This window comes from Coenobita brevimanus, chromosome 88 (genome assembly GCF_032717465.1).
Source record: "Coenobita brevimanus isolate Jiangsu-jjx chromosome 88, ASM3271746v2, whole genome shotgun sequence".
In the NCBI taxonomy this organism is placed as follows: Eukaryota; Metazoa; Arthropoda; class Malacostraca; order Decapoda; family Coenobitidae; genus Coenobita; species Coenobita brevimanus.
In genome coordinates, this window is record NC_137041.1 from 27396175 (window position 1) to 27468263 (window position 72089).

The following is a 72089-nucleotide window of genomic DNA, read 5'->3' on the forward strand; positions in this document are numbered from 1 at the left end:
TAAAAAATATGGATTTAACACAATAATATAAATGAAGCATAAACATTTCCACAGAGTAAAGTACCGTAAGAGGACACTGAAAAACAAGTAAAGAAATGATATTTGTAGAAAGCACGACCAGGAAACAGGAAAGGTAAAAACAATATGCATGAAATGCGAGACGGTGGAGAGGGAGACGAGAAAATGGGGTCCAGGTAAGAAAGGGAACTGGGATAGCAGTGACAACTCGGGAAGAGAGAGAGAGAGAGAGAGAGAGAGAGAGAGAGAGAGAGAGAGAGCACAAAACTTAAAAGAATATTGGGACTCGAAGTGTTTGGCACAAGCTAGCAAATCAATGATGAAAAAAAAAAAAAAAAAAAAAAAAGGAAAACCTACGAAGCTTTAAGGAGACACTGCACTGTATATTCTGTACTTACCATCAGTTTCACAATAAGTGCACAAAAGTATCTGCCAAAATTATAATTGTTAAAATACATCCAGCGTAGTTACAGCTAAAGCCCATTGATGCCTTCCATAATCGGAATAAAATAGTTCTGTCCTAGCTATACCGATATATACAAAACCTCTCTGAGCTGAAAGGGTTCATGTGAAAATGTCGTTCGTATATTATATACTACCTTAGCACAACACATCTCGACTCAGCCTCGTTACACCACAGTACCACATTCCATTCACTACCTATCCATACTACCACACATCACACACTGCCTCACCACACACTACATCGCAACACACCACCTCGCAACACATAACTTCGCTACACACTCCGTCACAACAATTACTATATCACAGAATTTACATTACTGTCTAGCCTCTGGGTACTAAATGTCCATGTACAGTAATTACTCACTTTGACCAGTGTATCGCAGTTGGCATGAAGTTGAAATGTTTTCGTTTGTATACCAGTATTTTGTGTATATACGCCATAGAGGGAACTATGGTGTGTGTCTATATCTATATCTATCTATCTATCTATATCTACATCTATCTGTATATATATACAGTAGAGAGAGAGAGAGAGTGTATAGAGAGAGAGAGAGAGAGAGAGAGAGAGAGCGACCGAGAGTATATATATATATATATATATATATATATATATATATATATATATATATATATATATATGAAATGCTTCTTCCCCTTCACTGATGTCTCTGTGACAAACATTCTTTCAAATCTAATTCTTTTCTTTTTGGTCCTTTAACTTCAATGTCACAATCATCTTCCATCTTTTAAAATCACTGTTTTGTCTTGTTATTCTATATTTCCTCTTTACCCTCCTTTGTTTCTCCACAAATTCCCCAGACTGTTACCTGTATTATGCAGCAACATATATCTTACTGCACTTCCTAACATAACCATAGAAAATTAAATGGCAGATGTAAAAACACAGCCTCACCTTTATTGCTTCTATATTTATCTGATATCAGATTATGAACGATTTTATATATGCCTATCGAAAGCTCCAAGATCAAAAGTTTTGCCGTGAACACGGCCTGCATCAGCCGATATTACATCGAGGAACTTATTGCATTGACACGGGATGAGGAGCGGGAACCAATCTGCAATGTACAGTCAAACCAGCGCGGGAGTCAAACATAGGTTCTTGCAACTGACAGTCCAGTGGGTCAGCCCATGAACTGCCATCTCCACTTATCGTCTATATTCTAGCCACAGATGTACAACAGTATAACGCCTAGTTCTCCCCAAGTCAGCATGAACTGTCTTATAATCTCTCGCAGTCTATATCATTTGCATGCTGTTATAAATAGGGGGATATTAAAGTATTATTGCTGTCATTTAATTAGTAGTCAGTACTGGACCGAAAAAAGAAAACACAGTTCGTAGGTGGATTGATTGTGAATGACGGGGTGGAACGATCAGTTTATCTGGGAATGATACATGCAAATATGGGTACAGTCTATGAAATTGAGCAGAGTGAGTGTGGAATTATTTAATGACTGAAACATCTGATAGATAATATCGAGAAATTACAAAGATAGGGAGTAAAATATGAGACGTGAGCAAATGAGAAATGCTAGGTAAAGAAATATTTCAATGGCGTCTAGAAGACAAAACGTAGGTCTAATGCAATAAACAAGAGCTACAATTCATATAAAATACGATATATTAGTGAATAACTGCGAAACTGTTTTGATGTACTTTGCTCAAGTCTGCAAGCAGAAATATTCTGAGAAAGCTGAAACCCTTTAAAATGATCCTTAAAGACGAGCTGCAGTACATATATTGTCTGTCGCTAGTGAAGAGCAGCCTAATGTCAGGATGCAGGAGGCAAGTGTATAACAGAGGAAAACAAGATATTAAAGTAGTGAGGAGAGCACACACACACACACACACACACACACACACACACACACACGGTGCATGAAAGTATAAGGGAAGGGAATAATGTTGCAAATTACTCTCGTGTGTCAAATGTTTATGTTGAATGGCTTGAAATTTAGACCAATGTACAAGTTTTAGTAACTACTGTCAAATTAAGGAAAGTAAATGAAAAAAAAAAAACAGTAAAAATTATGTGATCGTTGTGTGACAGAATATTCCGTAAGTATAGAGGAAAAAAAAAAAAGTAGTTTCACTGGTGTAGGAAGAGAATTAGACAGCAAAAATACAGGTGGACCAGACAAGAATATCGTGTCCACACAGAGGAAAAATACAAAAACATGAACACCGTCTAAGTCTGTGAAACCCATGTGGTGCTATTTAGTGAAAATAAAATAAATAAAAATTATGGAGCAGGAAGTAAAAAGTTCAGAAGAAATACATAACAAAATGAATAAAAAAGGGAAACAAGGAGCACTTAGAAAGGAATATCCGCACCAACCAGCTGTTCTATGGACTGAAAATTTGACTTTGCCCTGTGACCTTGCCCTTCGACAAATTACTCTAAAAACGCATATACATACTTTTGCCGAACCCTTAAACCTTCAACCAGTTTTGGTTTTAAGCAGATTGAAAACATTCATGTTACCGTAACCTTTGACATTTCCCTCTGACATTGACTTTTTACTGCCAATTCCCAAAATGAAATTTTTTTATCCTTGTTTTAACCTGAACCAAAGACGATAGGGTGATATTCAGACGCCAAATTTTAGCCAAATCAGATGCAGATAGTTTTAGTTATTTTCTCTGCACACGGACACACGGTTCAAACTATGACTTTGCCCTGTGACTTTGATCTTTCACTGTTTATTCTCGAAAATGAATCACTTCTTTCTTGACTGACCGATAATGATTCCATCATTTTTTTTTTCTATCAAATCAAAGCTATTTGAGCTGATCTTGCTCTGTGACGTTGACCCTAGACATTAACCTCTTACCTAGACTTTTTTTCTTGTATTATCCATGATCCATCAGCAAAGTTTGGACTTAACTGGATAAAAACTTTAAATTACCTTGTCCTCTGACCATGAACTTTGACCTTATGTTTTAAAAGACCAACACTAACCACTTTCATGATGTAGATTACCACTGTATTAGGTGGGTTAATCTCGGATTTAAAAACAAATAATCTTTGTTAACAGGCACACTCACGGGTCGAACTTTTACCTTTCTCTGTAACTGAATGTTCGCAAAACTGAATCTCTTCATTCTTACCTTACCCTCAGCCCTTACCCAAAGATAGGTAAAAACTGGATAGAAGTTGTTTAACTTGATTTTGCTAGGGCAACATTTGACCTAGGCATGTGATTTGACCTTTGATCTGGTGTAAAAAAAAATATGTTAAGTCAACGGTTGTCTCATAACACCTCTACCAAGTTTGCCTAATCGAGTTAAACCTGAGTCATTTTCTCTCCCTCCCCCCCACACATATACACATCGCTCTGACAGCGGCAAATGAGGTAGCCGATAATTATTTTACAACCGACATCATACGTAACTGTCTACAAACTTCCTCACTCCATTCTCTCTCTCTCTCTCTCTCTCTCTCTCTGTCGAAAGACGCATTTAATGAACACATTATACTTCACTGTGCCTTCTAAGTCCCGCGCTTAATTATTATTTTCCTTCTAACAAGGCAATAAGGTAAGCGTCTGTGTGTGTGTGTGTGTGTGTGTGTGTGTGTGTGTGTGTGTGTGTGTGTGTGTGTGTGTGTGTGTGTGTGTGTGTGTGTGTGTGTGTTTTACCAAGTATCTCCAATTCAAGTAGGCAAATTGTATTCAAACTTTGTGGGCAGTATCCCGGGATATCTGGCTTGCTGGTTAATAATTCTGACGAAGCTGTGATGATATGCCTCCGATTGCCCGAGGAGATTATTATTATTATTATTTTTATCATTATTATTATTATTATTATTATTATTATTATTATTATTATTATTATCCATCCATCCATCCATCATCCAATCCTACGTTGCCCCATGAGGAGCGTAGGAGCCCAGGGCTAGACAGTTGGCCCTGACATTTAAGATGAGAGTGACCAACCTCACTAACCCCTGAGTGGTATTACGTGAGCAATAAACACCAACCACCCCTTAGATATAAACCTTCACCGGCTCAATCCAATTGGAGCACAATAATTACCCACTAAACCACCAGGCGCCAAAATTTGGCTATATGGTTACCATCCAGCATAGTAGATAGTTTCCTGGTGTACAGGAAACCATTTGGCTTGTCACACAGTATACAGTCACCCATAGGCAGAAGAAAGAGGAAAGAATGAAGAAATAAAAGACAGAAGTGGGAGTGTAGAGTCACCAGTAGGCAGAAGGATGAGGAAAGAATGAAGGAAAGAAAGATAGAAGAAGATGGAAGGAAAGAAAGATGGAGGAGAGGACAAGGCACACACCCGAGAGCAGCACTACATTGAGTGAGTGGATGGTGAGCTCCCCCACCTACCACATTATTATAATTATTATTATTATTCTTTAGACAGGAATGCAATGACACTGTGAAACGCGGCAGACGAAATACTAAGATATAAAAAGGGAACTATAAAAAGGGAAAGTATCATGACCTAAAGAAGTACTTCTTAGAAATTGCTTGGGAAAAGGAGCTTAGAGGACAAGATTTAAATACTATATATGAAAAAATTCTGTGAACCTCATGAAATAGGAGTCCCGAAGTACATCCCACAACACAAAGAAGCAGAAAAGAAAATAAAGAAATGGTCCAATACAGAATGTAAAAAATCAAAAGAAAAAAAGAGATTTGTTGTGGAATAGATACAGAAGACACAATAGTGAAAGGGCATATATTAATTACAAACAGGCAAGAAACGATTATACAAGAATAAGGAGGAAAGCCCAAAAACAGTTTGAGGAGGATATCATAAATAAAAGTAGTGATCAACCAAAGCTATTTTACAGCTACATAAGAAGCAAAACCAAAGTAAAAGATAAAATACAATCCATTACGGACGATGGAATCACTTATACACAAGAGAAAGATATTTGTGAAGCACTAAATAAGAATTTCCAATCAGTTTTTATAGAGGAAAAAAAATTTGAGAGGGATTATGTGGAACATGCATGCCCACACATACTACCAGATATACAAACATCAGAAAAAGAAATACAGGAGGAGCTAAGTACATTAGACAAAGGAAAAGCAAATGGTCCTGATGAAATTTCATGTTGGGTGCTATGTGAATGTGCAAAGGAGTTAAGTAAACCATTGTTTTAAATTTTCAAGAAATCCTTGAGTCAAGGTAAACTACCTGATATTTGGAAGAAAGCAAACATTGTTCCCTTATTCAAGAAAAGGAATAGACAAAATCCACTTAACTACCGACCAATATCACTAACCAGTGTTGTAAGCAACGTATTAGAAAAGTTTAAAAGAAAAGCTTGGGTAAATCACCTAGAAGAACACAGTATGATAACAGAAAGACAATTTGGTTTCAGAAAAGGAAAATCATGTGTTACTAATCTGTTGAGCTGCTATGACAGAGTAACAGACACATTACAGGAAAGAGAAGGATGGATGGACAGTATCTATTTAGATTTCAAGAAAGCATTTGACACAGTACGACACCAAAAGACTTTTATGGAAACTGTACCATCAAGGAGGAATTCGAGGCAATCTGTATTGTTGGATGCAAGATTTTTTCATGAAAAGAAAAATGAGAACAATACTAAGGGGAAATTACTCATCATGGAAAAAAGTGACCAGAGGAGTACCACAGGGCTCAGTGCTGGCACCAATCATGTTTTTAGTGTATATAAATGATATAGACAGTAACACTGGAAATGAAAGCTATCTAAATATGTTTGCAGATGATGCAAAAATACAAAGGAGAATTACTAACACAGACTCTTGTAAAGAGCTACAAGAAGAATTAAATAAACTTCATGAATGGAGTAATACATGGCAAATGGAATTCAATGTGGACAAGTGTCATGTAATCAAGTTTGGTAAAAGTGGAAAAAGACGTGATTGGGATTATACATTAGGAAATAAAACCCTACACACATCAGAAAGAGGTGGAGGACCTAGGTGTGATTATCAATAACTGACTATCTCTGGCTGACCACATCAGTGAGAAGGTACGTAACATGTATACACTGTTTGCAAATATGAGAATAGCATTCACATACATAAATGAAGACATGCTAAGAAGGATAATAACATCATTTATCAGACCAACCCTGGAGTATGCATCAGTAGTCTGGAGTCCTCATCTCAAAAAACACATAGACAAGATTGAAAAAGTTCAAAGGGCCGCTACAAGATGGGTACCAAGCTTAAGGGATCTAAGCTACGAAGAAAGACTAAATAAACTGAATCTACCAACACTACAGGAGAGAAGGAAAAGGGGTGACATGATTATGCTATATAAATCCATATCAGGGAAGGAGAAAATAGACATAAATGATTACTTAACGTATGGGGAAGCATCAGCAAGAGGACACTGCAAAAAACTGCATAAAAAGAGAGGTGATCAAGACGTAAGGAAATTTAGTTTCCCAAATAGAGCAATTGATCAGTGGAATACACTACCGAATGAAATAGTGTGTGCCAAAACAATTCACAAATTTAAGGATATGTACGATAAATATGGTTTAAGACACGGGACAATACGAGCTTGACTCATTCCTGTAAAGATACAATTAGGTAAGAACAATTAGGTAAGAACACACACACACACACACACACACACACACACACACACACACACACACACACAAATACACACGTACGCGAGCGCGCGCTATTTTCTCCCATGTATCCCGTGTTAAGACATTTTTTATCGTCTGCCTGAAGGGAGGGTGAGGAGGAAAGAGGTGCTTTAAGCAGCGAAGTATGGAGGCATTATAAAATTTAAGCACATGAAGGGGAAACGAGAGGACAGAAAAAAATGAAGTAAAGAAAGAAAATGACATTAAGCTTAGCAGAAACAAAAAAAGGACAAATAGATGCACGTGTAAATGTCTCAAGAACTCTTGGAAGCAGGACTTGGGCTGTGCGTAAAAGAAACAAAATTGCACTTTCTCTCCCCCCGCTCACCCCTCCTGCTAGAGCTATTTTAGCTGAGTGTCGAGTAATAAGAAGTAAATGAAGACACAGTGTCCCCCTGGAGAAAGGAAAGACTTGGCATGCAGGGAGAAGGAGAGTTCGTTCTAAAAAGCAGATAGAACTTATATACAAAAAGTGGAAGACGACACGGTAAGAGTGATATATATATATATATATATATATATATATATATATATATATATATATATATATATATATATATATATATATATATATATATATTGTTACGGAATAGAGAAAGATAACGTACACTTTAAGTGAGAATGCTAAAAATCACAACTGTCCCGTAAAGTTCCAGGTTCAAAACAAAAGAGTTAGGTAAAATTACAAGTTAAAGTTTAATGCTCAAACTAACAACAAAACATTCAGGACTCATAAGGATAATGTAATGGCAAAAACAGGTTAAATATATGGTTAACTGCAATAGCCTCTATTAACACGAAATTAGCAAGAGTAAATTTATCTAAGTCAGCCCTGATAAAATGAGATACCAGATAATACTCAGTGAATGCCAGATAAATAATTACAGATACAAACTATTATCAAATATGACTGACATAAAGAACCCCACACGAATTACAAAAACTTCACTAGGCCTACAAATTAAACTTATGCTATACAGTACAAGAAAAAATGCAACAACAGTTATACTCAAATTACACACAGCTGCTAGATGGTTGGAGATTTCTTCAGCACTCACAATAATAATATCTGTACAGGGGAGGACAGAGATGTGAACAAAATGAGGAGCAGATCTAAGAGGCAATGATGCAGAGACTGAGCTCATTATATAGGGGCTGGCAGAGCTTGATACAACTTGTAAGAGGGACGCGCAAATGAAGCCATGGGGACAGAGAGCTGAAAATCCCGCAAAGTATAACAGAGAGAACGCCTTACTCTACTATAACGGTAGAAGGGGGGGACTGAGGCAGAACACGCTCGTGATCAAACATGCAGCAACTGTGCGTTAAAATTACACAAAGGATGATGAAATCATAGGCTATGTAACACCTCCCCACAAAGAAAAAGAAATTTACAAAGGAAATTTCTTATTACTCTAAAACAATCTGTCTAAAGTCTAGATAAGCAATCTGCAATAACATTTTCTTTCCCCTTGACATGTTGTATGTCTAATGAATACTCCTGAAGAAGTAGACTCCATCTTGTCAATCTCTGATTTTTATCTTTAAACTTACTAAGGAATTTCAGTGGGTTATGATCGGTATAAATGACTATGGGGTCAAAACCAGAACAAATAAAATGAAAAATGCTGTAAACCCAAAATCAAGGCCAAAAGCTCTTTCTCAATAGTTGAGTAGTTCTTTTGAGGTGGAGTGAACTTCTTACTGTAATAAGATACAGGATGTTCAATACCCTGATCATCCTCTTGCAGCAAAACAGCCCCAGCTCCTGTATCACTTGCATCAACAGCCATCTTAAAAGGCTTAGCAAAATTTGGAGTAGCGAGCACTGGCTGACTTAATAGAATAGCTTTAAGTTTGTTGAAAGAGGATTCACAGTTATCGGTCCAGACAAATTCAACTCCCTTTTTCAGTAGGTCTGTAAGTGGTGATACAAGAATAGAAAAGTTAAGAACAAATCTCCTGTAATAACCTACCATTCCCAAAAATCTTTGTAGCTCTTTCCTACTTTTAGGTCTGGGAAGATCACTTATAACCTGAACCTTAGCTCCTGGTGGTGCAACATGTCCATCACCAATTACATACCCAAGGTACTGAACTTTAGCTTGACCAAACTCACACTTTCATAAATTAGCTACAAGATTAGCATGAACTAAACGGTCAAGAAATTTACTGACATGGCATAGGTGATCTTTCCAGTTGTCACTGAAGATTAATACATCATCAGTATAAACAACACACCCTGCCAAACCCTCTGTTACAACATTCATGAGCTTCTGAAATGTGGCTGGTGCATTCTTCATACCATACGGCATTACAGAACATGCAAAAGCCTTTCCTAGTGTTACAAAACATGAGATCTCCCTAGCACGTTCAGTCATAGGTACTTGCCAGTATCACTTTAACAAATCAAACTTACTTATGTACCTAGCCTTTCCGATCTTGTCTATGCAATCTTCCACACGAGGGAGAGGGTAAGTGTCTGTTTTGGTTATCTGATTAACACGTCTGTAGTCGATGCAAAGCCTCTGTGACCCACCTGGCTTAGGGACTAGAGTGACAGGAGAACTCCACTCGCTCTGACAGGGCTCAATCATCTTGTGGTCCAACAGGTAGCCAAGCTCCTTCTGGATGAGAGGAACTTTCACTGGGTTCACACGGTAAGGAGGCAATTTAATTGGCTTTGCGTCTTCAACATCGACATCATGCATCAACACAGTGGTTCTTCCTGGAGTGGCACGGAACACTTGCGGGTACTCCTGCAGTAATGCCGAAAACTCCTGCCTTTCCTTGGGAGGTAGATGAGAAACCTTAGTCTGTAGATCATTCATGATATCAGGATTCTTCCCCAAACTATCACTCAGGCTCATACTGCATGGGAGAGCTTCACTTGCAGACTCGGGTGGAACAGCTACAGTGCAGACTGGATTATTTTCGTCCCGCCTGTGATATAACTTTAGCATGTTGATGTGACATAGTTGCTTGCTCTTTCTACGATCTGGTGTGGCGATGACATAGTTGACATCACTGAGTTTCTTCTCCACGAAATAAGGGCCACTAAACTTGGCTTGAAGAGGTTGCCCATGAACTGGTAGCAGAATCAAAACCTGATCTCCTGGCTGAAAGTGGCGTAACCTGGACTTCTTGTCATACCAAGTCTTCATCTTCTCCTGAGCAGCTCCTAAATTTTCTCTCGCCAGCTGTAAAGCAGTGGACAGCCGTTCTTTGAACTTCATCACATACTCCAGCAGGTTGACGTCATCTTCCTCCGACAGCCAGCATTCCTTGAGTAACTTAAGGGGTCCTCTTACTTCATGGCCAAACAGTAGTTCAAAAGGTGAGAAGCCCAGTGATTCATTTGGAGATTTTCTTGCGGCAAACACAACGAATGGAAGACCTTTATCCCAGTCTTTCTGATGTTCCAAACAGTATTTCTTGAGCATCGATTTGAGTGTTTGATGATATCTCTCCAACGCTCCTTGGGTCTGGGGATGGTAAGCTGAAGACGTGATCTGGGAGATGCCCAACTCTTTCAGAGACTGCTTGAAAACATTTGACATGAAATTACTTCCTCGGTCTGACTGTACCTCCTTAGGCAGACCAAACTTTGTGAAGATCCCCAGCATTTCCTTAACCACGTTCTTTGCTGAGATATTTCTAAGTGGAATGGCTTCAGGATAACGAGTAGCCATATCAATCATGGTCAACACATAAGAAAATCCTGAAGAAGTCTTAGGAAGAGGGCCCACAATATCCACCAACACACGGGTGAAAGGCGCCTCAAAAGGAGGAATGGGAACTAGAGGTGCAACCTTTTCGGTCTGATTACACTTCCCCACAACTTGACAGGTGTGACAAGACTTACAATACCAGGAAACATCCCTGAAGATACCTGGCCAGTAGAAGTGTTTCAAAATGCGTGACACAGTCTTCCTTACTCCAAGGTGTCCTGCCAAACTGGTATCATGAGCCACTCGAATGATATCCTGCCTACAAACACGAGGGATGACAACTTGATGTACAACCTCCCATTCACAGTCGGCTGATGCTGTTGGGGGTCTCCACTTCCTCATAAGTACTCCTGACTTTACATAATAACAAGTAGAAGCACCGGCTGACTCTTCTTCACTGTAAGCAGAGTTAGCTAGACCTTTCAACTCAGGGTCAGCAACCTGCAACTCAACCAACTCTTGACGAGACAAATTATCAACACTACGGGGTACTGCCTCATCTGATGAGTGGTCCAAATTAGTAAGAAAAGTGTCAGCTAGGATAACATCATCATCATCATTATCCTCTAAATCACCAGTAACTTTAGACTTAGCCCTAGTGACAGCACATGCAGGGAACACATCAGGGACATCGCAATCCCGGGTCACAGCCACTGGCTCACTAGACAACTGAGGAGCTGGACACACTTGACTTCCACCAATATCATTTCCAAGTAAGAAAGTTACACCTGGCATTGGGAGTGTCTCAACCAACCCAACCATAACGGACCCATTAACAAAACCAGACTCTAAATTCACTCTGCACAGAGGGACAGAGAAGTAATTATTCCCTACACCTTGTAAGATTACAGTTTCATCAGAGGAATTAACATTAGAGCCTAGAACACCGGTCAGTATAAGGGATTGGCAAGCACCTGTATCACGATATATTTTAACTGATTTCCTGTCATTACTGTCCAGAGGACTGACAAAACCATCAGACAGGAAATTAGCACATGAACTCTTGAGAGTGTTACCCACGTTACTGCTCAAAAGAGGAGCTCCATCATGAGAATTTAAGTTACCCCTCAAAGCAGGTTCAGTTAACTCAGTTAAAGAATTCTGGGAACTCTCAAGAGTGGACACTAGACCAATTGACTGAATATTTAAAGACTCCTTTTTGTTTACATCACGCTGTCTCCTGAAACATCTCTCCGTAGTATGACCAAGCTTACTACAATAAGTACATTTACTTTTCTGAAATCTAGAGGTGAAGCCGGTATTTACTTCCTGAGAAACATCATCTTTATTCTCTTTCCTGTTACCTGTACTCTGAGTAGAGGCAACGTACTTACTCACAGCTTTCCCTTTTTCTCTAGAATATCTCTTGTGAGTGAGAACATACTCATCAGCTAAAACTGCAGCATCAGACAAATTATCTATTCTTTTCTCATCAAGATATAGGCTTACATCTTTACTAATACACCTTTTGAAATCCTCCAGCAAAATCATCTGCTTAAATTTACCAAAATCAGAATCCACATTCTTAGAATTTAACCACTGCTCTAACAGATCTTCTTTGATTTTTGCATACTCAACATGGGATTGCTTATCTTGCTTATAAGTTGTCCTAAATTTTACTCTATAAGCTTCAGGAACAAGCTCATAGGCCTTAAGAATCAAGCTCTTAACTACATCATAATTATCAGACTGATCCTGAGGCAAAGATGCATAAGTTACTTGAGCTTTACCGGTGAGAACAGTTTGAAGGAGTACTGGCCAATACTCCTTAGGCCAATTAAAACCTGTAGCTACCCTCTCAAACAACTGAAAATACTTTGTTAAATCAGATTCATTAAAAGGAGGGACAAGTTTAACATTTTTAGCCACATCAAAACCATCAGAGCTAGATGATCCAGTTCCACCTTGTTTCATGCGATACTCATGGTCTGCCTGAATCCTAGCAATTTCAACTTGTGCCTCAGCCTCCTTAGCTTTTGCCTGAATTTCAGCTTCCTTCACACGAGACTCCGCCTCCTTAGCCTTAGCCTCCTGCAGGGCTAGCTGTAACTTAGCTAATTCAATCTGCGTTTGCTCATTTGGAGGAGTTACATTAAACAAGCTTTTATTAATCATGCCAACAATTTGATCTTTAGAATGATGAGAGTGAACTGTAATTCCCAATTGTTGAGCAACAAGCTTAAGTTCATTCTTTGTTCTGTTTTCTATATCACACACTGTTTGCACATTTGACAAAAAATCTTTGGCTCCATCAAGTGTAGAAATAGTAGCCATCATGAATATATCACAGTCACAAAATATCAAACAATATCCTTATGATAATATCCTGAATATCCTGATAAGAGGTCGCCAAATTTATGTTACGGAACAGAGAAAGATAACGTACACTTTAAGTGAGAATGCTAAAAATCACAACTGTCCCGTAAAGTTCCAGGTTCAAAACAAAAGAGTTAGGTAAAATTACAAGTTAAAGTTTAATGCTCAAACTAACAACAAAACATTCAGGACTCATAAGGATAATGTAATGGCAAAAACAGGTTAAATATATGGTTAACTGCAATAGCCTCTATTAACACGAAATTAGCAAGAGTAAATTTATCTAAGTCAGCCCTGATAAAATGAGATACCAGATAATACTCAGTGAATGCCAGATAAATAATTACAGATACAAACTATTATCAAAAATGACTGACATAAAGAACCCCACACGAATTACAAAAACTTCACTAGGCCTACAAATTAAACTTATGCTATACAGTACAAGAAAAAATGCAACAACAGTTATACTCAAATTACACACAGCTGCTAGATGGTTGGAGATTTCTTGAGCACTCACAATAATAATATCTGTACAGGGGAGGACAGAGATGTGAACAAAATGAGGAGCAGATCTAAGTGGCAATGATGCAGAGACTGAGCTCATTATATAGGGGCTGGCAGAGCTTGATACAACTTGTAAGAGGGACGCGCAAATGAAGCCATGGGGACAGAGAGCTGAAAATCCCGCAAAGTATAACAGAGAGAACGCCTTACTCTACTATAACGGTAGAAGGGGGGGAATGAGGCAGAACACGCTCGTGATCAAACATGCAGCAACTCTGCGTTAAAATTACACAAAGGATGATGAAATCATAGGCTATGTAACAATATATATATATATATATATATATATATATATATATATATATATATATATATATATATACACACACAGAGGGGTGGGGAGGTTCAAACATGGCTGAAGGTATGCCGTAGTATTTAGGACAGGTAAATAAGTAACAGGCTGACATACAAAAGACATCGTCACAGATAATCGTGAAGGTTAGAGCAAATCATATTGAAAGTTCGGAGACAATGTGCACCGTGTGAGGATAGGAGTGAGAGAGAGAAAGGCAGGTTTTGGGATGAGGTGGATGAAGTAGAGGGAGAAATGGGCAGGAGCTATAAGGTAATCATAATGGGTGATATGAATGGAAGAGTAGGCACTGGTCCTCTAAGAAGACGTAGCCGAGAGGTGTAATTCTATAGAGAATGTTATTTGGTTGAATCGTCGATGGGAGAGTCGCTAGGAGAGAGTAATGGTAAGGCGTGTAGGAGATAATCAGTGTAGGTCTTCTCTGTTCCGTTATTCTCTTCGTATATTAAGTGGGATGATGAAACAGGCAGATTTGGGTCGACGGAGTTTATTGTGACACTGTTACTTGAATAAAAGTTAAGAGCTTGGCGTGACCCGTATAGCCTATGGTTAGTAGCAGTTTGTGTTAGCTGCTGTCCTCTTGCTTTACTCTCACTCTCCTGCTCCCTATCGCTCTCTCCTTGTCTAACTCTTGTTCTCTCCTGTCCTACTGACTTCCCTACGTGTGATATCGGACTTATATCTCCCTCTAGCTTCGGCTAAAGTATGTGAGGGCGTACGTGTGCGAACGTCTGTGCGTGTGTGTGTCTGTCACATTTCCGACACATGATCAGAGGTGTATGACATCCTTGATTCGTCTAGGCAAGGGGGTGTGTTCTGTAACTCTTCCTGGAGAACGAAGACGTAACTACCCGTTTTACATATCGTTACCTATAGCTATATAATTACATATAGTGTTGTGTTATCTTATGCCTACAGTCATGAGGATAACATAATGGGTTGTAATGGAGTACCAGGAGAAAATGATAACGGGAAGCAACTAATTGAAATGTGTCAAGAGAGGAGGTTGTGCGTTTGTAATTCGTATTTCAAACAAAAAGATGCACATAAATGTACATGGTATAGAGGAAACAGGGACTGTTGAAAGAAGCCTGATTGATTACGTGCCCGTAGAGAGGTCAATGATGGGAATGGTTGCTGATACGAGGGCCGTGAGAGGACGATGTGGAGGTCTGTCAGATCATATGATTGTGATATGCAAGATCAGTCTGAGAGAAGTGAGGTAGATCAGGAAAAAGAGGAGCAATCAGGGAGAGAGACTGAAAGTTGAGAAGCTGAGGATCAAAGAAATGTCAGATGATTACAGAGCCAAAGTTGTGGAGGAGTTAGAATAAATGAATTGGAATGAAATGGATCTGGACAGCCTGTGGAATGCATATAGGGATTGCTTAGTTAGGAATGCTAAAACCGTGTGTGGTGTGGCAAGAGTAACAACAAAGAAGAAAGGTACGGCATGGTGGGATGATGAGGTTAAGAGAGCAGTGGTGGAAAAGAGGAAGAAGTGGCTAAAGTGGTTACATTACAGGGGTTCAGTTGAAATAAGAACTAAATATACTGAGAGCAGGAAGCACGTAAAGTGACTAATGAAGAGGAAAAAGAAGGATGTAAATGATGATCTAGGAAAAATAATGAATGCAAACTACTCTAAAAATAGGAAGTTATTCTAGAAAGAGGTGCGGAAATGTATAGTAGAAGCGAAAGTGTTATGAAATGTGATGGTGTGAAGGATGTAGGTGGTAGATTATTAACCCATATGGAAGAAGTAAGGACAGATGGAAAGAATATTTTGAAAACCTGATGAATGGGAATAGAGAGAGCAGAGCGGCTGTAAACATGATCGGTTTGTGGGGTGTGCAGAGAAGGAATGCAGTGCCGGGAGACGTGACACTAGCACAAGTGAAGAGTGCTGTGAAGTGGCTGAAAAATGAGAAAGTACTGTAGGTGGGGTTGATGAGGTTTATGCAGAGATGATTAAGTGTAGTGGAAAGAGTGGGATGAAGTGCTTGTTGGAGATATGTAAGAAGATATGGATGAGTGAAATTGTGCCTGCAGCGTGGAAAAAGGCTGTGATTGTACCCCTGTACAAAATTAAAGGTGAACGAAGTGAGTGCAAGAATTATCGTGGCATAAGTTTACTGAGTGAGGTAGGGAAGGTATACGGAAGAATTATAACAGAGAAAGTGAGAGAGATATCGGAAGTCCTGGTGAGTGTTGAACAGGGTGGCCTTAGGAGTGGCAGAGGATGTATGGATCAAATATATGCTGAGAATTTTTTTTTTTTTTTAATGCGAGGAAGAAGGAACCAAAGGCCATGAGCCCGCAGTAACAGTTCCCTCCAAGAGAAAAACAAAATACAATAGAGAGCCAAATTCAAGATCCGATCATTTTGAGATGCCTGGACACACTGCGTTTGAAAGACTGGAGATCACAGGCAGCAGGAAATACAGACAGAGGGAGACAGTTCCAGAGCTGACCTGTTGCATAAATAAAAGACTGGGAGTAACGGTTAACTCTTGCATTAGAGAGTTGGACAGAAAAGGGATGAGAGTTTGCTGCCAGACGGGTGCTACGCGCCCGTCATAGAGGTGGAGGAATGCAAGCAGACAGTTCAGAGGAGCAGTGACCATTAAAGTAGCGATAGAAAAGAGATAAAGATGCAACAGTGCGGCGAAGAGACAGAGGTTGAAGGGAGTCAGTAAGAGGAGGAGAGTTAATGAGACGAAAAGCCTTTGACTCCACCCTATTGAGAAGAGCTGTATGTGGGAAGCCTCCCCACACATGAGAGTTGTACTCCACACAGGGGCGAATAAAACCCCTGTATAGAGTCAACAATTGTGCAGGGGTAAAGAAAGAGCTGAGTCGGCTTAGCACACCCAATCTCTTGGAAGCAGATTTTACAAGAGATGTTATATGTTCTTTCCAAGATAAGTCCCGAGTAAATGAAACCCCAAGCATGTTCAAGGATGATGCAGGATTAAGCTGAATATTATTAAACATTAGTGGGTATACCTGTGGAAGATTCTGTCGGGTTGATAGGTGTAAGAACTGATCTTAGATGCATTAAAAACAACCATATTATTTTTACCCCAGTCAGAGATAGGAGCCAAGTCAGACATTAGGTGTGCCATAGCCTCATCCCTTGTTTGTTGAAGTACCTGTTGAGATGGGCGTTGCGGGAACCGAATGGAAAGGTGAAGGGTGGAGTCATCAACGTATGAGTGGATAGGGTTAGATGTACAGCTTAGAAGATCATTGATGAATAAAAGGAAGAGAGTTGGTGATAGGACAGAGCCTTGAGGAACACCACTGTTGATAGATCTAGGAGAAGAACGATGGCCGTCTACAACAGTGGCTATAGAACGACCAGAAAGGAAGCTAGCGATGAAGGCACAGATAGAAGGATAGAAACCGTAGGAGGGCAGTTTGGAAATTAAAGATTTATGCCAGACTCGATCGAAAGCCTTTGAGATGTCAAGTGCAATGGCAAAGCTTTCGCTAAAGTCCCGAAAGGAGGATGACCAGGAGTCTGAAAGGTAGGTGAGAAGATCGCCAGTGGAGCATCCCTGACAGAACTCATACTGACGATCGGAAAGAAGGTTGTGATAGGAAAGATGCCTTAAAATTTTTCTATTAAGAATTGACTCGAAAACTTCTGAAATACAGGACGTTAAAGCAATTGGACGATAATTGGAGGGTTGGGAGTGGTCACCCTTCTTTGGGACTGGCTGAATGAGAGCAAACTTCCAGCAAGAAGGAAAGGTACAAGTTGACAGACAAAGGCGAAAGAGTTTGCCTAGGCAGGGTGTAAGCACAGAAGCACAGTTCTTGAGAACAACAGGAGGGACCCCATCAGGCCCATATGCCTTGTTAGTACTGAGGCCAGTGATGGCAGAAAATACATCAACTGAAGAAATTTTAATGTCAGCCATGAGGAAGTCAGAGGGGGGAAGTGATGGAGGAACAGCACCGGAATCGTCTAAGGTGGAATTGGAGGAGAAAGTCTGTGCGAAGAGATCTGCTTTATCAGTAGAAGAAATAGCTACAGAACCATCAGAGTAGAAAAGAGGAGGGAAGGATGATGAGGTAAAGTTGTTAGAAAGATTTTTGGCAAGGTGCCAGAAGGAGCGGGAAGAATTCGAGTTGGAGAGTTGAGAGCATTTAGTATGGATGAAATTATTTTTAGTAGAGTGAAGAACAGACTTAGCACGATTCCGGGCAGAAACGTAAAGATGATGTGATTCAGGGGTGGGTTGGCTCCGGTACCTTTTGTAGGCCCTCTCCTTGTTGCGGACAGCATTAGAACAAGGGTGATTAAACCAAGGCTTTCTTGCGTTAGTCAAAGGATATGAGAAAGGAATGTATGCTTCCATGCCCGAGAGAATGACCTCCGTAATGCGCAAGGCACACTCAGATGGCTCACAGCCATGGAAGCAATAATCATTCCAGGGAAAATCAAAGAAGTACTGCCTGAGGGCCTCCCAGTGCGCGGCTCCAAAATGCCACAGTCCACGTTTCCCTGGAGGGTCCACAGGCCGTACCGGAGTGATAGGACAGGTTAAGGTAATAAGGTTGTGATCGGAGGAGCCCAACGGAGAGAAAAGATTAACAGAGTAAGCAGAAGGATTAGTTGTGAGGAAGAGGTCAAGTATGTTGGAGCTCTCTCCAAGGCGGTCAGGGATACGGGTTGGGTGCTGTACAAGCTGCTCTAGGTCATTAAGGATAGAAAAGATGTAGGCTTCTTCACCAGGTGGATCCGTGAAAGGAGAGGAGAGCCAAAGGTGGTGGTGAACATTGAAATCTCCAAGAATGGAGATTTCAGAGAAAGAAGAAATGGATAGAATGTGTTCCATCGTAGAAGTAAGATAGTCGAAGAATTTTTGATAGTCAGTAGAATTAGGGGATAAGTAAACAGCACAAATATATTTAGTCAGAGAATGACAGGAAAGCCGAAGCCAGAGTGTGGAGAATTCAGAAGAATCAAGTTCAGGAACACGAGCGCAAGATAAGTCGTTGCGTATATATACACAACAGCCACCTTTGGCTTTGAAATGAGTATAGAGAAAGTAGGAGGATACAGAAAAGGGTTTGCTGTCAGTTGCCTCAGACAGCTGAGTCTCCGTTAGAAAAAGAAGGTGAGGTTTAGAGGAGGAGAGGTGGTGGTCAACAGAGCGAAAGTTAAAGGGAAGGCCGCGAATGTTGCAGAAATGAAGAAGAAGAGAGTCAGACAGTGGTTCCAGGCACCTCGAGTCGTCACCGGGAGAGGGGCGGATGGTGGGGGCATTTATGGTTTCCCCCCCCCTTGGGACTCCGAGGCTTGATGAATCGACGCCATTTTTGGTGAATTTTGAATAGGAAGTGTAGTGTGTACTGTGCATGTAGTTTGGTGAAGATAGTTAAAGAAATTTGTACTGGAGAGCATGCTGGCCTACTCTCTGTGTAACTGAGACACTGAAAAAGTTCAGCAAAGGGGGATGGTCAGCAGGGCCGGATTTACCAATAGGCCGTGTAGGCCATTGGCCTAGGGCCCACCGATATCTGGGGGCCCTCTGAAACCAATTTGTCGCACAGTGTGCCAACATACAACCTTGTTGCACGTGTACACCGAGTTTTTCATATTATATTCACAACCATAAGGGCCCCTATACAATAAATATAGGGACCGGAGTATGGGGCCCCTTTACAATAAGCATAGGCCCGCAGTGGTCTTCAACTGGTGGGCCATGGCCCACTAAAATCCCATATATAAGATGTACATGATATAGAACTAATTTGATTAAAAGTAATGATGTGTTACATTGTGTTGTTATTTCTTACATAATATTATGATATTATATAATATCTGATGACATTTGGCAACTGCAAAGTAAATACAGTAATATATATATATATATATATATATATATATATATATATATATATATATATATATTACTGAAACATGCAAACATTTCTAAAATGGGGGGAGGCCCACTAATGAGTTTGGCCTGGGGCCCAAAAGTAGGTAAATCCGGCCCTGATGGTCAGGAACTAGTCCTGAGGGCTGATGAAACGGGAGCTCCAGCACTCCCTGTCATCAGCTTTCCATCCACCTTGGGAGTACTGCCCTGCTCGACTGGTGCTTGTGAAAAGGACCATAAGGTGTTTATAGCATTCATGGATCTGGAAAAAGCATAGGACAAAGTGGAGAGAGAAGGATTGTGGAAAATTTTGCGCGTGTACGGTGTAGATGGTAAGCTGTTAGGTGCCGTCAAGTTTTTATGATGGTAGTGAAGCATGTATAAGGGTTAATGGGCATCTAAGTGAATTCACGATCGGTGTGGGCGTGCGACAAGTTTGTGCGATGTTCCCGTGGTTGTTCAATATATATATGGATGGGGTGATGACAGAAGTGAAAACTCGAGTCATGGCGAGGGTGATTGCTTTGGTAATGAATGGTGATGGATGGAATATCTCAAATTTGTTGTATGCTGGTGATGCAGTGCTGCTTGCAAATACCAGACAAATACTTGGTAGGCTAGTACAGAGTTTTGCTGATGTCTGTGAACAACGTGGCTTGAGTGTAAATGTAGAAAAGAGTAAAGTAATGGTTAATGAGAGAGAAGGTGACTCCCAGTGCGATGTTACAGTGAATGGAGAGAGACTGGAATTGGTGAGAGAGTTCAAATACCTGGGTACGGCGATCGAAAAGAGAGGAAATTGTGCAAAAGAAGTTGAAAGTAGAGTGACACAAGGAAGAAAAGTAGCTGGTGCAATGAAGGCCTTGATAAGAAACAGAGGCTTGAGTGTTGCAGCTGCACGAGACTTACATGAAGGAGTGTTAGTGCCAACTTTAACAGATGGATGGGAGACTATGGTGTGGCATGAAAATTAAAAGTCAAGAGTAAGAGCAGTGGAGCTGGGACTGCTAAGGAATATATATGGAGTACAGAGGGTGGATAGGATACGAAATATGATTCGTGAAAGATGTGGAGTGAGGAAGTCGTTGGGCACCAGAATCGAAGAGAGTGTTCTGAGATGGTATGGTCATGTGGAGTGAATGGATAACAATAGAGTGGTGAAAAGTGTATATCTGAGTGAATTTGAAAGAGGGAGGAGGCGAGGTAGGCCTAGGAGAAGGTGGAGAGATATGGTGGATGAGTCAGTGAGGAAGAGGGGTTTGGAAGTCCGTGAGACTAGGGAACTGACAAGAGATCGAGCTGGCTGGATGAATATTGTGAGGAGAAGTGCATGGTCAGGGATCTGGCACCCCTTTTCAGCGTGGTAGCATCCGGATTGACTCAATCGGATACGTTTGTGTGAAGCTATAGAACGCGGTGAATGTTTTTGGCTTATCCGATAGAGCCACGATTCTGGGGGCTTGAATGATGTGTGAATGGAAGAATGGCCCATTGGATTTGGCAAATTTGGGTTGTCTGGACGTTGCAACCCCTCACTCTGCCCTAGAGTGGGAAAGGATTTATACAAGAACGTTCAACTGTAGACATTCTTTGCCTTCTTACCCATCAGATTAACAAAACAATAGACCAACATGATGAAACACACACAATAGCACTTGATATATCAAAAGCATTTGACAGAGTATGGCACCAGGCCTTATTGTCTAAGATGTCACACTATGGCCTTGCATCACTGGTTCCTCTAATTTCTTCTTATCTTCATAAGAGAAAAATACGGGTTATGGTAGATGGAATTTATTCTCAGTTTCATTCCATAAATGCTGGCGCACCTCAGGGATCAGTTTTGGCGCCAACTCTCTTTCTCATTCATATGAATGACCTCCTATCTGTCACTCACAACCCAATACACTCGCATGCTGATGACTCGACCCTTCATAGTTCTTTCACATTTATTACCTCCTTTACACAATTTGATATTATAAATTCCCAAATAAACCCAGCAATTTCTCTGAACCAGGACCTTTCTAAAATTAATCAATGGGGACAAACAAATCTGGTCTCAATTAATGCACAGAAATCTAAATACATTAATTTCTCCAACAGAAAGAATACTTCAGACTCTCACATAATTTTAAATGATGTCAATATTCCCATACCCACTACAATTGATATCCTAGGTGTTACTCTAAACCCCAACCTAAGCTGGACGGCTTATGTTAAAGCCCTTACTAAAAATGCTTACAAAACATTGGGACTTATGTACAGAGTTCGTGAGTTCTTCACTGACGAGCAAATGGCCACAATATACAGAAGTCATGTGCGTTCTCAGATAGAATACTGTTCACCACTGTGGAGTGGATGTGGAGCGGTTGCATTGAGACAGTTGGACAAAATTCTAAATAAAGCCATTAGATTAACCCCTTAACCGCGGGGCGTCACTTTCGTGACGCTTGGGAGCAAGGGATCATACCGCGGGGCGTCGCTTTTGTGATTCTGTGTTATTTTGAATTCACCCGGGCTTTCAAGTGGGGGCTTGTATCATCTATCAGTACTGACAATGTCCAACACTAGTCAGCACTCCTAATCTCATCTGTACTCCCATCCATTGTTGACAATTTAGCCATTTCTCCCCGTTCTTGACTCCCCTCCCTACCCCCACTCCATTACCCTATCCTCTCGCCTGCCCGGCCATGCTACGCTAAGTAAATCTTCCCTGGAATTTTTCACTGATTTCATCCATTGATATAAGCCCTATGTCGTATTCTTATACCAAATAATATATACAAGAAAGAAATCAGGTAAGTGAGAGTGCCATACACCTGGAATTGGCTAATTATCACCTGACAACACCTCACGTGCACTCGTTCGCTAATTTTCGCTGTTTTTTTCCCCTTGAAATATGCCGTATAATCTATTTTCGTAATAAATATACATGTAAGGAGAGAAGGGAGAACCCTAAGTGATATTTACATTCACCTGGAACTACCTAATTTATAATGTATTGTCTACATTTCCTGCCAATCATATCAGTGCTACACAAAGCTGTTTCAAGATTTAACATTGGTAGCTCTGATTATATATCTCCTAAGTAGGCCTCTAATCTATTTTCGTAATAAATATACATGTAAGAAGGGAAGGGAGAAGCCTAAATGATATTTACATTCACCTGGAACTACCAGATTTATAATGTATTGTCTAGATTTCCTGCCAATCATATCAGTGCTAGGCTTAGCTGTTTCAAGAGCTACGTTGGTAGTGCTGAATAACCCTCAAGTAGGCCTCTCAACCCGGGCCGGCCCTCCTAGCAGTTCTCTCTCAGATTCCGAAGAGGAGGTACGGCTCATCCTCTTGCTGACTTCAGGGCCTTTTTTCACCCCCATGCAAGGGCCCTGTGACCTTTACCCCCTACTAAACCTCGTGTGGAAAGAGGTAAAGGGCTGACAATTGATAAAAGAGTGACTACGATCTTTCTATTGAGTAAAACAGTGCAAGTGGAATTGTAAATAATGTGTAAATAATGTGTAAACAGCAAGTGAAAGTAATGAATGTAAATATACGTGAACAATGGAAAATAGTTTTATAAGTTATTTCAAGTGACAGTGCACAACACAGTGTAAATAAAATAGAAATGTAAATAACGTAAATAAAATAGAGAACGTAAATAGAAATGTAAATGAGTAGTATTATAAGAATACGAGTATATACCCTAGGAGTAATGAAAGTGAAAGTTTCACTCTAGCATGTCTGAATGCTATGAGTTATGAGAGTGAAGATGAAAGTGACATTCACTCTCAGTGCCAGTATACAGGACGAGAAAGTGAATGCTACGTATTTTACTGAAAGAAATTGAATCCCTACAGTGACAATAAACTAATACTACTGAAGGAAACTTATGGATAAAGACTGTAGATATATATAAGCGTTATATAGTAATAGAAATATAAAGTGTGAGGGGTTTTATGAATAATAAATGACAGACTACCATGAGCGAACTAGTGCCAGTGCGACGATCAGACGCGCTCGTAATTTCCATTGCTTTCACAGTTTTTTTTTTTGAGTATGGATCCCAAACTACTTGAAAATTGTAGAATAGTGTTTATAGTGTTTGTATCTGGCTGTGGTAATCATATTACGGGTTGTCGGGAAGTGTAAAGTGGAGACTTCGTTACCCTACTTCAGAGGTCTCCACAAGTCCTACGGTAACCGACGAAGGCTCAACAATCATTCCAGGAGAAAGCTGAAGGTATGTGCCATAAGCATATGTAATTTTATTATTCTAGGACTAATAACTGATTTTTGGCAAATATTTTTTGAGAGTCTGTCGGAGCCCAAATAACCCCGCGGCACACGCAAGTCATTGGTAAACAAGCCCGCGGTGTAGGGGTTAATCAATAATCCTGCCATTACACACGATTTTCCTCCATTATCAGTATGTAGAGACGTTGCTTCTTTAGCATTATTTTATCGATATTTTTACCGTAAGTGCTCTGACGAACTGGCTTCAATTGTACCTCCCATTCAAATTTTATCCCGAAAAACTCGGGCAGCTGGGAGCGCCCATGAACTCACACTCTCACACCCGCAATGCAGAACCTCTGCTTATCAAAATTCATTTGTCCTCAGAACTACTACTCTCTGGAATTCACTTCCTGGGAGCTGTTTCCCACAAACATTTAATCCACTTCAATTAAAATCCAGTTGTTATAAATATTTTATGAATGGAGGATGCCTTTAGGCACATGAACTTAATTTTATATCCTTTGTTTTTCCTTCCTTCATTCATTATATATATATATATATATATATATATATATATATGTATATAAAGAATGATGATGATGAGATAATGTTTGCCAAAGGTGTAACAATCCAAGATAAACTGAAAATCCTTTGAGTAGCAGCTGTGAAATAGTGCACCTGCTCTGTCCTTCAGGAATTCATCATTAAAGAATCATTCGTATTGTACGTCACAACTATGAACACTATCATACCTTTGTTTGCATAATCATTTCTCCTTCATATTATATTCGTTTAAGCTCTATAAATTGCTTACTACCACTTATAAATCTTAACCAAATAATAGTTTCATTAATTTCCTGCTGTTCTGCTTGTTCCCGTGCTATAATACGTCCATTTTCTCTTTGTAGCTCTCAGTGGGCAGCCAAATATATTGTGTCCCCCATTGTTACTCACGCATTTACTGAGTCACTGTACCTTTTCAAAGGAAGGGATCCAGCCATTGTAGAGGTGTGTTGGGGGTGGTGGGTATGCATAATTCCATTCTTACATACATGTCCACAGAAATGAACAATGTAAGAATACTAGTGAATTTTCGATCTCATCTGAGAAGAGATAAACCTTAAACTTTTGAGAGCTGGCAGTTGATTGGTTATCCATGTGCATTCATTAGTAGCGGTGTAATTTACATATTTTTTATTACCAGTAAAGTGCGCTTTGTGAGCGTGTGAAGAGCGAGCACAATTTTCTTCTGATATATAGAGACAGTATTGTCAAGATTGTTATTTCTTGAATCTGATTCAAGAACTGTGGTTACATTATTTCCACAGTAACATCGGTAAGATTTGAATATTCAACCGCATATCGACTTATTAAGTAAGAAACTCACAAGCATTGTTATCAACTGTCTGTCCGCATAATTGAAGCATTGCCTCACAGGAACCATGTAGAATATTTAAAATCGCTGAGTAATCTCAACGATCTAAGGCAAAATGTCGGCAATCAAACGCTCGATGATATTAGGAAAAAGAGCATTTCCCCTGAGTGACTTCTCCCAGGATATTCGGCTATTGAATAAAAATTTTGATTCGCTCACTGAGTGTTTTGGAGCACATATTGTAAAGCAATGAAAACAAGAGCTCGTAATATAGCTCAGGGTTCCAGCAACACAGGTTCCAACTTTACACAAATGCTGGTGTAAAGCAAGGTGCTGTAGCATTCATCACACATGCAATGCTAAATTCTACAATCTCCACTGCCAACCTGCTGTGTCAACAAAACTGAAATTATAAAAAAATTGTTGATTGCTGGATGATTAAAGCCAGAAATGGTGTGTTTTCTTTTGGAGATTTCACCATCAAAACAAAGTAAAAACACTATAGGCGGATTCATCGATATTTAATCACTAAAACTGATGCCAAAAACACTGTGTTATGACGGAAAATCGTTTTTAGTTTGATTTCGTAATTGAGGTGCTCACTGATTAGAGCCGCACACTGCTGTACCTTGAAAGACTGGGGACTCCAAAGGGTTCCTATGCCTTTATGGGTGAGTTTTTAGTTGATAACAAAATCTACTGAATGAATGTATCACATGCAGAATAAATTTAAACTACTCCACATACAGGTAAAGTTATTAGCTTCTGCTTAGCGTGACGGTCAGGAATAGCAAGGCCAGAGCGGGCTGGGCCACTCATTTCCAAACATGACCGAGAGTAAACTTCGCTCACTCATAACATGGATTACAATAACCAATTGATGATATGGTTGCTCAGATTATATGTATATACATAATTAAATAGATAGCTTGACAGATAGATATCTGCAAAGATAAATTTAAAAACGAGGCTTTACAAAGTCTATCAGATGACCTAGATATGCATGAAATTATCAGTATTGCAAAATTATCGCTTACTAAGTTTTACGAGTTTTTGGTTGATTTCCCATGTTCAGACAGTTAACACGTTGTGTCCTATCGACGTATGGGTATGTCACAACTTTTTTTCACACTGAGACCCAACGACATACTGGTACGTTTTGCAATTGCGAGGTCTGTCATTTGCATACTTTTCAAGTTTCGTGGGTGATTTTTGGTAGGCATTGCGGGAGACATTCCTCTACCCGTTTCCAGGTGGTGACACTCCCCGACCCCGCATGACCCCCTCATGCCATTATCTCTACAACTCACCTGTTAGGAGTGACCTGGCCAGTAAAGACATGTAGTGCCGTGGTCTCTCCAACGACGAAATTCAAGCCGCCCTTGATGCCTTCACAGACGAGAGTGATTCCCCAATCAATGATGATGTGGAGGACAAAGATTATGTGGCACTGGAGGAAGAAACAAACAGAAGTGATGAGGAGGTAACGTCGCCAAGGAAGGTGCGGTATGTTGATGTGTTCAGTGAGGGAAACAGCACTTATATCGCCCATATTATTGTGTGAAAACCAATATATTCTTGTACTACATATAAATTTGTACCAAATGAACAAATATCTCCCTATTCTGAGTGGTTTGCAATAGTTACCCCTATCATAGAAAACGTGACAGCAGCAGCTCACGACTGGAGAAGACAGTACCAGGTGTTCAGAGGGACACATGTATTGTGCACTTATAAGCACAGGTGAGCACTTTTCTTTGTTTTTCCAAAGTTTCTCATAAAAAGCAGAAGTTTCAGCCAAAAAAGAAAAAATGAAAATCTGCTGGGATTGGGAGGGGTCATTGGTGAAAAATCTGCCAGGACGCGGTGGGTTAAGGTAAATTATACTTCACCACTGCGATATTATGTAAAATCCTACAGCAGTAAGGCATCAGAATTCCAGTTAAATTTGACAAATTCTCTAACTTTTTATGAATGCCACGAAGACAGGAGGGGGGTTAAGATGCTCAATGGAACGGCAGCCAGCCAAGCCAGGCGGGAACTGGAGGTTGCACTTAACTAAGCAGACGACTTTTCGTATTTACTTGAGAAGTCTTCATGCACACCAGTTTACATGCTTTCTACACTCACATCAGATTACATTATGCTTTCTACTTTGGATCATCGGTAAGTTTTCTATAATTTTTTTTGTCACATATCTTCAATTACAACAGCTGTGACAAGATATGAAATGCAGGATACTTAGAAGCGACAGGCGACATAGTCTCTTCTTCACCCGTGTCTTCCAGTCATACGTAAAAAAACAAGGAATAGTTTGTTTATACAAAGTAGAAGGAAGCAAAGACCAGAAACCATTTCTGACAATAAGATTGCTCTTTAGACTTATCCAAAAAAAAAAATATAACTTGGTTTAATCACACATGTTGTACTGCTGTCCACAGCAAGGAGAAGGCCTACAAAACGTACCGGAACCAACCCACTCCTGGATCTCACCTCTTCTATATTTCTGCCCGAAATCTTGCTAAGTCTGTTCTTCCTTCTGCAAAAAATGATTTTATTCATACTAAATGCTCGGAACTCCAACTCGAATTATTCCTGCTCCTTCTACCACATTGCCAAAAACCTTTCTAACAACTTTAACTCATCATCCTTCTCTCCCCTTTTCCGCTCTGATGGCTCCGTAGCTATTTCTTCTGCTGATAAAGCAGAACTCTACATTCAAACTTTCTCCTTCAATTCCATCTTAGACGATTCCAGTGCTCTTCCTCCACCATTTCTACCCTCTGACTTCCTCATGGCTGACATTAAAATTTCTTCAGTTGATGTACTTTTCCGCCATAACTCACCTCAAAATTGACAAAGCATATGGGCTTGATGGGGTCCCTCCTGCTATCCTCAAGAACTGTGCTTCTGTGTTTACACTCTACTTAGATAAACTCTTTCGCCTTCGTCTATCAACTTGCACCTTACCTTCTTGCTGGAAGTTTGTCCTCATTCAGCCTGTCCCAAAGAAGGGTGACCATTGCCATCCCTCGAACTAGCGCCCAATTCCTTTTACATCCTATGTTTCAAAAGTGTTCTAGTCTATTAAAAAAAAAAAAAAATAAAGCTTCTTTCCTATGACAACCTTCTTTCTGATCGTCAGTATGAGTTCCGTCAGGGACGGTTCACTGGCTATCTTCTCACCTACCTTTCAGACTCCTGGTCATCCTCCTTTCGGAAGTTTGGCAAAACCTTTGCCAATTCACTCGACATCTCAAAGGCTTTCCATCGAGTTTGGCATAAATCTTTAAATTCGAAACTGTCCTCTTACGGTTCTTAACCTTCTATCTGTGCCATCATTTCTAGCTTCCTTTCTAGTCGTTCTGTAGCTGCTGTTGTAGACGGCCACTGTTCTTCCCCTGGAGCTATCAACTGCGGTGTTCCTCAAGGCTGTTATATCTCCAGCTCTCTTCCTTATATTCATCAACGAACTTTAAACTGTACATCTAACCCTATCCATACATACGCTGATGACTCCACCCTTAACCTTTTCATTTACTTCCCACGGTGTCCATCACAGCAGTTACTCCAACAAACAAGGGATGACGCTATGGCATACCTAATGTTTGACATGGCTCATATTTCTGATTGGGTTAAAAATAATCTGGTTGTTTTTAATGCGTCAAAAACTCAGTTCTTATACCTATCAACCCGACAAAATCATCCACAGGAGTACCCTCCAATTTTTAACAACATCCAGCTCAATCCTGTATGATCATTACATATACTAGAAGTTTCATTCTCTCGGGATTTATCATGAGAAGAACATGTTACCTCTGTTGTAAAATCTGCTTTAAAGAGATTAGGTGTGCTAAGCCGACTCAGTGCTTTCATTACCCCATCACACTTGTTGAGTCTATACATTGGTTATTTTCGCCCCTGTGTAGAGTATAACTGTCATGTGTGGGGAGGGTCCTCACACCCAGCACTTCTCAACAAGGTGGAGTCAAAGGCATTTCGTCTCATTAACTCCCCTTTTACTGTCTCCCTTCAACCCCTGTCTCTTCGCCGTACTGTTTCATCTGTATCCCTTTCCTATCGCAACTTCAGTGATAACTGCTCCTCTGATATGTCTGCTTTCATCCCTCCAACACTACGGCGGGTGCTTAGCACCCGTCTAAAAACAAACTCTCATTTTTTTTCAGTCCAGCTCTCTAATGCATGAGTTAACTGTTACTCCCAATCCTTCATGTATGCAACAGGTCAACTCTGGAACTGTCTCCCTCTGTCTGTAATTCCTACTACCTATGATCTCCAGTCTTTCAAACGCAGCGTGTCCTGTCAAATTGAAATGAACGGATCTTGAATCTGGCTCTCTGTTATTTTTTTCTAGAAGGGAACAACCTCCAGGCTTTTGGTCTTTGGTTCCCTTTCTTTTTTTTTTTTTTACTTAAAAGAACAAAACACATTTCGTTATTTGTTTAGATTAACTTAAAAACTAGATGTTACAAAGTCTTTCAGGTGACCTAGATATGTGTAAAACTTTTAATTTACTTGCCAAATCAACATTTTCGGACAAAGTAGTACAAGTTCCTTAATTTTCTCCCGTCTTAGGACAAATTACGGTATATTATGTGCTGCCACATTATGTTGATTTAGCAAAAATGAAAATTTCACATGTATATATGCCATCTGATAGACTGGACTTTGTTGTGCCTTGTTTTAAAAATACGCTTTGGAGATAACGATACATACAGTGTGTGTGTGTGTATATATATATATATATATATATATATATATATATATACATCTCTCTCTCTCTCTCTCTCTCTATACATGTATCATCCGGACCTCCTTTCCCACCCTAGGGCTGGGTGAGGAGTAGCAACGTCCAGACAACCCAAATTAGCCCAATCCAATGGGCCACGCTTCCATTCAATCACCATTCGAGCCCCCGGAATCCTGGCTCTATCTGATACGCCAAAAACATTCACCACATTCTGTAGCTTCACACAAACGTTTTCGATACAGTCAGTCCGGAAGCTGTCACGTTAAAATGGAGTGCCAAATCCCTGATCATGTGCTTCTCTTCACAATTTTGATTCAGCCAGCTCGATCTCTTGTCAGTCCCCTAGCCTCACCGACATCCAAACCTCTCTTCCTTACATACTAATCCTCCATATCCCTCCACCTTCTCCTTGGCCTACCTCGCCTCCTCCCGCCTTCAAAATGGCTCAGATATGCCCTTTTCACCACTCCATTGTTGTCCATTCTCTCCACACGGCCATACCCTCTCAGTACACTCTCTTCGATTCTGGTGTCCACAGACTTCCTCACTCTATATCTTTCACGAATCACATTATTTCGTATCCTATCCACTCTCTGCCCTCCACATACATTCCTCAGTCGTCCCTTCTCCATTGCTCTCACTCTTAACTTTTCATATTCATGCCACACCATAGTCTCACATCCATATGTTAAAGTTGGCACTAACACACCTTCAGGTAAACCTCATGCAATGCAACACTCAAGCCTCTGTTTCTTATCAAGGCCTTCATTGCACCAGCTACTTTTCTTCCTTGTGTCACTCTACTTTCCACTTCTTTTGCTCATTTTCCTCTCTTTTCTGTCACTTTACCCAAGTATTTGAAATCTCTCACCAATTCCAGTCTCTCTCCATTCACTGTGACATCACACTGGGATCTCAGTAACCATTACTTTTCTCTTTTCTACATTTACTCTCAAGGCAACACGCTCACAGACATCAGCAAAATTCTGCACTGGTCTACCAAGGTCTTGTCCGGTATTTGCATCATCATACTATAAATTTGAGATATCCCGTCCATCACCATTCATCACGAACGCCATCCTTCTCTGCATTACTCGTGTTTTTACTTCTCTCATCACCCCATCCATATATATATATGGAACAACCATGGACATCACACAACCCTGTCGCACGCCCACATCGATCATGAACCATTCACTTAGATGCCGATTTACCATTACACATGCTTCACTACCATCATAAAAAACTCTTGATATCCAGCAGCTTACCATCTACACCGTAGGCCTACATGCGCAAAACCTTCCGCAATCCTTCTCCGTCTACTTTGTTGCATGCTTTTTCCAGATCCATGAATGCCATAAACGCCTTATGGTCCTTCTCACAAGCCTTCTCCACTATATGTCTTACTGGAAATATTTGATCCACATATCCTCTGCCACTCCTTAAGCCACCCTGTTCATCACCCACTAGGACTTCTGATATCTCTCTTACTTTCTCTATAATATTTCTTCCTCATACCTTCCCTGCCACACGAAGGCGCTCCAATCGGATTGAGCCTGTCCAGGTTTATGTCCAAGGGGTGGTTGGGATTTATTGCTTACGTAATGCCAGTCGGGGATAAGTGAGATTGGTCACTCTCATCTTAAATGTCAGGACTAACTTGCCTAGCTCCGGGCTCCTACACTCCTCGTAGGGCAACACAGGTTATAGATAGATAGATAGATAGATAGATAGATAGGGACTGATAGATAGATAGAGAGATATCTTCTCTCCAGAAACGGTTATTCCAAGCCTTATATGGAAATTATTTAAAATACATCGTAACTAATCAGTGCACTCTGACAGTCAATCAACTGCCAGCTTTCAAAAGATTAAGGCATTTTCAGATGAGATCGAGTAAGCTATAGCTGACCGTGTAGGCTACTTGGTCGAGTCGTAAATAATATAGCACAGAGTGATAAACAGGACATGCACATTTACATACATACGGTACACACAAAAATACGCAGTGCTAGAGTACTAGTAAATCACGTTCCAACTTTGTGCCAATATACTCATTAATATGGAACAGAGGATCAAGGCAGAACACTGGATAGCTAGCTGTACTGGGATGGCCTGAGCCAATAATGGTGTCTTTTAAGTGCAGAGCCAGTAAGTTAATATCCCTTTTCCCTTAGAATACTGCATGGGACAGTGCGGCTATCAAAAGTGTCCGTTGTGTGTGTGTGTGTGTGTGTGTGTGTGTGTGTGTGTGTGTGTGTGTGTGTGTGTGTGTGTGTGATTTCTGCGTCACCTTTTTATTTCTCTGTGTCTTTTCATTAATTTGTGCTGTTTACTTTTGACTTAATTTCATCCAAAGAACCTTTCCAGTTCTGATTACTTCTGCGTGTTGCTCTCAAGCCTTAATATTTTCCTTCCCAGTTCATTTCTCTCCCCCTTTTTCAGTCGGTTTTATTTTTTATCAGCCTAACATATTCATGATTAGGCTCTCAAATTAAGCACCTACCGATCTGACTTATCTTCATACTCTTGGGCCAGTATCGTTATTTTATTTTTTTCACTCAATTCATGTTCGTGTTTTCCACCCAAAATATTTCCGCTCCTCTCCACACAACCTTCTTCATTCCCCTCTTCTTCAGTATTTCTTAATGTTTTCTTAGTATTCCATCTGTAATTTCCCTCCATATCTTCGGTTTCCTTACTCCTACTATTCACAAAGCCAGTTTTCTAAACTCTGGTGGTCTCTCTTAACTTCCACTATATCCTTTGCTTTACCAGTCCTCACACAACAACTAGGCTTTAGTTCAGCTCTTGTGTTCTACGTCAACCTCTGATATTGTTTTTCCAGTATTGACCCGAGTGTTACCAACAATCATTTTTTTTTTTTTATTGAGGTGAAGATGCACTTGACAGATTCGTGATTATTGGCTGAATGCAACACGTTCGAATAACATATACTAACCCAACTTTCCTCATCATATATATGTTGTCATTTAATAATGCTAACGGGTGAAGAGATTATAAAGTACTGTTGCATTCAGCCAATCATCACCAGCCTGTCAAGTGCATCTTCGCCTCAATTAAAAAAAAAAAAAAATGAGTATAGCCGTAAGGAACTTGCTATAAATTCTCATTCGATACTTGGTAATAACATGTTGGGGATAACTTTCTTTTCTTTGTTTAGCGGATAATGAGACAGTATTATACTCCTACTCTAATAGGAATTTCTTCGTGCTAAACTCTCTCTCTCTCTCTCTCTCTCTCTCTCTCTCTCTCTCTCTCTCTCTCTCTCTCTCGCAATTCACGCTTTTTATTTTTATGCTTTACTCGCCTGGTCTGCTTCTCAATGGTTCCTCGCCTCCAGGGTTGTGCTTGTTTTTGTCTGTGTTAAAGCTTTGTACCCACATTTATACATATGTAACTCTTAATTCTTGTAATAGGTGAGTCTTGAGTTTTGGATAAAGTTATTTTGGTAATTGAAGAGCAGGTGGAGTTAAAGATGAATACAGGGAGTTGATCTTGATTTATTATCTTCAAAGTAAGTCTAGTTGGACCCCTCTTCTTATTCACTCTCTCTACTACCTGCCGGTTCTATGGCCTGTCTCCTTCTGATCTCAGAATCCTACATTCTGGTGTAGCAGGGGTCGTGTCACGTGTGTTCTACTGTCGTGGAAGCTTCTAGAACACTGTATGTCTGTGTGTATGTACTGCTTCCGGTGCACGATCAACGTTCCATCACTTAAAGAGTTGCAAGCTAATTTCCCGTTCCCACACCTTTTCTTGTGCTATGTCTATCTATCTGTCTATCTATCCATCATGCTTTCTTTTATGATTTGTATTTAAAATATGGAATCCTGACATCTGTGGTTTGAAAGAAGCTTCAGTTAGTACAAAAGGACCCAGTGTCTGACTACACACACATACACACACACACACACACACACACACACACACACACACACACACACACACACACACATACACATACACACACGCAAGCGCGCGCGCGTGCGCAGAGAGAGAGAGAGAGAGAGAGAGAGAGACAGACAGACAGACAGACAGACAGACAGAGATAGACAGACATACAAACTGACCGCAAGACTGACAGATAAAGAGACAAAGAAAAAAAAAAATCTTTCACTTTATTTTTGTTGTTGATGTTGTTGCTTTTTCATTTTCATCGTTCACCGAAACTAGCATGAGAAAAGGGAAGGAGAAGACTTCTTTCGCCCCTATCTTCGTCTCCTTTATCACCTTTCTTTTGGACCTAACTTTAGTCTTTATTCCCTCCCAGATATTCAGTTATTGATCCAGTCCATAATTAGATAGCTAACCAGATCTCAGATATAGTTAAAGACAGTGCTATTCTATACAGTGTTGCAAATTCAGACTTTTCTATGTTACTTTATTGGTGACAGTACAGTAGTGAAACATTCACATCTCTGGCATCTGTCACCCTCGCTGCCACACCGGAAACCCTTCATATTTGTGGTTGTCAGTTCAAAGTGGAGAGTGGCTGTCAAATACTGGCTCTATATTGCTAATGGACGCTACTCTACGCACCTCACCTCACCTCACTTCCATCACCTAACAGGTATTGTACTGTATATTCAAACACACACACACACACACACACACACACACACACACACACACACACACACACACATATATATATATATATATATATATATATATATATATATATATATATATTCTCATACATTCACATTTACAATATTATGTGAAAGTTGACAATATAAAGTACCGAAATAATATAATATGTATTATAATTATGGTATGAGTTTGTGGAGCGCCATCAGTCATAATAAGCCAAGAAAATAATTGCAAAAAATAATTTAACTACTGAAATTAAATTGCTTCACATACTGTATTTCCGCAACAAGAGACAAGAAAGTCGTTTTGTAATACGTACGGTAAGGTAACGGATGTGTGGTGCAGTGCTTTCTGTTGCCAATTGTTGTGATGAGCTTGCCACTTGGTTGAATGTACTGACTAGCGCTGACAGCTTCCTGTCATAAAAATGCAGAGTGAGGAAGAGAACACTGAGAGGACTGTTTTCTGTGTATCAGTCCAAGCATTCCTTAACTCAGCATTAAGTGATGGCATTGGGTAAACGTGATAACCCTCTTATCTCTTTCCCAACGATATTAGTGACAGACAGATATCAAGTAGACCCCCAGAGTATAGGACGAAACTCTCCCAACAAAGTAACCAGTAGTCGTGAGAGTTTTTTAATACCTGAGTTCATGATTGTCTATCTATCGTAATGCAAGTCCGTACTTCAGTGGTCTGGCAGAAACCTACCCCACAGTCTCCTTGAACCTGACGAAAAAGAGAATCATAAAGAAGTGAGAACAACATAGACTGGAACGTTCAATACCGAATGCAAGTCTTTCACAATGTTCTTATCTGTTTTCATTATAATCTGCTGCACTACGAGTCAAGAGAAGATGAAAAATGAATGAAAATAGAACAACTTTGCAAAGTCAATAGTGCAGTGTTGTGGCTAGACAAACCTTTAGCACGGGAGTATTAAAATAATTCGGAAATTAGATAAGAGGTTTATTCTCTTTATTAGAATGACTTCGAAATGAGATATTAAGCACATCTTCAGTAGGATGACGATTTGTAAACTTCATTCTGGCAGCCACAAGTTCATTTTTATTTTTCATTAGGGCAGAGGCCTTGGCAAGAAAGATGCAAGAAATTATATCTGGTAAAATGAACATCACGAAACGCTTTCATTACGTGGGCGACTTTTTCTTATTTTGGCTTTCATCATGTTACCATAATAACCTAAACTGAGAAACGTCGAACAACAGGTGTCATGGCCAAATTTCCGTTTCATTCTAGTTGCACTCACACGTATGTTGTTGAGTCTACCTTTAAAGTGAGCAATTTAGGGATATTTTTCGTTTCATAAATGTGTTTTGAATGAGTAAAGCATACAGGACGGCAATTACGTAGTAGAGACCCAGCGAGCTCGGTGGTTATCATGTGGGCAAAGACCAAAAAAAAAATGCATATACATGCTACTTATAGGGCAGAGAGAGAGAGAGAGAGAGAGAGAGAGAGAGAGAGAGAGAGAGAGAGAAAGAGAGAGAGAGAGAGAGAAAGACAGACAGACAGACAGACAGAGACAGAGACAGAGAGACAGAGAGGATTGGAAGAAAGTTATTGGAACTGAGATGAACTATGAGTGAAATGTGGGGATTGAGACATACTACAGCAAGTTCTATAGAAATAGCGAGGAGAAAGTGTGAAAAAAATCATGATAGCGATAGCAATGGTAAAAATGGAGGACAGACTATACACAGACGAGAAAAGAGTAGAGACAGAACGAGAAACTGGCGTATAAGAAAGAAACAAGAAGCGGTGCCAAGGCACAGGAAACCCGTCCCCGGCAGTCATTTTAGTGCTGACATATAAACACATTATATCTAGTCAAAGATGTCACATATCAGATTTGGAGTAAATCGGGTGAATATTGACGATTTTATGCCGATTTCAATTTTTAAGCCTGACCCACTTGACATTGACACCATTACTGCTAACTGAGAGGTGACCCCCCCCCTCCATGTAATGAGGCATGATAGCGGAGGCAGATATGAAAGATGCACAATTCAGTCCATGTCGATAAGACGAATCTAAAACGAGTTAAGGCCAAAAAACGATCTTTTAAAAATAATTTTTTAGTTTTTTTTTTTTTTTCTGCCTACAGCCTCGGCCTTGGCCCAGTTTGACCCAAAATATAATCAGGTGATCAGAACGTCGTAGCCCATCACTCCTGTAATTTTAGTCAAAATCGCACAAGTAGTTTTAGCGAACAAGTGTTAAGACAGACAGACAGACAGACAAACCCAGTGAAAACAACACCCGTACCCGAGCCCCACCGGGGGCGGGGACGGGTAAAAACATGAGTAAAAAGAGAAAATCATAATAAGTTATGGGATGAAAAATTATTGTAAGGGAAAGAGGGATAATCATCACACACACACACACACACACACACACACACACACACACACACACACACACTTTTCTATTGGTGCTGGTTATTGGCATTTGCGTTTTCAGTCATAGTTATTTAGAGGACAAATAAAACAATTTTCCCGTCTTTTTTGCTCATCGATTCTTAACTGCAGTCAGTATAAAGTATATACATTGCAAGCTGCACTGGAATTCAGGTAAGAAATTTAGTCACATATTGCTTCAGTTCCCACAACGCCGCTGCTGGAAAGTTACTATATCAGCAAATAATGATATGGTGGAATAAGTAACATTTGTATAAAGATCTATATTAGTACTGAAAAATCATATATATATATATATATATATATATATAGAACAAGTACGTAAGCATACAACTGTTCAACTATTCTGAAAGACCGCAGAGAGAAAATGTCTGACCTACCTTATGTAAAACTACTTGTTTGATGGTATTTTATGTGTTGTGTGGGTTGTTCACTCTGCTGGTTTGGACATAAATGTGGCACTGGGATCAGGAAATTAATTAACCCGTCACGTCCCGAGCCTTTCCGCACCTATGACATCCCCCAGTCCCGAGCCTTTTTGGAAAAATTTTTTTTCTTATGAAACTTCCGCTTAGGTCGAGAAACTATGGAAAATCTTGAAGAAAGTTGTCTCTGCAGTCTATAAGTGGTCTATACAGGTGCGGTTTCCCCCCGCAGGTATCGTATTCTGTAATGGGCTGGATATGCATAAACGTTTTCTATGGTAAGGAGTAATGGGACAAACAACACACAACACCTCTACATTTATTGAATTTGTACTAATAAACAATAACAGTAACAATATAATGGATTTCAGACACATATATAGGAAAAATAAGCATTGTACCATCGCGCGAGCATAGCGAGTTAGGTCCGAGTCGTAACATGCTATCTGCTAATTTTCTGTTATGAGTCTACCGATCATTTTTTCTACTTGTATACTTCTGTTTCCATGACAATTTACTAATTACAACTGTTTGTAAGTGATTTCAGATGTTTTCATTCATTTTGATGACATGCAGCATAAGGTTAGCGCACATCAGCTTAGTAAGCGCACTCGCTATGTCTCGTATTTCAACATACCAATTTGTTTTATCACTTTCTAATTATTTTCCCATTTACATAGAACCTTTCCCCCACCACTGTGAAGGTTTTCAATTATTTTCATTCATTACGAGGGCATTTAGCGATATGCTAGCGCCTATTCACGTAGCAACCACGATCTCAAACACTCGTGTTTCATCATCTACTTTATTTATTCACTCCAATTATATTTTCCCACTTACATTACACACGTTTACACCCCTCCAATGCACTGTACATACTTACTGCCATTATTTATTCAAGTGAGCGTGAGAATATCGCCTGAAAATAGCCTCGCAAGGAATGTTACGTCATACATAATACTCACACACTTATATACTAATTCACGCACACACTTATATACTAATTATTCACTTTATCACTTGCTGACTTTTATTTTGACTAATACGTGCCTTATTCATTCGAGTAGGCGTCAGGAAATCTTATCTTTATAGACACGCTATGAATATTTGACTTAGGAAATACATCATCATATACAATAATTTGAACTTATATTATACCAGTAAGAATGTCACATAATAGAAAATATATAATAAGGGGTCGTATTTATTGCACTGAGCGACAGAATATCGCATCAAACAACCCTCTCTATGTAAGTTTCAACTTAGGGCAGATTTATATACTTACACCCAATGTTTGCACTTATGTTCTACCCGTAGGCACTTTATACTAATATTTGGCGATCCACATGACTGATTTTTTCACAGAGCGTCTGTCTGTCGCATTTACATCATAATTTCTGCGTCCTTTCCCAATCACACCATGCTAAAATTGCAGCAACGTGTGGTATTCACTAAAACATGGGTGAATACACAGACCCACGTCCACACTGCACGCACTCATAGCGGGGTGTCCTTCCTCTGTGTCGTGAGTCGCACCTGGGAATTACTGCACACGTGACACCTGCGCTGGGGCCTAGGTCTGTTGGGCTGGGGCGGGATAGGAGTGGGGAAATGGCGGGCGGATATTCTCTGGGGAGTGTGGGTAATAGGGGCAGTGCGGGGGCGCTGTTGGGGCCTTTCAACCGCATATTTTGCAAAGATTTCTCGTGTGAGCTCCCTCACAAACCCTTCAAAGGTTTCCTGAACTCCTGTGGTCATGGCGTGAAGGTGGTGGCAATTCAGAGCAGTGATATCTAGCAAGTGAAAGAACAGTTTCTTATACCACTTCATCGTGGTCCTGGCACACTCTACCGTCGATATCATGGAGTCTGACTGGTCCACGAGGCGCATGTTTATATTATAGTCCATGACACATTCAGGTTTCCAAACACGACGCCTGCTCTCGCTATGGTAATCAACAGAATCAGTACGGTGCATCAAGGGGCGGTGAACCGTGGACAAGAGGCTTACTTCTCTGTTGTGGTTCCACATTGTTGCAAGGATGTTGTTTGCTTTGAAGAAGACAACCTCACTCCTTGCAAGTTTCCGCCCTACCTTGACCATGTGACGCCGGTTCACCTTTACGGTTCCACATACTCCCGTTTCATGTCTGTGAAGATAACGAGCGAGAAGAGGGCTAGTGTACCAGTTGTCGAGGTAGAGAACGTGACCACGATGAAGGTAGTCTTGTATCATCGTCTTTACCACTGCTCCAGAAAGTCCTATACTTCGATCTTCTATTATGTCTGTCTGTGCACCGGTGTACAAGACTATGTCTTGCACGTATCCAGTCCTACAGTCACACATAACAAAGATCTTGAACCCAAAACGGTGCCTTTTGCTGGGTATATACTGTCTGAATGAAATATTGCCTCTCCACAACACGAGACTCTCGTCTATGACGAGATCTCTATAGGGATAGAATGAGGATCGAAAGGTTTGCCTGAGGTGATCAAAGACCAGCCTAATTCGCCTCATTTTGTCCGTGTTGTTTGTATTTGCAGGGTCATTAGCATCATAAAAATGGAGGCGACTTAGAATTTGTTGAAACCGATTACGGCTCATCACTTGACCAAATATGGGGGTAAACATAACAGGGTCCGTAGTCCAGTAAGCAGGAATTCTATTTTTTTCTTATTATACCCATCAAAAGGACAAGGGCAAAAAATAAGAACATTTCTGGAATGGAGACAGGGTAATCATAAATCATTGAATGCCTACTCCTTGTTCCCAATCTTTCACTTTCTAGCCGCTGGCCGCTTGCAAACAGGTTTGTTTGAAGCACGATCTGATCAACGAAGGCCTCACTGAAAAAAGGTGGAAAAAATCCAACCTGCTTGAATTGCAGTGAATACCTGGTGCAATGCAGCCAGATCGCCCATGCTCAGTGAAGGGGTGAATGAGGAGAAAATCACTCCCATCCTCCCACTCCCACGACACAAATCCCTCGTCCCCATCACCGCCTTCGTCTGGAGGAGATCCTGGTTGGGGAGGTTGGGGAGAAGGAGTACGGAGGGCTTCCCCACTGTCACTCCTCTTCCCTCTGCCTTTACCCTTTTCCCTTTCCCTTACCCTTACGGCCTTGAGGAACATTAGGGGGCTGTGGGGATGAAATAGTTTGATATTGGGGAGCAGAAGACGTGCTGGGGAGTGGTTCCTCCCCACCTTCCCCCTCCATTACCACACCACGTGCTCTCTCACGCAACCTTGCTCGACCACGTGTTAGGGGATATTGGGGAGCATAAGACGTGCTTTGGAGTGGTTCCTCCCCACCGTCCCCCACCCGCACAACCCCACGGGATAAGGAACGCACCCGCACAGGCCCACGTGATCCACTCTGCCGCCTCACACTGCGTAGGGAGAGCAATGACTCACCCACCTCACTCTCACTTTCCCTAATCCCAGGAATGTCCATTTCACTCCCCACTCCCTCCACTTCACTTCCTACCGCCCCAAACAGAATGCTTGGCCCATACCTGCTTAGACGACGTGGTGTGCGCTCTGGGCCACGATGCGTAATCACCTCCCGTGGCAGCACGTCCCACGTCTCCGTCCTCGTCCTCGTCCTCGTCCTCGACCTCGAATTCGGCTTCCAAGGCACGCTGGGGATAGGGATATGACATACCACGTGCCTTCTTTGCCTCCTGCCCCTCTCTAGCAGCACGGTAAGTCACGTACTGCCGTTTCCTTGGTGACGGAACTTCCTCGTCACTGCTGGTGGTTTCTTCCTCGTCTGGCTGCACATAATCTTTGTCCATCTCCTCGTCATCCAGTGGGGAATCACTGTCGCCGGTAAAGGTGTCCAGGGCGACTTGAATTTCGCTCTCTGAGAGACCTCTCTTAGCCATGTTTGAGCAGGACCGTGGCTACCAGGTGAGTGGACGAGTGGCGGGCTAGCGCGGGTCGCGCGGGGTCGCCGAGTGTCCCCGCCTGGTGGCAGGTAGGGGAAGGTCAGGCGAGGGTACGTACCGCAAATCAAGCGCGAAATTTGAAAATTGTCGAAATTATGCACATTGCAATTGCACGACGTACTGGTACGTCGCCGGGACTGGCAAATGCAAATCGTGGTGACGTACCCATACGTCGTCGGGACGGGGCGGGTTAATAATATACAATGTGGAATCTGATAACGCTGACTAAGCTGTCTGTGCAACACACGACAGCAAAAGCACACACACACACACACACACACACACACACACACACACACACACACACACACATATATATATATATATATATATATATATATATATATATATATATATGTAGCCTCTGTGGTACATTGGTAAAGTGTGCATTTTCGTACACTGAAGAATGAGGGTTCGTGCCCCGCCAGGGTAATAAACTTTGCGAGCGTTCGTCTGACCACGTACTGCTTTGGCAGACATAAGGGGTTCTGTGGATGAACCAGTGTCACCCAGTCGGCTTGTGCGGGCCGATTACACTTGGTTCGTAGACTACACACACATCCAAAGCCACTCCAAAGCAACAGTTACACTAACAAGCACTTACTACGCTACATACAGTCTCCACCAGACAGCCTAAGCCACTTCGTATAGATACATAGGCTGTATCGTCCCCACTTCGGTCTGGATAGCCCAGTCCTGCAGTGGACACTCAAACGGCTGATGATGATGATGATGATTTTATATATATATATATATATATATATATATATATATATATATATATATATTTACACACACCCTGGGGGTAGGGGGGTTTCACGAATACTCCCCCAATATCCCTGCTTGTCGTACGAGACGACTAAAAGGGTTGGTGGTGGGTTAGTGCCCCACCCCGTAAAATGAACTAACTAAAAAGAGAATAAAGCGCCTCGGACCAGGACGAACCATATGTTGATGACTATGGAACGGACAAAGGACATTCTTAGGGTGGGAACATGGAATGTGAGTGGAGTGAATGATGAAGTGAAAGAGAGAGAGATTGTTCATGTGCTTGAGGATGCAAAAGTGGATATATGTGGATTGACTGAAACTAAATGGAAAGGTGAAAGGGTGAGAGAATGGGAATATGGTTTAGGTATATGTGCGGGAGTTAATGAGAATGAGAGGGCAAGAGAGGGAGTATGTCTGATGATAAGCAAGAAGTGGTAGGAGAATATATGAGAGTATGGAACAGTGGGTGCAAGGATTGTATGGGTGAGGATGAAAGTAGGTATACAAGCGTGGGCAATTGTATGTGTGTATGCCCCGACAGAGGATCGAGTGGCAAGAGTGAAAGATGAGTTTTGGGCGAGAGTAGAAGCATGTATGGACAAGTTTGAGAGGAGCGAGAGAGTGCTCTTGATTGGAGACATGAATGGCAAAGTTGGGAATGTACGAGTGGATGGAGTGGTTGGTCAGTGGGGTGTGCCACCTGAAGTAGATGGGAATGGTAGTGCTTTGGTGGACATCTGTGCTTGTAAGGGGTTGGCAATAGCCAACACCTACTTTCGTCATAAGATGATCCACCGGTATACATGGAGAGTAATGAGGAGGATGGATGGTGAACTTGTTGAACGAAAAGCAATGATAGACTACGTGTGTGTGGATGAGCGAATGAGAAGACAAGTGTTGGATGCAAGAGTGTGGAGAGGGTGGGGGAATGGAGTCTCGGACCATCACTTAGTGATGGCCAAGGTAGAGCTGCAAAAGAAAGTGGTTGAGGAGACGAAGGGGAAGACAGGAGGAAGCAGCTCCTGTGAGAAGAGTGGAGAAATTGCAAGATAGTGAAAAATGACAGAGTATAAGAGCATAGTGGAAGAAAGATTGGGAAGGTATGAGCTAGAGCAGATGGAAGAGGTGGAAGACGTATGTAAGATATTCACAGAAGAGATAGGTGCAGCATGTGAGGTGGTTTGTGGAGTAAGGAGGAGATGCAAGGGTGTGCAAGGGACAGCATGGTGGAATGATGAGGTGAAAAGAGCTGTGGAACAAAAGAAGTAGGCATATAGTGAATGGTTAGCGAGTAGAGGTAGGGGAAAAGATGAGAGAGAGAGAGAAGAGAGAGGTATATGTGAGCAGGAGAAGGGAGGTTAAAAGACTGGTGGAGGAAAGTAAGAAGAAAGTGGATGAAGAGTTTGGGAGGAATCTGAGTGTGAAATGGAGGGAGAGTAAAAAATTGTTTTGGAAGGAAGTAAAGAAAGTAAGGCAGTGTGAAAGGGGAAATAGTAGGAGAGTGAAAGATAGGAATAATAGATTGTTGGTGGAGAAAAGAGAGAAATTGAGGAGATGGAAGGGGCACTTTGAGGATTTGTTGAATGTAGAGAGTGAGAGCAGTGCGAGTATAAGTGGTTGGGGAATGGCTGGGAGTAGAAGAGATGAGAGGAGGGAGGAAGAGTTCAGTAGGGCGGAAGTAGTGGAAGCAATGAAGAAGATTAAGTTGGGAAGGGCCCCAGGAATTGATGGAGTGTGTGGTGAAATGCTTAGGTATGGGGGTGAGATTGTTGTGGAGTGGATATGGAAGCTGTGTAGATTGGCTTGGGAAGAGGTAAGGGTTCCAGAGGACTGGAAATCAGGTATAATTGTTCCTTTATACAAAGGAAAAGGGGAGAGAGAAGTATGTGGTAACCATAGGGGTATTTGCCTTCTTAGTGTGACTGGTAAAATATATGGTCGAATACTCGTTGATAGGGTTAGGCATATGACAGAGGAGCTAGTTGGAGAACAAGGGGGATTTAGGAAGGGAAAAGTGTGTGTAGATCAGATATTTGTTCTAAGATGTTTTGTGGAGAAGTATCTAGAGAAGGAAAGGAAAGTGTATGCTGACTTCATGGACTTGGAGAAAGCTTATGACAGAATAGATAGGCAAGGTATGTGGAAGGTATTAAGAATAATTATGGAGTGGAGGGGAAATTGTTGAGTGCTGTGAAGAGTATGTACGAGGGAGCTAGGGCTACGGTGCGAGTGGATGGTGAGCTGAGTGAGTTCTTTGATCTCAATGTGGGACTGAAACAGGGGTGTGTGATGTCTCCATGGTTGTTTAATATATACATGGATGGGGTTGTAAAGGAGGTGCAAGGTAGGACAGTGGACGTGGGAGTGGCTCTAATAAATGAGGGTGAGATTTGGAAGATTCCTGTGTTGCTGTTTGCTGATGATACAGTATTGTTGAGTGAAGATGAATGGGAGTTGGAAGGTTTGGTGAATGAATCTGGGACAGTGTGTAGGAGGAGGAATCTGAAAGTTAATGTAAACAAAAGTAGAGTTACGGTGTTTGAGAGGAATGAAGTCACAGAGTGTGCAGTGAGGTTGGATGGTGAGGATATGGAGAATGTGAGTGCATTCAAGTACTTGGGTAGTGTAATGAGTAAAGATGGAACTTTGGGGGATGAAGTGCGTGAAAGGGTACAGCAGGGAAGGAAGGTTGTTAGTACACTGAAAGCAGTGATGAGAAATAGGGAGGTGAGTTTGGAAGTTAAGAAGTCACTGCATGATAGTATTGTGACGTATGGAAGCGAGGCATGGACCTTGCAAGAGGGGAACAAGTGAAGAGTGAGAGCAGTGGAAATGAGCTACTTAAGAGGAGCATGTGGAGTGACGTGGAGGGACAGGTTGACAAATGAAGAAGTGAAGGAACGTTGTGGGGTGGATGTGGCTGTGGTTGAGAAGATTAGGAGAAATACACTGAAGTGGTTTGGACATGTGAAGAGAATGGAGAATGAAAGACTGACTAAGAGGGTGTATGTAGGTGAGGTGGAGGGAGGGAGAGGAAGGGGTAGACCGAGGATGAGGTGCAGGGATGGAGTTGAGAGGTATATGAGGGAAGGGGGTGAGTTGGGGGAAGGGTAGTCAAATGGTGGGTGACAGAGCGACTTGGAGGCGTTTTGTCTGTGGCCACCCTTTGCGGGATTAGGGCGTCGGGCTATAGATAGATAGATGTATACCGGTATATATATATATATATATATATATATATATATATATATATATATATATATATATATATATATATATATATATATCAGCAGCAGCAGCAGCAGCCGTTTGAGTATCCACTGCCGGACCAGCCTATCCCAACCGAAGTCGAGACGATACAGCCAATGTATCTCTACCAAGTGGCTTAGGCTGTCTGGTAGAGATTGTATGTAAGGTGAGAAGTGCTTGTAAGTGTAATTGTAGTGTTGGAGTGGCTTTGGATGTGGGTGTAGTCTGTGAACCAAGTGTAATCAGCCTGCGCAAGCCGACTGGGTGCAAGCATACTTTATAGCAAGCGACACTGGTTCAACCACAACACCCATTGTGTCCGCCAATGCAGTATGTGACCGGGTGAACACTCCCAAAGTTTATTACCCTGGCGGGGCACGAACCCTGGTTCGCTCGTGTACGAAACGCACACTCTACCACTGTACCACAGAGGCTCATATATATATATATATATATATATATATATATATATATATATAAAACTGAAGACCAGGACAAGGAGACGATGAACTGGGGCCATGCTCACAATTTATTTCAGTGACGTTTCGAGGAAATCCAACCTCTTCATCAGACAAACTAAAATACATAAAATGAATTACAAAATGAAGTATGACCAAAACCTCATTCACAATTAATAAAAACCAATAAAATATATACAAATTAAATTAAAAAATGTAGTTAAAAAAAAATCACAATTACGAAAATCTAACTTAAACACGTCCACACCGTGGCAACTACACAAAGCAACTAATCAGTAGAGGAAAGTCTGTGGAAAAGTAACTTGGTTGAGCTGTACGAGACTGCTGAATCGAATCCGTGAATCAGTTGGTAAATAATTTAATGGAAGACTCATAGGTATTCAGTGAAGGCTTTAAGTCATGAATAAACAATGATTCCGCTATTCTAAGACTAGTTTTATCATTATTTGTCATTAAAATCTCAAAATAATGATAAAACTAGTCTTAGAATAGCGGAATCATTGTTTATTCATGACTTAAAGCCTTCACTGAATACCTATGAGTCTTCCATTAAATTATTTACCCACTGATTCACGGATTCGATTCAGCAGTCTCATACAGCTCAACCAAGTTACTTTTCCACAGACTTTCCTCTACTGATTAGTTGCTTTGTGTAGTTGCCACGGTGTGGACGTGTTTAGGTTAGATTTTTCGTAATTGTGATTTTTTTTTTAACTACATTTTTTAATTTAATTTGTATATATTTCATTGGTTTTTATTAATTGTGAATGAGGTTTTGGTCATACTTCATTTTGTAATTCATTTTATGTATTTTAGTTTGTCTGATGATGAGGTTGGATTTCCTCGAAACGTCACTGAAATAAATTGTGAGCATGGCCCCAGTTCATCGTCTCCTTGTCCTGGTCTTCAGTTTTATATATGCCATCAGGTTCCCTACTGGATCCTCAGTTGTTAACATTCTATATATATATATATATATATATATATATATATATATATATATATATATATATATATACACACACACACACAGGGAGTCTCTGTGGTACAGTGATAGAGTGTGCGTCTTGCACGCTAGTGGACGTTGGTTTACCTCCCACCAGAGTTGTAAAAACTTTGGGAATTGTTCACCCAGCCACTTACTACTTTGGCTGACAAAAGGGGTGCTGTGGTTGAACTAGTGTCGCATACTAGTATGCTTGCACCCAGTCGGTTTAAGGCAGGGCCGATTAAACTTGGTTCACAGACTACACACACATCCAAAGCAGCTCAGTCGGTAGAGAGGTGGCCTGCAGTCCTATCGGACCCAAGTTCAAATCCCTGCTGGGGCAGGGAACAGTTTAAGGATTTGAATTGCATAAAATCAGACTTTACTGATCTACCAGAAGACCTGCCGACATGTCGTAAAAATACCCCCACTATTACCAATACGCCAGTTCTGTATGGGACAGCCAAGGCATGTATTCAATATGGAAGGTGGGTGTCAGCTCCAAAGTGGTGACCTGTAGAGGTATATGGCATGTAGGAGGACAGGCTGTACAGTCTATACTCAGAGTTGGACACATAAAAAAAAAAACACTATAATCATAAGCACTTCTCACCCTACACTCAGTCTCTGCCAGACAGCCTAAGCCACTGGGTAGAGATACATTGGCTGTATCGTCCCTGCTTTGGTAGAGTTGGTCGGTCCTGCAGTGGACCTCAATGGCTGATGGTGATGATGATGATGATACACATACACACATACACACACATACACACACACACACATACACACACACACACACACACACACACACACACACACACACACACACACACACACACAAGTCGGGAGGCAACAAGGGCCAGCTCTAAGCAGACCAAGCTTTGTCAGCAATAGGGAGTTTCGACACAAAAGTCATTTCTATATGAAGGTACTCAAGTCCAACTTTTCCCCTAAGAATCATGGTTCTGGCTTAATAATCTTCGGAGTCTTAGCATTTCGTGCGAGCAAGGTCGTAATTTAAGCACTTTTCATATTCTCTGCAAATGATAACCTTTCACCTCTCACTGTCGGATATAGGTCGTGCATGTACTGAGCACAAATGTTGTGCCCATTAACGTCTATAAACATGCAAAGTTTCATTAGGTTCCATCCACCCACTGTGGAGCTAAGGAACTTGAAATTCGCCTCCAGAGGTACATGTTCGAGGCACTGCTGGCGACCGGAACTGAGTTTTGACACTAAATGCCATTTTTACATGGAGCTACTGCAGTGCAACACTCCACTGAAGAATCATGACCCTGATATAACCTCTAGGATATGCAATTCGATCAACTGAACTTCCCTGAAAACCTGTATGTGGAGCCGATTTTTCAGCTTTTACAGAAGTAAAAAGTTTTATGCCCGAGGTTTAGAGCTTAAATTTGCAAACCTTATGCCGCAAACCAGAGCACTCTAGACCAACTGGTAACTGAGCTATAGCCTGTCAAAGATCGTCAAAAATTGACACTGGCAACTTTGTATATAGGGAGAGGAAAAAAAAAAGCACAAATGAAAGATCTTGATTTTACACAGCAGAAAATATATATATCATTCTCATATGTCAAATGTTTACCACGTAGCCACAGCAAGAAAGTGCCTGGAGGTTGAGGGAGTATGAAGGGGTGGTGGGAGGATGAAGGGGTGGATGGGGGAGAATGAGGGAGGAAGGTGGAGAGAGGATGGTGGGAGGAATGTGGGATGGAAAAATCAGTTTTATAGAGTTCATAAGAGGAGCTGTGAGTCCAGTCAAAAGTGAAGGAGGGGAGAGGGAACAAAAGGTTTGGAGTAGAGGTAGGTGGTGAGAGGGCAGTCAGGGAATCACCCCCCCCCCACCATGGGTAGGGGCCCGGAACCTCCCCCCTCCCTATTCGGGACTTTCTCATTGGTTTGCATCGATATACGTCATAATAGGGCTGAGGCCTAGTGTCCGCAGATTTTTTACAAAGGCTCCTCTATCAATCCTATTCGGCATCAAGCCAAATTCTGGAAAACGATCGATCGATCCTATTAGTACTTTAGGGGTTAATTATCTTTGGAGCCTTAGAATTTTGCGGGAACAGAGTCGTGATTATAGCTATTTTCACCATTTTCGCATATGATGACCTTTGACCCTGACCTGGCCATTGTATCACATAGGGGAGTACAATAGAAAGTTGTAGTACTAGTCAATGTCTATAAGCATGCAAACTTTCATTCAATTCCATCAAGTGCTGGGGAACTAGGGGGGCATTTTTGAAAACCCGTACCGGCTGCGAGGGATGCTGAGGCCAATCATCGCATGGATGCCATGGAAAACTAGAGGAGAGAGGGGGGAAAATGGATGGAACACTTCCGATAGAGACGACCTCAAGACTGCACCTACAGAAGTCATAGTTTTCTACGCCCATTATTAACGCTGCTGCAACTAAAAACGTGAAAAGTATGCAAAAAGTTGGTTTTCGGCCATTGCTAGGCAACGAGTAGTTGCGTAACGACCAAAATCTTGTTAAAACAACTAGATCATAGGCTGTCATTGTGTCCAGGTTTGCTCGGAATCGGTTAATTCTTAAGGGTAGGAGTGTCTGCCACAAGTAAACAAGTAAGAAAGAAAGAATACAAGAATGAAAGAAAATGCAACTATCAATAAGCAAGCATGGAGCTGGCCAATGTATATCTATATCTACACACACACACACACACACACACGCGCACACACACACACATATATATATATATATATATATATATATATATATATATATATATATATATATTCCTCCTTCTTTGCATAAAAAACATAATTATACATACAGTATATATGTATCTACATATATGTATGTACAGTATATATGTATTTATATGTATGAAACGAACAATATATACCGTAATGAATGTATAAGCCCAACTAAAGAATATGGTTATGAGACCTGGAAACTGACAAAATCGATGGAAAATCAACTAATCCGTTCTCAAAGAGCAATGGAAATGTCAGTGTTGGGAGTATTTTTATGGGACCGAAATAGATCAACTTGGGCGAGAGAGCAGACTAAAGTCAAAGACATTGCAGATGTTGTGTAGCAAGAATACATGGATAACCAATGGAGCTAGAAGCTGAATGACTGGGCTCCATGAGATCTTAAGCGTAGCAGAAAAGGGCCAGACAGGAGCTGGAGAGAAGAGTTTCCAGGCAAAGTGTGGCAGACACAGGCTCAGTCAAGGAATTCGTGGAAAGCCTGGAAGAGGCTTTCCTTCCGCAATGGTCTTGCAACGGCTGATTATATATATATATATATATATATATATATATATATATATATATATATATATATATATATATATATTGTTACGGAACAGAGAGAGATAATGAACACTTCAAGTGAGAATACTAAAATCACTGCTGTCCCACAAAGTTCCAGGTTCAAAACAAAAGAGTTAGGTAAAATTACAAGTTAAAGTTTAATGCTCAAACTAACAACTAAACATTCAGGACTCATAAGGATAATGTAATGACAAAAAACAAGTTAAATATTTGGTTAACTGCAATAGCCTCTATTAACACGAAATTAGCAAGAGTAAATTTATCTAAGTCAGCCCTGATAAAATGAGAAAACCGGATAATGCTCAGTTAATGCAAGATGTATTATTACAGATACAAAATATTATTAACAATGGCTGACATCAAAAACTCCACATGAATCACAAAAACCTTACCAGGCCTACGAATTAACACCTTATGCTATACAGTACAAGAAAAAATGTAATAACACTTATACTCAAATTACACAGCAGCTAGATGGTTGGAGACTTCCTGAGCACTCACAAAAATAATAACAACTGTACAGGGGAGGACAGAGATGTGAACAAAATGAGGAGTAGATCTAAGGGGCAATTAATGCAGAGACTGAGCTCATTATATAGGGGCCGGCAGAGCTTGATACAACTTGTAAGAAGGACGCGCAAGAAGCCATAGGGGACAAAGAGTTGACACTCCTGCTCTGAACAATAGAAAGAACGACTTACTCTACTATAAGGGAGGAGAAGGGGGGAGTGAGGTAGAACACGGAAGCTTGGTCACTATGGAAGCAACGAGGCGAATCGTGATCAAACATGCAGCATACTGTACGTTAGAATTATACAAAGGATGATGAAATCATAGGCTATGTAACACCTCCCCACAAAAAAAAAAAAAAAAAAAAAGAAATTTACAAAGGAAATTTCTTATTACTCTAAAACAATCTGTCTAAAGTCTAGATAAGCAATCTGCAATAACATTTTCTTTCCCTTTGACATGTTGTATGTCTAATGAATACTCCTGAAGAAGTAGACTCCATCTTGTCAATCTCTGATTTTTATCTTTAAACTTACTAAGGAATTTCAGTGGGTTATGATCGGTATAAATGACTATGGGGTCAAAACCAGAACACAAATAAAATGAAAAATGCTGTAAACCCAAAATCAAGGCCAAAAGCTCTTTCTCAATAGTTGAGTAGTTCTTTTGACGTGGAGTGAACTTCTTACTGTAATAAGATACAGGGTGTTCAATACCCTGATCATCCTCTTGCTGCAAAACAGACCCAGCTCCTGTATCACTTGCGTCAACAGCCATCTTAAAAGGCTTAGCAAAATTTGGAGTAGCGAGCACTGGCTGACTTAATAGGATAGCTTTAAGTTTGCTGAAAGAGGATTCACAGTTATCGGTCCAGACAAATTTAACTCCCTTTTTCAGTAGGTCTGTAAGTGGTGAAACAAGAATTGAAAAATTAAGAGCAAATCTCCTGTAATAACCTACCATTCCCAAAAATCTTTGTAGCTCTTTCCTACTTTTAGGTCTGGGAAGATCACTTATAACCTGAACCTTAGCTGCTGCTGGTGCAACGTGTCCATCACCAATTATGTACCCAAGGTACTGAACTTTAGCTTGACCAAACTCACACTTTAATAAATTAGCTACAAGATTAGCCTGAACCAAACGCTCAAGAAATTTACTGACATGGCATAGGTGATCTTTCCAGTTGTCACTGAAGATTAATACATCATCAATATAAACAACACACCCTGCCAAACCCTCTGTTACAACATTCATGAGCTTCTGAAATGTGGCTGGTGCATTCTTCATACCATATGGCATTACAGAACATGCAGAAGTCTTTCCTAGTGTTACAAAACATGAGATCTCCCTAGCACGTTCAGTCATAGGTACTTGCCAGTATCCCTTTAACAAATCAAACTTACTTATGTACCTAGCCTTTCCGATCTTGTCTATGCAATCTTCCATGCGAGGGAGACGGTAAGTGTCTGTTTTGGTTATCTGATTAACACGTCTGTAGTCAATGGAAAGCCGCTGTGACCCACCTGGCTTAGGGACTAGAGTGACAGGAGAACTCCACTCGCTCTGACAGGGCTCAATCATCTTGTGGTCCAACAGGCAGCCAAGCTCCCTCTGGATGAGAGGAACTTTCACTGGGTTCACACGGTAAGGAGGCACTTTAATTGGCTTTGCGTCTCCAACATCGACATCATGCATCAACACAGTGGGTCTTCCTGGAGTGGCATGGAACACTTGCGGGCACTCCTACAGTAATGCCGAAAACTACCGCCCTTCCTCGGGAGCTAGATGAGAAAGCTTAGTCTGGAGATCATTCATGATATCAGGACTCCTCCCCAAACTATCACTCAGGCTCATGCTGCATGGGAGAACTTCACTTGCAGACTCGGGTGGAACAGCTACAGTGCAGACTGGGTTATTTTCGTCCCGCCTGTGATATAACTTTAGCATGTTGATGTGACAAAGTTGCTTGTTCTTTCCACGATCTGGTGTGGCGATGACATAGTTGACACCACTGAGCTTCTTCTCCACGAAATAAGGACCACCAAACTTGGCTTGAAGAGGTTGCCCATGCACCGGTAGCAGAATCAAAACCCGATCTCCTGGCTGAAAGTGGAGTAACCTGGACTTCTTATCATACCAAGTCTTCATCTTCTCCTGAGCAGCTCCTAAATTCTCTCTCGCCAGCTGCAAAGCAGTGGACAGCCGTTCTCTGAACTTCATCACCCACTCCAGCAGGTCGACGTCATCCTCCTCCGACAGCCAGCACTCCTATAGTAGCTCAAGGGGTCCTCCCACTTCATGGCCAAACAGTAGTTCACAGGGTGAGAAGCCCAATGATTCATTTGGAGATTCTCTTGCGGCAAATACAACGAATGGAAGACCTCTATCCCAGTCTTTCTGATGTTCCAAACAGTATTTCTTGAGCATCGATTTGAGTGTTTGATGATATCTCTCCAACGCTCCTTGGGTCTGGGGATGGTAAGCTGAAGACGTGATCTGGATGATGCCCAACTCTTTCAGAGACTGCTTGAAAACATTTGACATGAAATTACTTCCCCGGTCTGACTGTACCTCCTTGGGCAGACCAAACTTTGTGAAAAACCCTAGCATTTCCTTAATCACATTCTTTGCTGAGATATTTCTAAGTGGAATGGCTTCAGGATAACGAGTAGCCATATCAATCAGGGTCAACACATAAGAAAATCCTGAAGAAGTCTTAGGAAGAGGGCCCACAATATCCACCAACACATGGGTGAATGGCACCTCAAAAGGAGGAATGGGAACTAGAGGTGCAACCTTTTCGGTCAGATTACACTTCCCCACAACTTGACAAGTGTGACAAGACTTACAATACCAGGAAATATCTCTGAAGATACCTGGCCAGTAGAAGTGTTTCAAAATACGTGCCACAGTCTTCCTCACTCCAAGGTGTCCCGCCAAACTGGAATCATGAGCCACTCTAATGATATCCTGCCTACAAACACGAGGGATGACAACTTGATGTACAACCTCCCATTCACAGTCGGCTGATGCTGCTGGGGGTCTCCACTTCCTCATAAGTACTCCTGACTTTATATAATAACAAGTAGAAGCACCAGCTGACTTCCTCACTGCAAGCAGAGTTAGCTAGACCTTTCAACTCAGGGTCAGCAACCTGCAACTCAACCAACTCTTGACGAGACAAATTATCAACACTACGGGGTACTGCCTCATCTGGTGAGTGGTCCAAATTAGCAAGAAAAGTGTCAGCTAGGATAACATCATCATCATCATTATCCTCTAAGTCACCAGTAACTTTAGACTTAGCCCTAGTGACAGCACATGCAGAGAACACGTCAGGGATATCACAATCCTGGGTCACAGTCACTGGTTCACTAGACACTGAGGAGCTGGACACACTTGACTTCCACCAATATCATTTCCAAGTAAGAAAGTTACACCTGACATTGGGAGTGTCTCAACCAACCCAACCATAACGGAACCATTAACAAAACCAGACTCTAAATTCACTCTGCACAGAGGGACAGAGAAGTAATTATTCCCTACACCTTGTAAGATTACAGTTTCATCAGAGGAATTAACATTAGAGCTTAGAACACTGGTCAGCATAAGGGATTGGCAAGCACCTGTATCACGATATATTTTAACTGATTTCCTGTTATTACTGTCCAGAGGACTGACAAAACCATCAGACAGGATATTAGCACATGAACTCTTGAGAGTGTCACCCACGTTACTGCTCAAAAGAGGAGCTCCATCATGAGAATTTAATTTACCCCTCAAAGCAGGTTCAGTTAACTCAGTTAAAGAATTCTGGGAACTCTCAAGGGTGGACACTAGACCAATTGACTGAATATTTAAAGACTCCTTTTTGTTCACATCATGCTGTCTCCTGAAACATTTCTCCGTAGTATGACCAAGCTTACTACAATAAGTACATTTACTTTTCTGAAATCTAGAGGTGAAGCTGGTATTTACTTCCTGGGAAAAATCATCTTTATTCTCTTTCCTGTTACCTGTACTCTGAGTAGAGGCAACGTACTTACTCTCAGCTTTCCTTTTTTCTTTAGAATATCTCTTGTGAGTGAGAACATATTCATCAGCTAAAACTGCAGCATCAGACAAATTATCTATTCTTCTCTCATCAAGATATAGGCTTACATCTTTATTAATACACCTTTTGAAGTCCTCCAGCAAAATCATCTGCTTAAATTTATCAAAATCAGAATTTACATTCTTAGAATTTAACCACTGCTCTAACAGATCTTTGATTTTTGCATACGCAACATGGGATTGCTTATCTTGCTTATAAGTTGTCCTAAATTTTACTCTATAGGCTTCAGGAACAAGCTCATAGTCCTTAAGAATCAAGCTCTTAACTACATCATAATTATCAGATTGATCCTGAGGCAAAGATGCATAAGTTACTTGAGCTTTACCGGTGAGAACAGTTTGAAGGAGTACTGGCCAATACTTTTTGGGCCAATTAAAACCTGTAGCTACCCTCTCAAACAACTGAAAATACTTTGTTAAATCAGATTCATTAAAAGGAGGGACAAGTTTAACATTTTTAGCCACATCAAAATCATCAGAGCTAGATGATCCAGTTCCACCTTGTTTCATGCGATACTCATGGTCTGCCTGAATCCTAGCAAGTTCAATTTGTGCCTCCTGAATACGAGCCTGAGACTCAGCCTCCTTAGAACGTGCCTGAAACTCAGCCTCCTTAGAACGTGCCTGAAACTCAGCCTCCTTAGCACGAGCCTCCTGCAGGGCTAGCTGTAACTTAGCTATTTCAATCTGCGTTTGCTCATCTGGAGGAGTTACATTAAACAAGCTTTTATTAATCATGCCTATATATATATATATATATATATATATATATATATATATATATATATATATATATATATATATATAAATTCTTGTGGCACCCCACGCGATGCACTGGGCCTCGATGAACTCTCCACCATTATTTGTCTCTTGCCATCTCCTTCAGGTCCCACCAACTCTCCTCTCCTGCTTCTCTTTTCATTGTCCTCAACCAGGTTTCCCTCGGCCTACATCTGCCTCTTCTTCCTCTAGCCGTCCACTCTGGCACATCCTGTATTAAACTGCCTTCTTATCTATATATGTGCCCCAGCCATTTCCACCGAGACAGTCTCACATATTCATTAACTGGTTCCACTCTCGTAATATCCTTTACTCTCTCATTTGTAACTCTGTCTTGCCACTTTACCCCAAGAATCCTTCTCAGTATTTTATTCTCAAATCCTAATACTTTCTGATCTGTTGCAATTGTACTGTACAATGACTCATGCCCATAAATTAAAATTGGTCTAACCATGGACTTGTAAATTTTTACTTTAGTATGTACCGAGAGCGTATTATTATTCCAAACAGATTTCAACATTCCCACAGCTCGCCAAGCCTGTCTAATCCTCTCCGCAGTTTCATTATTTAATGATCCATTAGATGATACAATCGTTCCCACATATTAAAAATTTTCTACATTCTTCATCACATTATTCCCAATTACACAATCGATTTTGTTCTCCATGTTCATATTAATAATTTCAGTCTTTCCACAATTTTTTACCAATCCCACTTTTTCTCCTTCCTCCACCAGACAATCAAGCACCCTCTGCATCTCGTAAATACTTCCGCAGATCAGTACAATATGATAAGCATAGTCCAAATCCATCAGCTTCTTATTTTCTTTCCAGTTAATTCCTGCACCTGTTCTCCTTACAGCCTTTCTCATAACATAATCCATAACCAAACCAAACAGCAATGGCGAAAGAACTCCTCCTTGAATCATTCCTGACCTAAGTTCAAAGAACCACCCACCATTACCTTACAAAAAGTACCTTCATGTAGGCTTCTAATATTATTTACAGACTTTTCTGGTATACCATAGAATCTCATGATTTTCCACATAGTTCCACGTGAAACACTATCAAACGCATTTTCAAAATCCACAAAACACAAACTAAGTCGAATTTTTATATCATTAGCTTGTTGCATTAAATGCTCTACAATAAAAATCTGATCATTACAACCTCGACCCTTTCTAAATCCCTCTTGTTCTTCTCTTAAAATTTTATCAATTACTGGCTCTATTCTGTTCAAGAAGATTTTGGAAAAGACTTTTGCAACTACAGTTCTTAAAGTTATCGCCCTCCAATTGCCACACACACACTTAAATCTCCCTTTTTTTTTTTTTTCCCACTCCATTTTTCCATTCTTCTGGAATTCCACCATTATCCCAAGCCACATTAAAATGTTTCAAAAGCGCATTCATCAACTCATCATTTTCCACCATAAGCATTTCTGGAAATATTCCATCCTCTCCTGGGGCCTTAAAATTCTTTAACTCCTTTATAGATTTTGCTACATCTTCCAAGGTTATATCCCCTGTTTCTATCTGCAAATCTCTCTCGGCTGGCAAAATGTCCTCTTCAGCTGGGATTGGTCTGTTTAGAACAGATTCAAAATGCTCTTTCCACCTTCCATTTATATCCAAATCTTTAGTCATCAAGTTACCATTCCTATCTCGTACAGGTATATCTTTCCTTCTCTTTTCAGTCCCTTTAAGGCCTGATATGCTGTTCTTGTGCTCTGACCGTCATTTTTACTTAATTTAATTTCTGTCTCTGTTGCCTTTTCATCATATAGCCTACTCTTATCTCGTCTAACGAGTCTTTTTACTTCAGGATGTAAACTCCAGTACTTTGTTCTAAATATGTCAACTACTTGGCCATCAACATGTTGTTCTTCACTTCTTAACTTCGCCTCTTTCCTTTTCTGAATTGCATTCCATGTTTCATCTGACATCCAATTTTTCCTTCTCGCTTTTCCCTTTTTCCAGCACTCTCATGCAAAACCTCTTTTACCTCTCTCTACATTGGATTAATATCATTGTCTTCAGATTCCATCAAAGTCTGCGGGACTAGAAACCTGTTCCTACATTCCCACCAAAACTTTTCCTTCATCCTCTCATCATTCCTCAGCTCATCAAAATAATAATTATTACCTCCTGCACAATTACCATTAACGTTTCTCTTAAGTTTTATTTTAATCTTTGACACAACAAGTTGATGATCACTACCTATATCTGCCCCTCTCCTTACGCAAACATCTTGCAAATAACTCCTATGCCTTCTGCTAATTGCAATGTAGCCAATCTGGTTACAATATTTACCACATGGTGAAATCCAAGTAGTCTTATGTATTTTTCTATGCTCAAAGATAGTTCCACCAATTATAAGGTCATTTGCCAAACAAAAGCTTCCAAATCGCACCCCATTTGCGTTTCTTATACCAACACCCTCCTTACCCATACAATCTTCAAAGCCATCCCTACTACTGCCAACAATCGCATTAAAATCACCAATGCAAACTAACACATCATGTCTTGTCACTCTATTCACCACATCCTGCAGCTTCTTATAAAAGTCATCCTTCATTTTAGCAGCAGCCTCATTTGTCGGTGCGTACCCTACAACCATACTGATATTACCATGGTCAGATTTTAAACGTGCATAAAGCAAGCGCTCATTAATTGGCTCAAACTCACACAGTGCCTTACAAGCCTTACAAGCATCTCTACTCATCAGTAAGCCTACTCCTTGGTAATGATTTTTATCACTCCTGCCAGAAAACAACAATGTAATGCCATCTTCCAAATTCATTTTATCAACTCCAAGCAACCTCGTTACCGTAAGAGCACAAATATCTATATTGTATTCCTTGAACACTGAAATAAGGTCTTCCATTTTACCAGCCTAACTGAGAGTTCGAACATTCCAGTTTCCTATTCTTAAGGTTCTTTTTGGACGTATAAACTTATTCCTACACCGTGGGATTCTTAGCACCCCCTGCCCACTTAGGGGCTGCACGGAACTGAGGGCCATTGCTTCGTAACCAGTGTTCAAGATTTCTTAGGCAGAAAAATATTTTACCCTGGAGCCAGTGCCAGTGGCTCGCAGGAACCAGACAGTGGAGAGAGGAAATTAACTTAATGAAAGTAAAATGCAGAGGGTTGGACAGACAAAGTACAGGGGAATGAAAGACAGAAAAAAGAATGTTGATTAAAGTGTCCCTTTTAGTCGCATCTTACGACGAGCAGTGAATACTGGGGAAGTATTCTGTGTGTGTGTGTGTGTGTGTGTGTGTGTGTGTGTGTGTGTGTGTGTGTGTGTGTGTGTGTGTGTGTGTGTGTGTGTGTGTGTGTGTGTGTTTTATGTGTCCGACTCTGGGCAAAGGCTTCAGGGCCTATATCTCAGGGGCAGTAGCCTATCCCAAGGTCCAGTAGTCCTCCTACACCTCCACATGTCACCACTTTGGCGCTAACACCCACCGTCCATACTGAATACATGCTAGGGCTGTCTCATACAGGACTGGTGTATTGGTATTAGCGGGGGTATTTTACGACATGTCGGCGGGTCATCTGGTAGATCAGGAAAGTCTGCCTTTTATGAAATTCAAATCCTTAAACTGTTCCCTGCCCCAGCCGGGATTCGACCCTGGGTCCATCAGGACTGCAGGCCTCCTCTCTACCGATTCAGCCACGTGTGTGTGTAAATGTTCACTTGTCATGTCAGAAAGAAACACAGAACCAAAATAAATATTACAAATAATCAAAAATAGCTGAGAAGCCATGTTTATGTCTCCAACAGCATACGTAACTCCTCCAACACTCAAGATTAAGTCCGCGTTCTTGATAATGTCTGATGCGTAACAGATGCGAGTCTCAATACTCTCTCTGTCTGTCTGTCTGTCTGTCTGTCTCTCTCTGTCTAATATTATCTGGCAAAAAAAAAAAAAAGTCAAGGAAAAAGAAAAAGAAAAGTAACTCATTGCTCTATTTTCGCTTGTGTCTGAAAAAGTAACGTCATTTGTGTGTGTGTGTGTGTGTGTGTGTGTGTGTGTGTGTGTGTGTGTGTGTGTGTGTGTGTGTGTGTGTGTGTGTGTGTGTGTGTGTGTGCCAGCTAGATACCTTTGTCACCGAAAGCTGTCAAAAGACCCGGAGTTTAATGACAGACTTGGCAGACGACCAGTTTCGCACTTGTGCACTTTAGAGTACTTGGTTAAGAAAACGTTGTGTTTTGAGTGATGTATTCACCTCTCCACACTGCCAGGGAAGATGACTTGGTAAGACTTGGCTATGAGTGGAATTTATGACAGCCATTGTGGCAAGTGTGGGTGATGAAGTCAGGAGTTATGGCATCTCACACGTTTATGAGAGAGAGAGAGAGAGAGAGAGAGAGAGAGAGAGAGAGAGAGAGAGAGAGATGGTTTGTGTAAATGGAGAACTGATTGATGAAGAGTGGAATTATGTGTGTGAGAGAAAGGGAATCTGTGTGTGAGTGAGGGAATGGAAATGTGAAAGGGAGGGAGGCTTGGGGGACTGAGAACGGGATAGAAAAGAGAGGTTTGGGAAGTGGGAGAGTGAAAGAATTGGAGGATGAGGGAATGGAGGAATGAAACAGAGAAATGGTACGAAATAGGAGTGGGGAAAAGAATAGTTTTAGGAAGAGGAGTGTGTGAGATAACTATCTGGAAGGAAAGAAATAGGGAAAAAGAGGGTACTAGGAGAAAAAAGTGAGACACAAAGTGGCCAATATACTAGCAGAGACTAATATACTGTTGCTTTATAATAAAAAGGGAGTGTTGGTGTGATACACTATTGATAAACGACACAGAATGCATTATACTAAAATGACCTGTGAATGATTAAAAAGGTACATGAGTTGCGACGGGTGTCTGATGAATGTGAGCAATACGAAAAGGTAAGAGAAAACAAAGAGGTCGAGAGTGAGGTGAAAAAAAAATTAATTGTTCATATGATACATGAAAATGATAAATCAAACAGGCTGAAGAACCATTTTTAACCGAACTCAAGGATTGCCACAATTAAGTTCGAAGTTTACTGTAACTCACCAATTGCCTTTCTAGGGATAGTTATTTTGATGCCTGGTGACACTGTATTCGTCTTTTGGTCGCTACTCCCCCGTCTTTTACAGGTGTTATTTACTCTGATGAAATATTTAATCTAAAATTTGTGCAAGGCATCTCGCGAAAAAAAAATTCACATACCTGGTAATTCTCACGCCATTTGGAAACGAAATCAAGGAGCGAGACCGTGGCAAAGAGCGTTAGTGGGGAAGGACGGGGAGGAGAACAAACCACTACTAACAGCAAGAAGAAACAGAGAGAAAGCGAAAGATTTTCCTTTCGAAAAATAAATGAAAAAGACAAGGCCCTGACGAAACAAAAAGTATATTCATCTACATATTCCCCATGAGCGTCGTGCTTCACCGGTAATCATTTCTGTTTTGAAAAACATGGAGCACTAAGGCAGTGCAACACCAGCGCTCGCCATGTGATTGAAGGGCTGAACATTTAACTTTACCTTGTGACCCAGGCCTTCGAAAGGTTTCTTCAAAAAACGTCATTCATCTCTCACCCTTAATCCTTCAACTAGGACTGGTTCAGATGGTATCAGAACAGTCTGAACTAACCTTTCCAAGCAGCCTTGACGTTTGAACTGCTTTTTCGTAAAATCGAATTACTTCATCGTGGCCTTACTCTTAACCCTTCCACAATTTAAGCCCAAATCACATAAAATTTTGCCATGTGATTTTGACCTCTGATTTGTTGTTCTCAAAAACAATATAACACTCCGTCGATCTTAGCCCTTCAGCCAAGTTTGCTCCGAGTACATCAAGAGTGCTATTTTGTTCACTCATAGAAACAAAGGTCGAAATTTGACCATCCTCTCTGGCTTTTACCCTTTGACCAATTATTCTCAAAATTGAATCCCTTAGTTCTTGCCTTGCCCTTGTCTGTTCCATCAAGTTTAGCTTAAATCAGATAAAACTGTTGAAGTTGACGTGGTGAGGATGAAAATTTGATCTTCCCGTGCGTCCTTGATCTTTGACCTACTTTCCACAAATCCAATAGGTCATCCCTTCAACCCTGCCACCATGTTAGATTAAAACCGGATAAAATATTTAGTTTTATTCTTCACAAACACACACACACACACACACACACACACACACACACACACACACACACACACGCACGTGTGTGTGTGTGTGTGTGTGTGTGTGTGTGTGTGTGTGTGTCTGTGTTTGTGTCTGTGTATGTGTGTGTGTCACAGCGCAATATTCGCTTTATCTTCGCTACTGCGGGTGTTGAAGTACCCTAGTAAAATATAAGAGACAAAGTACTGTGGGGTCAATGTTTGATAGTATATAGCCTGCCTTTGTTCCTTTGGCAGTGTACTAAGCAAACTGTTGTAGTACTGCATACATCAACAACTACAAATAACACAGTAACGAGAGAGAGAGAGAGAGAGAGAGAGAGAGAGAGAGAGAGAGAGAGAGACTCGTGTGCTGTGGTTGACGTTTCTATCCTTCAGCGAGTCAGTCAAGAGGCCCAAGTTCGGAAGGGCTTTATTGCCTATCTTCACTGACTAGGTGACTCATCACACAGCTTTGATGTGAAGTATTATTTTCGATGGCTCTCGATGGAAGGACAGATGGTTCTTGTAGTGATCAATGGTTGATCACACCCAAAAATTTCTTATTGACGCTTTGATATTCTTTCCCTCTCACAATAGTGAGACGGATGTTATTTTCTCCACGGTCTGTGTGTGTGTGTGTGTGCGTGTGTGCGTGTGTGTGTGTGTGTGTGTGTGTGTGTGAACAATATAACTCATGAAGTTATTATCCGACCGTAAACAAACTTTGTGCCAAGGTTCAGATTCAGCTAAGGGGGTTATTATATCTAAGAACAACACGGCAAACAATTCCCGATGTCACTAACCAAGGAAAAACTGCCACTCATCACAAGATTATTTAATTTTCAACATCAAAGTCGCTCTACTAAACTCCGCTCATTTTATGTGCCCTCTGTGTCACTAAAAGGAAGGGAGAAATTATAACAACATTATTTTAGTCACTGCCACAAGGAAGAGAGGCTGTATTATAGACAAGGAAAATAAAGAAATGGTGGGCTGAGTCTACAATCTCGGTTTGGGGACGGTTATTATTCTTTCCCTCCTTAAATATCAATAAGCTTTATTTTACATTCATTTCATGTATTTGTCAATCAAAACAAAGTAAACAGTGTTATGAGAAACATGTAACGATTCTTCTTTAAGAAATATTAGCACGACACGGCTGAAGATCGTACGTTACGATTATAAACAACAACAAACTCACGTGTGTCTACTGCCCCGCTGGACCTATTCCTTTCCTTGTGGACTTCCGCTGCCTCACCGCACGGTTGAGCCCTGCTCGGTTCCTCTCTCGGGCTGTGGCTGTCCTCTCCTGTAGCAACATGATCACGGATTTCCAGAGGGCTATACCTTCAAACCGGTTGAAGATAGAGGCATTTACCATTATCATCATAAAGGAACTCCCTTATGGGCTTTCATCTGGCACCAACACTTTTGACCCTGAGTGGCCTTGAAAGGTCAAACTCGAGGTCACGGATACTCAGAGGGCTATAACTCGAAACTGATTGCAGATAGATATTTACTATTATAACCATAAAGAAAGTCCCAGATGGGCTTTAATTGGTACCATGACCTTTGACCTTAAGTGACCTTAAAAATTCAAATGCAAGGTCATGGTGATAATGATGATAATGGTAAATGCCTCTATCTTCAACCGGTTTGAAGGTATAGCCCTCTGGAAATCCGTGATCATGTTGCTACAAGAGAGGACAGCCACAGCCCGAGAGAGGAACCCAGCAGGGCTCTGTGCGGTGAGGCAGCGGAAGTCCACAAGGAAAGGAATGTGACACTAGTGAACAGATCAGAGCAGAGATGACCGATCAATGTTCGTGTGTCTAGGAAACACCGCTTCCTGGGAATCCGAGACCTTGATTTTGACCCTTCAGGGTCACTCGATTGCCTCCAAAATGTATTTACTTTCTTTTGGGACCAGTGCCCACATATCGTGAAAGTTTCTTATAATTTCACTCAGCCGTTTATCCGTAATGTTGCTAACAAACAAGGAAATAAAGAAACTCGACCAAAAACAATAAGTTGCCGGACTCCGTCCGGGCAAAGTAATAATACATAAATAAGGCAAAATATTAGCGCAAGTCAATCATCTTTCCCGTTGACCTCAACCGACTTAAGGTTGTCCCACTGTGCACAATGGCATCAAAGTGACCTTACAACGTGGTTCATGAATCTTCTTCATAACAATACTGTAACATCAGTGCAAGTGTTAAATCACATTTACATAAAGATCATATAGTTTCCTAGTGCTTTAACAACAGTGAATTCAGATTTAGTACTGTGAAAGATATTACACTATGATTAGAAGTAAGATATTTCTAGTTTTAAATATTCATTTCAGTGCTCTGTGTAGTGTACTGTATACAATAGTGACCATACTGAAGCCTGTATGCAAACACCAGAAAAAGCCTTTGCACTCACTATTATACTATTTGATTATTTTATCAAACACACTTGCTCACTGTGCAGGCTCGCTCTGGAACGCAGAAGACAGGGTGATCAATGGTGTATTTGTCTATAAGAACTGTTAACCAATTTATTTTGTAAATACCGTTGCCGTGACTGAGTGGCTAACATCACTGGCGATGCCAACCCCTTAGTATAAGGGTTCGAATACACGTGCGAACAGTTGGTGTCACTCGAACCTGGTGTTTATCCACCCTTTGTTCCTCCTGAGGTAAAAATAAGTACCTAGGGTAACTCCTATAGGAGGTAGCTGTGGTAACCTGAATGAAGCATTCGTCTTATATCCCAGGCTATTGGATGATTAACCCACCACAGGTCTTATTTACAATGATAAGGACCGCGGCCAAGCGAGTCATGGCGTCTTCTCCAGCTTTACTCTGCAAATTGTTCACAGAACTATAAGTGATATTCAGTGTATCTTTCTGCATATATGGAAACGAGCATAATATCCCAACTATATCAGTAAAGTTATCCTACAGTTACAATAGTAATGAAATACTCTCGGACTCCCGATCGTTTAAATGATTCTAACTAGAATCAGCTCTGATGTCAATCTTCGTGATTGTTCTACTACTGACAACAAAACATACTGAGTGACCTCGTTGTCTTTATTGCTGAATTTTCCACGTAAACATCATGTTGCATTAATCGTCAAGGAAGGTTGGTTATGTGTCTGGCTATTTAGTAGGGATGGAAGTTGTTTCGGGAAGAGATATTATGTTCCCTAAAATATGCAAGCAGAAAAGTCCCTATTTTGTAGTTAATGCCTAACATAAACTATTACAACGTGTGTGTGTGTGTGTGTGTGTGTGTGTGTGTGTGTGTGTGTGTGTGTGTGTGTGTGTGTGTCCTGCAACCAGCAGCACTTATCCCAAGTCTCTCATGCTACAGGGCAATGGCCGTAATTGAAACCAGTCACAGTTTCCCTTTCTCTAGATCAGTGGATCTCAACTCGTTTCAGGCCATGGACCACCAGCCCAATTTATAAAAATATCGTGGACCATTTCATTTTTGAGTAATGATAAATAAAGCATACACAACAAACATTTTGGTTAGAAATATATTTCTTACAGAATTTCGAGAAATGATATAAAATATTAGACAGCTGACATTTTGCTCTGAAATATATTTCTTCCGAACATAATTCCCAGGAAATACATGCATACTTCTATATCATTTTGCTGTGAAAATTATTTCTAACAAACAGAATTTTGAAATTATGTAGGAGTATACAACTAACATTTTTCTTTGCAACCAGACGCTTGGATTCTCTTCTCATGACAAGCTTTTCAATGTTAGGAGTGGTACTTGATGACGCACAATGAATATCGCTTTCCACTGCAAGCCGATTCCTCTGGACTTAATGTGCAACAAACATGAAAATCTGCTCTCACACATGGAAGTTGATGCAAATGGCAGAAGACTTCTGACTGCATGTGTTGACAGATCTGGGTAAGTACCAGTCATACTGGAAAAGTCAATAGGAATAATACAATAAAATGAATGGCCAATTATTTATTTTGATAAAATTTTTCGTACTGAATTTTCAATAAATTTAAAAATATATTCACCAATCTCCAGTTTATTACCAAATATAGTGAACCTCCTGTGGACCACCCAAAAAGTCACCATGGACCACCAGTTGAGAACCACTGCTCTAGATGGACTTAATCGTAACACCTGAGTTATCTGTAGCATGAGGGACACACATATAATGATCCTGGGCAAGATTTGAATTGTATTATTTCCAGTAATCAATTGTCATCCATTGGCATTTGGTGGCAGTGGTAGTAGTAGGGATGGAGCAATCGGTAGTGGTAATGGTGGTAGCGGAAACTGTGTGGATAGTAGTAGTAAAGGTGATGAGGGTGATGGTGGTGATGAAAGTCGTGATAATGATGCCACTGGTACTGAAAGTAGTGGTTAAAGTGGTTTTATGTTGTTAGTGGTAGAAGTAATGATGACAGTAGAAGTGCATTGCTTGTAACTGTAGGTGATGGTTATAATAACAGCGAGTGGTGTGACGGAATGGACTTGTCCGATCGTAGTGAAAATGTTTGTGGTCATAGGGAATGTAAAAGTTACTTGATGCTGTTAGTAGTAGAAGTAATGACAGTAGTACTGCAGTATTAGTTGTAGCCCAAAGTGATGTTATGATAGCAGTGTTGGTACCGGTAGTAAAGGAGTATAGGATACATTTCAGACAGTTTTGGGAATGATTGTGGTCATGAGGAATGTAAAAATGATAGGACGGGTTTACTCGCTTCCAAAAATATCTGAAAGCTGATAATTGATGGGTTTGAAATTACTGCTGTTGTAGTTTGCGTGTTTTTTTTAATGGCAAATCCTTCTGAGAGGCCAGAGCAATTCATATGATGCATAATATTCATTCTTGTTGCTTAACTGATAAAAATACCATGCAAACAGAATCATGAAAAATTACTGGAGATTTTTAAACTCTTCTTCCACTGGCTGACGAGGAGAATGTGCTTGCCGATGGGGTGGGCTGTGGTTGTACGTGGGTAGTGGTGACGATCCTATTAATGGAGAGGGCAGTGGTAAGTGTTGCAGAGGAACGCCTTCACGAAGGGAACCGATATAACCAAATAACTCCACTCCCAGGTTATTCCCTCAAATCCCTCCGTGTTCCCTAAAAAGTGCATTGTGGACTGTGGGAGGGGAGCAGTTTCATCCTGCAGCTCATTGAGTTCCCATTCGGATTAAGTTACAGATAGTGGTTTTACTGCTTGGTAGTAGCTTCGATATTGACGAAGGCAATGATAGCACTAAAACATCCTCTGGTACGTCGGCTATTTTAGTATATTGTAGACCTCACTCAATTTCCTATCACTAATAACGTGAGAAATCCTAGGCAACTACATAAAACATTGAGTAGGCTGAAGACACCCAAGAAGACGAACCGCAACAACAAACAATCTGTGATGAAGAATGGCTATGAAGCTTTGCATCAGTTCGTGCCTGATAAAACTTTTACCGAATTATAAGTTGGACATGAATATCTGATGTTCCTAACTTTTCCAACATCGAGGCTCAGTCCCAGCGACGTGAAGACGGGAATAATGCCAAAGAAATTATTGGGTAATCAGGAACGCTCGAGTAAGTTATTCAAGAAGTTAAAGGATTTTGTTCGCCATCATCACAGCTTTATATCTCCTCAGGCAAGAGAAAGAGGATTTTATTCATGAATGCATGAACTGTTCTAACGCGTTTCCAATCTAGTTTCACAAAACAAAGACTGATTCATGAAATATTCAAATCTATCTCACTGGGATGAAAAACATAATATGCTTTACAGAGCTGAAATTGTTGGAAGAGGTTCTGTAAAAGAAGACTGAGAGAGAGAGAGAGAGAGAGAGAGAGAGAGAGAGAGAGAGAGAGAGAGAGAATTGTAGGTGAAAAAGTCGTTGATTGTAAATATAGATAATTACGAACAATGCACGTGAAATCGTATGTGATGAGAGGAGGTGAGTGGAATGTTCAAATCTCCCATTTCAGGCATCTTTAACGCATAATTCGAGGTAGAGATTTCACTGATACACACGAAATCGTCTGGTATCTGCCGTAGGAAAATGCGACAGTAAATTGTTGGAATCACTGGGATGAAGTGGGAAATGAACATTAACAGGCATAACAATAATTACTCGACGTAATATAAAGTCCAACTTAATATATGTATCCTGTTTGTTACAGTGTTACGCAGGTAAATTGATCCTCAGTACGTGGAACCTTATTTTTTCTTGTTAGCAAACCAATGCCAGGTTCCAATATTCCTCTCCCTTCCTTTCCCCAACCATCTTTTCTTTCAATAGTCTATAATTGGCGAATTATTTTAATCATCACCGAGGTTTCATGAGTCGTTCTTCACTCCCTCACTCCCTCTCTGTTTGGTCGTGACCATGCATTTTACACTGTCACCAGAACAATATGGCCACAATTAAAAGACGGGAGTTCATAGAAAGAAGGACGGGGAAACTGGGAAAGAAAGCTGCAAAATTCCTGTCCAACGTGTTGAGAAATGTAACGCTAGCTGGCTCAGCTCTGGGTTACATAAATATAGCCTTTGTGTACAATATACAGTGTGGGTTGAAATGGTAACTGTAAAGATAATGTTTGTGTTTTATTCGAACATAAATGAAATACGTAAATGTGAAGCTTTTGCAAGTGTTAATTAAATGGAAGCAACAAATGCTTTTTCTAGGGAGTGTAGCTTAACGCACTTCTTTGAAAATAACAAACTGCATACAGTTGATGAAAATAATTGTGATTATGTAAGAATTTGTTCCTACAGTCTGAAGATGTTGCTGTAAGACACTGAAGAAATTCACTCCATTTACGGATGACACAGTTTGTACGTAATGACACAAAAGCTATGACAGCCTCCTCCATGCAGAGCTGTGCAATCGTTATCTAATACGTTCCAATGGGTTAATTTATCGTTAAAAACAGTAGATGGATAATTAATACTGATCTTAGAAGTACAGAGAAAGAACAGAGAAATTAGTTGGAGAAGAACAGGGAGGCTTTAGGAAGGGAAGAGGTTGTGTAGATCAGATATTCATTCTTGGATCTTTAGTGGAAAAGTTTCTAGAGAAGGGAAAGAAGTTGTATGCGGCTTTCATGGATTTGGAGAAAGCATATGACTGGGTGGATAGACAAGGATTGTGGAAAGTGTTAAGAATATATGGAGTAGATGGGAAGTTGTTGAATGCTGTGAAGAGTATGTACGATGGTGCGAAGGCTGCAGTGTGTGTGGATGGTGAACTAAGTGAATTTTTCTCTTTGAAAGTTGGGTTGAAACAGGGATGTGTCATGTCTCCATGGTTATTCAATCTGTACATGGATGGGGTAATAAAAGAGGTACAAGGTAGGGTAGTGGATGTTGGAGTGGCCCTGGTGAGAGAGGATAGTGTTTCGAAACTCCCTGTACTGTTGTTTGCAGATGATACTGTGCTGTTGAGTGAAGACGAAAGGGAGCTGCAAGGCTTGGTGGATGAGTTTGAGAGAGTAAGAAACGGAATCTAAAGGTGAATGTAGGGAAGAGTAAAGTGATGGTCTTTGAGAGAGGTGAAGTTAGTGAATGTACAGCGAGGTTGGATGGTGAGGAATTGGAAAATGTGAGTACGTTTAAGCACTTGGGTAGTGTGATGAGTAAGGATGGAGGTTTGGAGGGTGAAGTGCTTGAAAGGGTACAGAAGGGAAGAAAGGTTGCTGGTTCTTTGAAAGCAGCGATAAGAAACAGGGAAGTGAGCATGGAAATGAAAAACTTACTACATGACAGTATTGTGATACCAACTCTAACGTACGGAAGTGAAGCTTGGATATTGTTGGAAGGACACAAGTCAAGAGTGAGAGCAGTGGAAATGAGTTATTTAAGAGGAGCCTGTGGAGTCACGTGGAGAGACAGGCTGACGAATGAGGATATAAAGGAGCGTTGTGGTGTGGATGTGGATGTGATAGGAAGCGTTATGAGGAACACACTGAGGTGGTTTGGCCATGTGGAGAGGATGGAGGGTGAAAGACTGACGAAGAGAGTGTATGTGAGTGAGGTGGAGGGGGGAAGAGGGAGGTGGAGGCCGAGGATGAGATGGAGGGATGGGGTGGAGAGGTATATAAGAGAGGGGGGTAAGAGTTGGGAGCAGGGCAGTGAAATGGCGGGGGACAGGGCGACTTGGAGGCGATTTGTTTGTGGCCACCCCAAACGGGACTGAGGCGTCTGGCAATAGATAGATAGATAGATAGAAGTACAGATATGACACTGAGTAGTAGTAATAGCAGTAGTTGTAGTTGATGTTGCTTTTTTTTGTCATTACTGAAACCCCAGGTCCATCTGAAATGTGAAACCAGTTGATTCCGAGCTTAAATTGTCCTGCATTGTACGATCCTCTTTTTGACGGAGAAATAAGTAACTGACGGACGTTTATATAATCAGGCATGGAACCGCCCAGTCATATCGGTACCACCACGAGAAGGCGCCCCTCTCCAGCACCGAGACCGAGATTGAGGAAATCAAGCAGTTCTTTAAATTCTGTTCTTGTCAACAATAGGTATCCCTAGATGTGAATGTGGAGGTGGGGTTAAAAATACCACTCACATTATTCCCTGCGTGTGGTAAAGGGGAGAAGAAGAAAGAAGTGAGATTTTTTGAATGCAAGGAAGGAATTCAAAAGCTGCCTCCAAGGAGAGAGAGAGAGAGAGAGAGAGAGAGAGAGAGAGAGAGAGAGAGAGAGAGAGAGAGAGAGAGAGAGAGATCATTTTATTTCAACATGTCTGGACACATTGCGCTTAAATGACTGGATATCATAGGTATAAGGAGATACTGACACAGGAAAACAGTTTCAGAGTTGAGCTGTTGAATACACGGACTGGGAGTATCGTGGAGGTAGCTGGTGACCATCATCCTCTCAGTTTATGTAGTGCTGCTGCTTCTTCCCTCCACATTCTAATTTTATCTAGGTATCTGCCCCTTCCTTCTCTTCCCTTTCCTTCCTATCACTTTTAATACTCTTCTTTCCACTACGGGTGGCTCTTCACTGAGTGACAAGCCTAATAGTTTCCTGTAAACAAGGAAACCATTTACAACTCTGGGTGGTAACCATACAGCCAAACTTCAGGTTGAACTGGAGCTTGCTATGGCATCCCTGTTAACTGGGTGGAGAGATGCAAATACGGCATTCATACAGGAATCAAACCTTCACACTATTCCCTGCACCTCATTGTGGTGAGGCGCTATCAGACATTATGGATCATCGGTTCGCTGCAATGGATGACCCTGCAAGGCAGGTTACTTGCCTGTAGTTGATAAGTCTGTTCGGCCAGGAGGGCTGGGGATGATCAACAACAACAACAACAGCTGGAAATATCCGTTAACCATAGCATTAGAGAGTTGAACAGAAAAGAGGTGACAGTTTCCTGCCAGATGGATGCTATTTCGCACGGCATAATGGAGGAGGGATGCATGAGGAGGGATGCAAGCAGAGAGTTCAGAAGAGCAGTGACCATTGTACTTGTAAATGTAAAGAAATAAAGATACAATAGCGCGGCGAAGGGAAGGAAGTTGAATGGAGTAAGTAAGAGGAGGAGAGCTGATGAGACGAAAAGTGTTTGGTTCAGCCATAAGGATGTTAGTGAGGGAAGAGATGAATAACCAGCACTGGCCTATTCACTATAAGAAATAGCCGCATAACCATCACAATAGAAATGAAGAGAAGAAGAGGATGAAGAAAAATAGTCTGAAAGGTTTTTAACATGATTCCAAAAAGAATGGGAAGAATTTAGAGTATTATGTAAGAATGAAATTATTCTTTGTATAGCAAGGAACAGACTTAGCATGACTCCGAGCACAAACATAGAAGAAACGAGACTCAGGTTGACGACAGTATATTTTTACAACGTTCTCCTTGTTATGGGCAGCATTAGAACATGAACGATTAAACTAAGATTG